The sequence below is a fragment of the Apodemus sylvaticus genome, chromosome 16 (genome assembly GCF_947179515.1).
Source record: "Apodemus sylvaticus chromosome 16, mApoSyl1.1, whole genome shotgun sequence".
In the NCBI taxonomy this organism is placed as follows: Eukaryota; Metazoa; Chordata; class Mammalia; order Rodentia; family Muridae; genus Apodemus; species Apodemus sylvaticus.
In genome coordinates, this window is record NC_067487.1 from 53,171,133 (window position 1) to 53,243,221 (window position 72,089).

Below are 72,089 nucleotides of genomic sequence, written 5' to 3' on the forward strand. Positions count from 1 at the left end.
ACACAGCAGACCTGCGCATCTCCCGGCTTCCCAAGAGCCTGCAAAGAAGACATTCACCCATCCCATTCTTGAAATGGGAAAACAGAGGCTCAGGGGCTCAGTGATTTATTTAAAATGCAGCATAAGCAAGCAAAGAAGCCAGCAGGAGATAAGAGTTTGCCTAACTCCCCAGTCAGTTTCCAGTTCCCCAGATAACACAGAGCCTAAATAAACCTACATCAACACCATATGGTACCAGCAAAGCAGGCGGCTGTTGGGCACTTGTACTAAAATGGGCTATAAAGGAACGATAGTTTGTACGTGAAAGTAATCAGAGAACACGCTATCCTTCTGATAATGGCCTTCGTTTTTAGTTCACTAACCCAGGATGACATAAGCTTTGAGGAGTGGCATGGTTTTAAGTCCCGTAACCAGTCCTTAGAAACACAAATCACAAGAAAAAGACATTGTTTTGGGCACCTGATAGATGGCAATTAAGAATCCTTAGAATTCTGGCTTATCAAGCATTCCTCTTAGTTAAAACTCTTGAGGTATTTTAAAAGGGCTTTCTAGGAATTTTTGAACAGAGAACACATTCTGTGCCCTTCGGGGATAAGCTGTTTCAGAATTCTCTTCAAACTTAGATTTAGTCAAACTACACCGCAGACGCAGACCTGCTGACACACACCAGCTCCGGACCAACGGCAGGAGCAGCCCCCTGCACACAGTGACGGATCCCACCAGGCTGCCAGAAGGGACAAACACGATTTGTCTATAGAATTAGGCTTCGCAGTTAGAGTCCCTGCTTTGGGTGTGCGATATCCTGTGGACTGCAAACAGATTTAGTGTCCCCAAACAGATGGGTTTTCCCTTTATGGGCCACTCTTAAGTTTTCTAGGCAAACCACAGCTGTGCTAATGTCCCTTTGTGTAAAGAATTGTTTAAGTTGCACCTCTTTTTTTTTTTTTTTTTTTTTTTTTTTTTTTTTTTTACCTGATGTGTGTCCAGAGTTTTGAGCAGGGGACAACGGAGATACAGCAGCATCTGCAGGAGTAGAGGACTCCTTTCTTTGTGCTTTTCAGCAGGGGCTGTGACAGGTTCTCAGTGAGAGTCCTTAGCAGGGAATAACCAACCCACTCAAACTAGGTGAAGCAGGAAATAGAGAGCTTGACAATGAATTTTTTTGGTAGCCCAAGAAATTTCTAGATGGCCACAGAATCAAACTTAGGTGGTGGAGATAGGAAGGCTCTTCAGGGCACACCACTGGGGCGATCTGTGAAGTTGATATCATCATTCCCTCCAGCGAAGTGGCATGGGCTACCACGGCTAGGATCTCTGGCCCCGCTGCCTCAGATGACTTAATGAGTTTCTGCCTCCCTTACTAAACTACTTTCTTCCTGGCGTCAGCTTTATGACACGGTCTTGCAAAATGAAATCTCATGTGGCACATCTGGTCACACGGCTCGTCTCCAGCTGAGAGAAAGCAAAGTTCCAGCCTCCACCTTGAGCAGGTGAAAGGCCTTTCCAAAACAGCGAAGAGAGCGAATGGCGGCCGGCCAGTGATGTGAAGCGCATGCGCAGCATCGACCTCCTAGCTGCTCACCGAGTCTTCCAGTCCAGCTCTTCTCTACCAAAGTCCAGGACCGCACGCGAGCTGGTGCCGCTGCCTAACACCCTGCAGTAATTCTTTTCATAACTAAGAAATATGCGCACCCTGTCCTCCAACGGGATACATTGTATCCTTGAGTTCTGAGCTCAGGTCCCTGGCGGACAGATGTGCATCTTCTTCAGTTAAGTCGATCCAACCTGATGGCCCACGAGCCAGGCTCTTATTTCTATACAGTTTTGTAGAAATAAGAGGAAGATTTTTAAAAAAACCAAATAAGAAGGGGAGGAAGAGTAGCTGACGCAGCTCCGTACATACTGCAAGGAGTGAAAATGCATACAGTCATAAGCCTATGGAAGAATTTTATGACATTCTTCCCCAGAATTATTCCATGTTTATTAACAGCAACAGCAAAACCTCTTTAGAACTATCAGACAAGGGCCCTTTATCTGATGAAGAGACTCTTTCAACCTTCATTTGGGGTAGGGGGTGCCTCTTGGTGATTCTGATGTTTTTGCTGTAGACTTCTATTGACACAGACACAGCCGTGTGTGTGTGTGTGTGTGTGTTACCCAGAGGATCCCTGGGGTTCCGGAAACATTCTTTGTACAAACTTGTACACCTCTATGCTAGGTACAGAATGGTAGAACTTTCTGTTTTGCTATCTTAGTAAAAGCCAATTGCCTAGGCAGCATTGAAAACCCATTGTGTTGCCTGATTTTGCAGGGCCATGAAGGGTCCAAACTAGACCCGCTTTAGCATGAAGGAGTATCACTTTCCAATCCAAGGGCAGCAGCCTCTTTCTTGGTGGAACCATTCTTCCCTTGGGCAGGAAGTCCTTTAAGCTGGAAGATCCCAGAACTATAGAGATGGAAAGGCAGATGGGAAGGCAGATGTCTGCAGGAGGGTTGTTAGAGGCACTGTGCCCTTTCAGTTTCTACCCTTTGATTCTGAATCCATGGGTTTTATGCTATAAGAGATCAAAAAGCACCAGGGATGTATCATGGGTCTGAGGATGTCCTATGTGCTATACAGACTGCCCCAAGCTTGAATTTGTTGTTGTCTAGCCAACAACATCACTGAGACCTCAGTGGACACCCCACCATTCTGCAAGTCCAGTTGTTCTTTGTTGATAGGTTCAGTCTTAGAACCACCAGGGTTGGGGCTGGAGAGATGGTTCAGTGGTTAAGAGCCTTGACTGCTCTTCCAGGGGTCCTGAATTCAATTCCCAGCAACCCCATGGTGTCTCACAACCATCTGTAATGGGATCTGATGCCCTCTTCTGGTGTGTCTGAAGACAGCCACAGTGTACTCATATACATAAAATAAATAAGTCTTATTTTTTTAAAAAAAAAGAAGAAGGAAAAGAACCACCAGGGTTCTTAGAATCACTGGAAGATTTTTATATGCACTTAAATGAAATTCCCAAGGCCGCTTTCTTCTCCACCAATTATTTCCTAACCCGTCCATGAAAGACTTGATAAGGCTATGATTTTCCATTAGCGTTGTAATGTGGCTACCACTTCAGGATCAAATTTGAGCTTTGTTGCTGCACCTGAAAGGGATAGTTTAGTTTAATACCAAGAGGTCCCCTTCTTATGATCATGTCCCGAGTATGGAAATTAAGCTCTTTGGTGCAATTTGATATGTGCTCGAGGAATTAACAGCATCCATATATTTAAATTCCTCCTGTTGCAACCTCCCCAAGCCTCACTCTCAGAGGATGCTAATCTCCTAGAAGAACACTAAGAATTTTTCTCCTGATACCTGGCCTTTAATGCCATTTGCAGTTTTCACTTGGAAATCCATACTGGGCACTTACTCCTTTATATGTTTAACAGCCTAAAATCACTCTTGAGATCACTGTATTGGTCAAATTCCTGAAGTTGCTATAGTCTTCTACTGAGAAATATATGTAAGTACCCAGAGGATCTCTTGAGTTCCAGAAACATTCTATACAGAACAGTATAACTCTCTATTTTGCTATGCCAATAAGAACCAAATGATGCATATGAGCTACGATATGCAGATATATGATGCAGTGATCATATTAGTCAGTTCACAGAGAGCCAAAAAGTAATTTTAAAGGTCATAGAATCATTAACAATGTTCATATACGGTCACGATCATGCTCTGGTGGAGAGCCCCTACCCACCATGTCGCTGTTGCTTACCGTAGGTGGCTCAGCATCAGTGCCAGCCGACCTTTATTTAATTAAGTGTGCTTCATCTCCCTGGGATGAGAAGGCATCCTCCTCCTGACGGTCCATATGGGATCATCCGTCCCTCTGTACCCCCCAGCCATGGGTGTATTCACGCTAAAGCACTGTCCAGCAAAGCTCTTCTCCCTGCTTTGTTTCTGTTGGGGATGGTAGGTCGAGCTGCCAGGCCTGAGCCTGAAGCCAGGGGAGATCACTATACAGAGAGAATGGCCTGGCAATAAAAATCAGTACAGAGAAAGGCAGGGCTAAACAGGGCTGAGTGTGGCGGACATGTGTTAACCTCTGGGTCCGGCCCAGCCAACCCCAGCAATTTTAACTGCTTGGGCCTTGGAGGACTGTTTTGCTTTGGTTCGCCATCACTTTCTGTGACTTTTCTGACATCTACAAGTGTCGAAAGTGCGACCTGAGACATTTCAGGACACTTCTGACTGAAGCATGGCTGCTGTAGAGATCTGAGGGAAGAGAAAGGGGGCAGCTGTTAGACTCCAAGAGACAGAGGAGGACGGTCTTGGAGGTTTCTTAGTCCAAGTTCCTCTCGGTGGTACATCCAGTTCCTACAAGGGGCTGCCAGAGAAACAAGCAGGAGCTGAGCCACTCCCTCTCGCAGGTGTATCAGCTTCTTTTACAGTCCACACAGAAGTTCGGCTTGCTGCTTTATTGAAGCAATAAAAGGGAATAGGGATGTCCCATACCCAGTTCCACAGACTGATCGAAGAAATCCCCCTCAAGTCCTTGGAATGTAAACTGCAAAGGAAGAATAACTTGATAAGAATTAATCCCTCCCCCACCCCACTCAAAAAGCAAAACCAAGGCATTCTCTGTCACATCCTCTGTCTCTGTCTCTCTGTATCTCTCTCCCTCCCTCCCTCCCCCGCTCTACCTCCTTCCCTCCCTCCTGAAACCAATAAGGCCAGGGAGCCTATCTGCATAGGCTGAGACAGTTCTGTGACTGTCTCAGAACAAAGCAATATACAGAAGCCGGTGCTCACATCCTGTGTAAGATACTGATCTTGTCACATCATGCACCATCGCGGAGCACGAAGCTATTTCTAGTGTGATAGGGAAATAAATGTCTCTAGCAGAGGAGCAAGATATGGTCCTGATGCACGGAAGGCTCCTGACAAAGAGGAGTGAAAGCTGTGTATGTGCGAGCATCTGGCTAAACATCTAGAAAGTGCACACCAACCTTCAGCAACAGAACACAGGTCAGCAGTTGCTGGGACCAGGGCAGAGGACCAGGAAGCATTGCAGAAGGACATAGGCAGCTGTGGATGGTAACAGAAATATCTAAGGCTTTGCCTTCCTGAGTGTATGTGCATGTAATATATGTGTGTTTCTAAATACCTCCAGTTATACACTTTAAATATGTACAGTTTATCGTACATACAGTCTACCTCATGAAAGTTGTTTAAAAGAAAAAAAAAGAAAAGAATGTTGTACCAAACTAAGCAAATGGAGCACGAAATGAAAAGCAAATTGAGCTGGGAGGTATGTGAGAACTGAGAGGAAGCAGGCACCATCCCTGGTAACCCCTTAAATCCGGAGAAGCTTCTCACAGAGTTGCGCTGTGTTCCATAGGGTGATATTTTAAAAGCATCACACACTCCCAAGTTCCTCCTGTGTATAGTGGTACCTGACACCCTCACCAGGGTTATCACTCCTGCAGGGACCCTGGAGACAGGGGTATTTAAACTGAGTGTGTGCATCGGATTAGCTCATTAGCTAAAGCCTTGCTTGATTTACACCACTGGCTTCCAACCTTCCCCTCAGGAACCCAAAATTATACCCCAGGGAGATCCCGGGACTCTAAGGTTCAGAGGTAGCTCATATTTTTAAAAGTGATGAGTCTTTCATGTCAATATAATTACTGAAATTCCCAAGTAGCTCTTAAGCCTAAGGCTGCACCTTCTCTTTCCCTGATTTCTCTGTTCCCAACCCCTCAGCAGTGAACACAAAGGTCCAGCAGTCCTGAGGTGAGAGATGCTTTCTACCCAGCAGAGCATCAGGGGCAATTGCACCACTGTCTTCTCCTTTCTCTCACTCCTTTTCTCTTCCCCAGTAATCCGTGGCCGTTATTCTACTTTTGACTTTTTTGGTTCCAAAAAAGCACTTAAATGGCTCCTATAATATTACCCTTAAATCTTTAGGAACGCTATTTTCCAGCTGGGTATTGTGGTTTGTGCCAGCACACAAGAGGTAGAGACAGGATGATCAAGGTGGTCAAGGCTTCAACTACATACCAAGTTTTTAGCCAGCCTGAACTACATGATACCTTGCTAGAGAGAGAGAGAGAGAGAAAGAGAGAGAGAGATACAGAGACAGAGACAGAGAGAAACAGAGAGACAGAAAGAGACAGAGAGAGACAGAGAAAGACAGAGACAGAGAGACAGAGAGAGACAAAGAGAGAGAGACACACACAGAGAGACAGAGAGACAGAGACAGAGAGACAGAGACAAAGAGGCAGAGAGAGACAGAGACAGAGTCAGAGAAAGACAGAGTCGGACAGAGACAGAGATACAGAGACAGAGACACAGAGAGACAGAGACTAAGAAAGACAGAAACCAAGAAAGACAGAGACACAGAGACAGACACAAAGACAAAGACAGACAGACAGACAGACAGGCGCGCGTGCACACGCGCACACACACACACACACACACACACACACACACACAGAACACTTTCATTTTGACCTTGAACTACAAACTAAGTGATTCCTTATTTGAACCCGTGTCTATTGATCTGAGACATTGGGAATATACATAGAGCTGGTAAATGCAGAGTGGGGAAGAGAGATGCTAGGAGAGAAGGCACCAGGTCCTGGGGAAGCTATGATTGATGGAGCGCGGAGTATTGGAGGAGGACATATGGGGACATGGTCCACCCGCTGGAGCTGCCACTTCTCTTGCTCTCTCTCCAGTGGCTCTGAATCGTAGCCTTCAGGCTAGGTAGTCCTCCTCTGTGCAAGCTATCCCCCTGGGAGTCTAGAATTCGCACATGTCTTGTTTCCACACAGAAGAAGCAATTCAGATTTAAGTTGGGCGTTTTAACTTAACAATTCGCTAATCTATGCATCTTGAAGAAGGACGAAGTGGAGGCTTCCCTTTGCTCTTTGTGGCTGTGTCCTCACACATTCGCACGCACAAGCCTCATTTGTGGAGATGTCTTTGAAATGTATTCACTGGAGATAATTATAGAGGTCTAACACTTCTGCTCTTCAATTAATGCTATAAAATTAATGGTCCTTCATTTTTACATCCTATGCAAATGATGGTGTCATCTCCAACTGTAAGCCTCTCCGCTCACACACTGAATATGATTAGTGTCCCTTTAAGCTGAATTAGAGCATGTGACCTTCCAGGGTATGTCAGGAGCAGAACCTCTGTGGGCTTATTTCTAAAGTTTCATTATGAAATGTTCCTGAAAAGCAGAATTTCATAGTTGACACCAAAACAGGTTTCAGTGACTGGTTTTTCAGGGTTGTGGCCTTAGGAGAGGGCAGACAAGAACCGGAGGACAGCTCATAAATCTACTATTTTTTACTCAAATGTAAGCTGTAATAGCCTTTACAGTATGCACATTTCCAAACAAAGGACATACAGATTCTGTTAGGATAATGAGGTAGGTACCTAGGAAATGCAGAGCGATTCAAATATTACAGCCATTAGAATAAACACCCTTTGCAAACAAATCCAGGGGATGTATGGTCCGGCTGTAGGCATGTAGCAAAAACGACCAACTCCATGACTTAGAAAGGAGGAAATTAAGACATTGTGATACTTTAATTTCAAGGACTGAGTGCCAGGAGCTCAAGGCTGTGGCTTCCCAGGAGCCTGTAGGCACCGTGCGGGAACTGTTATACGCACACATCCATTCCACGAGGTGCGTTCCTCTCTGTGAGGCAGTTTGGATGAGTTGAAAATACTACATAGCTCAAGTGCACTCACACTCACACTCACACTCAACATTCTCACTTGTTTGGAGAGCTTTCTTCAGGCGGTGGACTAGCAGCTGGCGTCCGAGTCCTCGCGAGACAAGCACATTTAAAATGACTGGAAGCTGAAGGAAGTAACAGGGGAGTGTGGAGAAAGGAGACATAAAGACCACCGGCCAGGCCCAGGAAGACAGCTCCCTCAGTAAACTGCTTGTCACACAAGCATGAAGGCCGAAGTGCTGTTGCCAGGGTCTACATAAACAGCTGAGCTCCCTGGTGCTGCATGAGAGAGAAAGAGCCTGGTCTAGCCAGCCAGTAAACCCCAGGTTCAGTTTAAGATCCTTTCTTGAAAAAGAAGATAGAGAAGGGATTAAGAAAGACACCTGATGTCTACTCCTTGTCTACACACTTGCGTAAGCACCAACACATGAACATGTCCAACCCTCCCCCCTCACACACACACACAAACACACACACACACACACACAACTGTCAACATAACCTGCTCTAGGAGAGAGACAAGGGATTATAAGCAGATTCAAGATACTGGGACCCAGAATTGAGTCTCGCATTGATGGATTTTGCAATTCCTGGCAGCCAGGATCTCTGGTATCATTGCACATCTTCCTGAAACCAAGTTCAGAGAGAGCAGTGTAGTTAGCCTTTGTGCCGCGCCTAGTTGGGTGAGGCACAATTATTCAGAGAATTGGTTTGTTTGTTTGTTTTTGTTGCAAGCGGAGAATCCCTTGGCCACAGGAATTTGAGAAGTTGAGAAAAGTTGTTTTGCCAAAGGGGCGCGTTTCTGATCTCTGCTGTAGGCTTGCAGAGGGGGTTTTGGGAGCTGCACACGGGTAAAACGCGCAGCCACGCCTCTGGTTGTCTTGCATCAGCCAAAGCACTGCCTGATTGTAACTTTCCTGAAGCCACGCTGGTCGTTTCAGTGTGCCTCCTTCCAGAACTTTCCATATCTTGTTCAGACACAAATTACCCACGAGAGATTATAGAAATTTAAAAATAAATAAATAAACTTCTTGAGGGATTACAATACAATAGTAGCCTATAATTCTACTTTCATTGCTACTAAAAGAGAAACGGTGCCCCAACAAGTAAACGGTTTATTATATCTTAGAAGAAAGCTCTTATTTCTGGCTCAGAGATTCAACATGGCATTTATAATTATATTCTGGAGTCAACATTGTTAAAAATTTGGGCTTTCATGCTAAAAAGTGATTTTTTTAAAAAAAATATATAATTACCTACTAATTCTTCCCAAATGGTGTGACCTGCCTTTTTTTTTTTTAAAAAAATCATAACTCATCTTAAACAATCTATTTTTTTTTTCTTTTTAGAGGAAGTCTAAAATAACACATGGGTGGCTCGGCCTTGGCACAGCTAAACCCTGGAACACTGAACTGAAGTCATAACAATGGGTAATATTTTAATATAATGAAAAATGATCATTAACTTTTCTCGACAGGAAGGAAATGAATTTTCCTCATTGTACACATTCTGAGAAAAATGAGGCTAAGACTATTTCAAAGGATGTTCTACCTAATTCGAATGGGCTTTAAGTGCCATCCTGACAATAGCCCCAGAGTCTGGTGTCAGCAAACTGAACAAATAAAGCTACAGAGGAGAGAACAGGGCTGGGTGCCTCTCCAAAACATATGCAGATGAACTTGAGATTTCAGAGCACAGTTAATCCTACACAGCAGTCAAGTGCCTTCCCAGGGGTCTGTCTCAGATCTCAGGTAAATCGCTATCTTTATCACACTCCTTCCCCCCTGACTCAGAGCGAATATCCTATTAAGTCTTCATAAGCCCCTTTCAACTTAAAATGGGACATAGTAATATTAAAAATGTGCATTTATTAAATATTCTATGAAAGTCACAAAAATCTTCAAAATATTTTCCTTAGACACCTGGGACAGGAGCTGAGCTTCAGAAGAAACCAGGATTCTCAAAAGTTTTCTTTGCTACAATTACAGCCCCTCCCACCCTTCAGTGAGTCTGCCGTGTTCCACTTTTTCCAGTCACCTCCATTTTGTTTTTTCCCCTCTCTGTCACTATATTCTTCTGTTATCAAAATATAAACAGTTATACAATAGACACACATTCCAGGATTCCCTTCCAAACACTGGCTGCCAAGTCAAACCAAAGGGGACCAGAGACCAGACTCATTTCAGTGATCAAACACCAGTTAAGGAAATACAAGAAAGCAGGCCAGTATTTAAGCAGTCAGGTGACATGACAGCCAACTCTACTTCCTTTCCTTTCTGTTGGATCATTTATGGAACTTGTGGCCATGGCCATGGCATTATGAGAGTCCTTTGGTCTCTACTTGGACTCACTAGAGCAGGTAACTATTACAGTAATGGGAAGAGTGCTGTGTTCCTTCTACTGCATCAAGGAGCAAGTCATTGCTTCATAGATTTGAAGAAAGTTATCCTTCTTACCTCCCAACCTCCACCCACATCAACACACACACACAAATACACATACACACACACACATACACACATACACACACACACACACACACAAAACGAAGCTACTATGCACACTAGCCTTATGGGACTGAATATGTCCCCTCAGTCAAGGTGTACTGACTGGCCATCCACAACATTTTGTTGTTGTGGAGCTGAGTGTCATCATTTGTAGCTTCTAAGTCTATCTGCAATTTACATCGTTAATTAGAACTTTGTCACAGATCAAGGTTTGGTTCACCGCCCTTACCCTGTTCTCTGGTGAAGCTCTGGGGAGGGAATTTCTGCTTGCCTACCTCCTTGTGACACTGGCACAGCCTGAGATGGGTCCACCCTTCCCTGGGGAGAAAAAGACAATCTGGAATGCAGCAGCACTCATGAGCCTTAGTCTTGCCTTCCTCCCGACTGTGTGGATGATGTCTGTGCTTGGCTTCCCTCTGGCCTGGGGTACCACTGTCTGGCAACAGAGCAATCTTTGTGCCCACATGATGTCCTGTGATTAAAAGAAGAAAAAAAAAAAACCTAATCACTCCCTCTCGAATAGCCAAAACAAACAAACAAAAGCCAAAGCTCTTAGAAATGGAATTCAGGCTTGGGTCTTGAACGTTAGCATTCTGATAGAGCCTGTACAAAATGATTGCTCATGAAATTAACTTAATTTACCATAAATCCTGCCCTCTCTCCCCATCCTCTCTCTCATCAAGATCTTCAGCTTCATGATAAGAGGCAAAATTGGGTCAGAGTTGGAGAAGACTGAGAATGAATAGAAAAGTCGATAAAATTAAAAATTTAAATGACTTCACATTCTTCCTCTTCAGTCCATAAACTCTATACACAAGGCAGGTCAACAGTTCTTACAACTTCTCTCATTGAAACGGTTCAATATGCGACACTGAACTCAGTCTCTCTCTCTCTCTCTCTCTCTCTCTCTCTCTCTCTCTCTCTCTCTCTCTCTCTCCCATCTCCATCTCTGTCTCTCTGTCTCTGTCTCTGTCTCTCTCTCTCATACTCTGTGTGTGTTTGTGTGTCTATCTCCCTCTCTCCCTCCCTCCATCTCTCCTTCACTCCCTCCCTCCCTCCCTCCCACACTTTTCTCCGTGGTGTAGTAAATATGGAGACCCAGAGAAGTAGGAAATGCTAAAAGGAAGACTAGGCAGGAGTCGGTGCAGGTGATGGGCCGTGCGGAAGGAGACAGCTGAAATCCTTGGCCATGCTAAGGCTGAGTGTCTGTCCCGGAAGTCATTGGCAAACCGCACCAACTCCCACGCGGGAGCACAGCACTGCTGACTCTCAGTCATGAGAACAAGAGGGACAAACCCAACATGCTGGCGGCGGCTGCTCTTTCGCTCTTCACTTCCGCTCGCTCACAGAGCGCCCTGGCAGGCGTCCACGGTGCCATATGCTTTCGGGAAGTGGGGATGCTGAATGCGGTGGCTGTGGGGAATTGAGCCTTATTGCTTCATAAGATTCCTGGTGGTAGAACTACTCTGAACAAGAACGCGTCCGTCCCCATAGGTGTGCTCCAAGAATCACAGAATAAGAAGGGACTTCAGAGAAAGCCTTACACAGTTGCACAATGGGAGCCCAGAGAGGCAAGGAAGGCTCCTTGCCCAAAGTCCTGAACTTTTGAATCTGCAACTGCTGACAATTTTTGAGCCTTAGACTCTAGGCTTCAACTTTAAGCGTGATATTCTGGGTGATGATTTAGGATGTTTCTGTTCTATTAATGTCAAAGAATTAATATCAAAAGGAAAGGAAGGAAGAAACATAGAAATAAGGGAAGGAAGGAAGGAAGGAAAACATAGGCTTTGGGTAAAAATAAGTTTCTACTCAACACTGACAAAGGTACAGGTTTTGGATCTCAGTTTCCTAATCTGTAAACTAGGAATAGTCATCACCGTCACTGTACTGGCTGGTTTTGTGTGTCAATTTGACACAAGCTGGAGTTATCACAAAGTAGACTCACTTGAGGAAATGCCTCCATGAGAACCAACCATATGTGTTTTCTTAATTAGTGACCAAGAATGAGTGGCACCATCCCTGGGCTGGTGCTCTTGGGTTCTATAAGAAAGCAAGCTGAGCAAGCCAGGGGAAGCAAGCCAATAAGTAACATCCCTCCATGGCCTCTGTTTCAGCTCCTGCTTCCCGACCTGGGTGAGTTCCAGTCCTGACTTCCTTAGGTGATGAACAGCAATGCAGAAGTGTAAGCTCAATAAACCCTTTCCTCCCCAACTTGTTTCTTGCTCATGATGTTTTGTGCAGGAATAGAAACCCTGACTAAGGCAATCCCTATTCACATCTTACAGAGAATATATGCGCTAAACCCACCAGGTACCTGGTAACTGCAAGGGAAAATAATGCCCTCCAAGATTTCAGAGCAAGCGCTGTGTGTAAGGAGTGGTCTATGGGTCTCTGTGAGACCTGGGTCTTTCTGGTGAAGCATTCCTCATTTCTGAGATTCACTCAGCTGCCCTTAGCCCCAGAGACTGAAATACTCAGAGTGAGACTGCTTAAGTGTGCACATACACACGTGTGCTCAAATCACAGTGTCATGAGTTGACTTCCCAAAATTATCTAAGAAAATCAGTTTCTAAGGTAGTGTTTTGTTACAGGCCCTCAGACCCTAGCACAACCAGTGCCATGATGGGAGTCCCATTCAGGCCTTGGACCGCCCCGTCCCCTCCACAGGAAAGCAGCACCACCTGCCAAAACTAAAACAAAGACCTACTCCATTAAGTTGATGGTTTGGGGAAAGTTCCTATTGTGCTAACCTTTCCTTTTGGCTTTTGCAGTTCTACTTCTGGCTTACTAGTTTTTTGTTTGTTTGTTTGTTTGTTTTTGTTTTTTTGCTAACTGTATTGTGTCGACACAGAGTGTGGCATTTGTGCTTTAAAGCTCACCCAGATAAAGGCTTGAGACTGTACACAGGTCCCAAACACCCAGAGTAGTCACTGATCATCTAACAGAAACTTTGAACCTATGTCCAAAGCATCTTCCCTGGTGGATACCGCACAATGGTTTCAAGGGAGGAAATGACACAAGTCACGTGTGGATTCTTGATGAAACAGAGAGAAAACAGTGATAGATGAGACATGATTTTTTTTTCCGATGCAAAAAGCAAGAGGAATTTTATTGAATCCAGCATGCTGGGGTGGTCCTGCACATGGGGAGAGAACGACCATGCACACCCTGTCCAGGGAGTCTTTATACAGCTCTCAGGGCAGCTGCCATTAGGCACAATGTGAATGGCAGAACAGGGTGACTTTTAAACTGTCTCTAGGGAATAAGGTAGGTGGCTCTGGGAAGGTGGTCCCTCCTCCCTGTGGTCTAAGGAATGTAATTTAGCCCCTCCCTTTTGGAGGGGAGGGGATCTGGTGGAATTTTCCAAAGCTTCTGAGTTGACCTCTTCATCCTCCCCCTTTTTTTTTGTGCATGCTTCAATCCTGAAGCTATTGCTGATATTCTGATAGCTCATACTCCTGGTCTTCTGTGTCTAGTTCTTTGTAGCTCAGCTTTAAGATCATTAGCTGTATTGTACCTATGTGAAAAGTAGCTTGGGGGCCTGGGATGGTGGCTTGATTGGTAAAGTGCTTACATTGCAAACATGAGAACCTGAGTTTGATCCCCAGAAACCACACGAAAATCCCAGACATGGAGAGGCGAGAGCTGGGTAGCTGAGGCAGACAGATCTCTGGAGCTCAATCACCAGGCAGCCAAGCCTACTGGGCAGGCCCCTGATGTAGGAGCAATAACTGACATTGACCTCTGGCCTCCCATGCATGTACCACACAGACACACATCCGAGTTCATGCACATGCGCACATATGACTTGGAAGAGACAAACCTTACAGTCCCAAGTTTGCCTTTCCCACTCCTATGGGTTTGGGGTCTTACTTTGTCACAGCGACAAGACAAAAAAGTAATTCGGGGAAAGGAGGAAATTTCCCCGGAAGCAGGGCAGCTCCTTTGTGAGCATGGAGAGCAGACAGCCTTTGCTTTAATTTGCTGGCCATTCTGGGTGGGCTTTGGATAAAGGCAGAGAGCCTTGCTGCTGCCGTCTGTGGGAGGGGGCTGCACAGATTCGTGCACGAGCACTAGCTCACAGGCATGCTGTGGCCTTCCTGGCTCTGCTGAGCACGCTCTTCTCATGCACAACCCGCAGCCAGCAAAATGTGAGCTGTGTTGTCACAGTCTCTCTTAAGAATGCTTTTCATTTTGGAACTGGTCAGATAAAGAGGGCCACCTCACCACCATTGCAACGGGCTCATTTCTTTATTGGAATTACTCGAGCTGCACCCTTGGTGATCCTATCACACCGAGATTCAAAGACAGGAGGGAAAGCAAGTAATTAAAATGCATAAAGCTGAAAGGGCAATTACTGTCATATACTCCGATCAATAAAACAACAACGTTAAAAGAAAGCATTTGCCATAGGCTGAGACCAGCATATAGAAGCTCTGCTGTGTTTGGGGCAGGCAAAAAAGTTCCTAAATACATATCACAAAGACCATACACACCTTTCAGAGGCCTTGGCATATCAGTAAAAGGAATTCGGAAATGTACACCAAGGCCCTCCAATTGTTCTCTGTTTCAGAGACATCTCAGCGAGAGGTCATATTAAAGGCAGGACTGTCAGTTTTTTTCTCCCCCAAACACATGTAAATATGGGGTTCACAAGCCAAATATACTTCAAGAAAACACGGATTTTAAAAAAAAAGCGAGAAAGCATTCTTTATGAAAATTAATAGTTGCCAAGATGAACTATCGCTCTCTGCTGGGCCAGGCCAGCTGGGTAAGCTGCCTCTTAACCACGTCTGCTCAGGATTCTGAAGCCAACAGCACACGACAGACAGAGGGAAGGGGAAAAAGTGAGTCAGTGCTCTAGACTGAGTGTTTGACCTCTTCAAAACTGGCATGAAAATTGAATTGCTATGGGGTGGGCAAGATGACCAAGAGTAGGAGTTAAGGGGCCAACCAGAAGTTGTCCTTCTGATGTGCAAAAACATGTGTCTAACGTAGGTACAAACGTGCGCGCATACGCACAAACACACACACACAAATAAGTAAAATGTCAAAGAAAGAGATATTTAATTATCAGTAGTAATAAAGGCGTGGCCTTTAGGATGAGGTGCTTAGACCATGGATCTCTTCCTTAATGGATACATTTAATGCCTTAATAAGATGGCTTATGGGGCTGGAGAGATGGCTCTGCAATTCAAAGCATTTGTTGCTTTTGCAAAAGACCCAGGTTCAATTCCTAGCACCACATGGTTGCTCATAGCCATCTGTAACTCCAGTTTCCAAACTCCCAGCACCTTCTTCTGACCTCCGTATGCATGTGGTGCACATTCATACATGCAGGCAAAGATTCATACATGTAAAATAAAAATAAAGTAGATATATAAAGTTTTTTAAAATCAACAACAGCATGGCTTTCCTCTCTAGTTTTTCTGTCATGTGAGGCATTCCTCTCCTCTAGAGGATGCAGTAATCCTCCCTCAGGAGTGGAGACCACGCCCTCACTAGATACCAAAATAGCCCATGGACAGTGGACTTCTCGATGTCTAGAAGTGTGTGAAGTACAGTGTCGTTCACTCTAACTAACCTAGTTTTTGCTGTTCTGTTGCAGTTGTGTGTGTGGCCTACAGCAGATACATAGAGGCAATCTTAAATATTGCCCAACATCTTAGAGTCAAATTTGTCATTTAAGAACATACTAGAAAGGTGCTAGAAACAAGCTCTTTGTCATGGACCGCCTATGTAGTTGAGGTTGGAGCAACAATTTTAAAATGAAAGCTTCTCACTGCACCCAAGGGTGGTACCTGTGTGATATGTTTTTGGACCAGTGTTGTCATTTACCTCCATAGGGTCTTGTAAATCTACTCGACACTTTGAGCCATCCTTTCAAAGAATGGGAGCCTCTGGCCTGATTAGTGGTGTCTGGTTCCATTGGCCACTCAGCCGTTAGCAATGGAGTGTCCATATTGAGCAGAGCCCTGTGCTGACTGTGCTGAACGGAGAGTGGTGAATAGGAGCAGAGGCCTGATTCTTATCTTTCAAGTGCTGATAATCTACTAGGATACACGGGCTGAGTACAAGAGAGATCAGAAAGACTGTACCCACCTGGGAAAGTACCGCCCCTGACTCTGTCTCCTTCTGTGTGTATCTCTGAACCTCTCCAGCTTTGCAGAATCTTGGTATTTCAGCAAATTCCCAGGCCGTGCTTGCTTCATTTCAGACAGAATCAGAGAAAACCCAAACACAAATAATGTAGTACATATGGCGTCTAACTGTGAGACAAAACGAAACAGTCAATTAAATGACTTTTGGTAGAAAGAACGAGGTTAATTTGGCAGTGAACTAGGGGTAGCGGGAGGAAATGGGATTCTGTAATGGAGGAAAAAGACTCCGGGATAGAAATGGCTGAATTCACAGGGGACCGTAGCATGAAGATAGCTTGAACAAATGGTGTCTGTCTTGGGGATCTCTAGTTTTAGATGTGGCATATTTTTGGGAACCTGTGTGAGCAGGCAGATTCGTGTCTGGCTACTTGCTGAAAAAAAAAAAAGGGTATCCTCTCTCTTCTGCCCATGTGTGGATTGGTCAAAGGGAAGGAAGGAAGGAAGGTCTATGGGGCAAAGTGAAATGCTGGAATGTTCTGAGCTCCACTGGGAAACAGCAATGCCATCTGACACAGGACTGAGTGGTTAGCAGAGATCCAGTAGGCCAAGGAAAGGGCTGGAATAACTTCTATGCGTGTTTTCATTGGGTGATGACTTGTCAGCTGCAAGCGTAATGACATTAGATAGTGTTTATAGATGTGACCTAACCTCTTAGGACTATGAAGCAAGTATAAGTAGAAAATTATTAAAAAAAATATAAACTTATATAAAATAAAGCCAGAACCTAGCTTGGGGAAATGACTCATTGCTATGACTGGATACAAAATGTCTCCAGAGGCTCAGATACTAAAGGCTTCATCTCACAGCAGTGTTCTGGGATAGTTAGACCTTGAGGACAGTGATGTTGTTGGTGGATTACATCTATTGATGGATCTATAACTGAGCAGAAGTTTGGCAGGTATTGGAAACTGTGGAGAATAGCTTGACTGGGAGAAGTAAGCTGAAGAGGGCATGCGTTTAAAGGCTACATCTTACCCCAGCCCCACCCACTGCACCCACCTCATCTCTGCTTCCTGGATAGGATGGGCTGAGTAGCTTCCTTCGTCAATGCTCTTACGTGATGTGTCAGTGTCGCCTCAGGTCCACAGCAATGGAATCAGCTGGCCATGGACTGAAATCAGGAGATAAACGAGAACTTTCCTTTTGCCAGCCGCTTCTCATGTTGCCACAGTGACAAGGAGCTGTCATCCACATGTTCAGGCTGTTTGAGGCCCTTCCTCTATTTTGAATTTACTCTCACAGTGCAAAAGGTTGTTGGTGTGGCTGAGGCTTCTGGTTGCAGGTCAGGCTTTTACACTATGAATGTACCAAATCCCTGCTGAAGAGTCCAATGGATCCCACCCTAGGGTCCGGAAGAGATGCCTAATGGGAGGAGGGGAAAGCAACTCCTATAATTTAACTGTTTCCCAGGTATCTCACACATAAGAAATCTTGCAAACGTTTTTTAGATTTTAAGGTGCTGGATCTTAAGACAGAAAGAAAATGTGCCCATATTCCACCCTAGCAGGTTCTGGGGCTGTGGAGGTCCCTTCAGCGCCAGCCCTCCACATTGCTTACATGGAATATTTGCTTGAAGAAAGTAGGACTTGCAAGAACATCTGGTTCCACTGGATTTTTGGAGACAACCTAATGCAATTTGTTTGTAATCAGATTTGATCTGTACTCAATTTGAATGTCTGTGTTATTTCAACGAATTTAATGGAGTTTTGTTGTCGAGATACATGTAATATTGTGCCTGTTTTCTGCGGACTGACTCCCAGGTGGCAATGACGAGGCAGGCTAACAATAATAGCTTTATAAGGAGGCATTAATTAATTTATCAGAGTTCACTTATGATCTCATTAACATTTTACCTTCGGGAAAGCTAAGGGAAAGGAGTTGTTATAAAAACCCCATATATATATATATATATATATATATATATATATATAAAATCAGTTACAATCTAGGACCAGCTTCACTAATACATGTCTGTGCTAATTTCCAAAGATGGCCTCTGCATTGAATCTCTCATCATTCATACATTATGTAGTTTCTGTTTCTGTGAGCTAGAAGGTCCCCTGGCTTACCGTTGACCACACATGACACTGGTTTTCTTTCTAGGACACCCTCTATTTGGAATGAACTGCAAATAGTAAAAAGCCCAAATCACCCAATGAGAACATACAGGGTAACTCCAGATGACAGCTGGCACCAATGGTCGTCCTTGGACTTCTAGCTCTGTTGAGTCTTCAGGTGACTCCAACTCCAACTACCACCTCACCACAGCGGGATGCTACCACTTGAGTGAACACAAGTCATGTGACCACAGAACTGTCAGACATATTGATAAATGATCTAACGCTCTTAAGCTTTGGGGTGGTTGACGGCATAGCCATGGCTAAACAGAATGCCCTTCTAGTGCTTCCCTAGATGCTACTTGGTGACGTGACCATTGAGTACTCATACAAGCAGCATCGCAGAAGAACACATTCACGTCTTTCAAGGGCAATGCCCCCAGCAACCTGTAACTGAGATCAATTCAAAAGGTTCTTACATTGCCACACTGAGGACCAAGCTCCTAATATTTAAAACTTGGGCAATATTCAAGACATGGCAAAACTACAGTATGGTGTGTTTAAAAACATTTTTTAAAAAATGCTTTTATGCCTATATCTCATTTGAATTCTTCGACAAAGGGAAATGGGTTATCCCAGGCACTTCTTAAAAACTCATTTGTTTTGCAGCACCGAGGATCTAACCTAGGATCTTTGCAGCCTCCAACCTCCATCCCTATGCATCTTTAAAAAATTCTTCACTTACTATTTGTAGCTCAGGGAGATTCACCTTGCCTGGCGGGCACTGCTTAGGTGGGTCATGATGGTTTTGGTCAATGTGCATAAAGAGACGAGGGCAGATGAGCTCTGAAAATATACTGAAACTAGAATAGCCAGCGTGCTTCAGAACAGCTAAATGGCCCAGGGGAGGCGAGAGGAAGAAGGTTGGAGCTGAAGCTCCTTTGACGATCCCTTGAAGTTCTGTAGATCTTGTGTTCCACGATCAGAGCATGGGATCTGAGTAGGTACAACCTGATGTTCAAGGCTCTCCGGGGAACCCGAAAAGAAAAGGATTTCTTAAACTTCCCTAATGATCACCATTAGGGATGGGTGACCCTTAATGGGTCACCATTTCAGTTTTCTGTATCTCTATTCCATACCTCTCCAGAAGAAAACAGGCTAGAGGAGGCCTCTGAAATGCACCATGTTTGTGTTGTTAACATATCTACTAAATAGAAAAAAAAAAAAGGCTTCTTCAAATGAAATTCCAAGGACTTAACCCAGAAGATTCTGGAGTCTACATCCCTAATGGAGATAAATAGAGAGGACACCAAAGGTCCAGTGATGACTTTCCGCATTCTAAGACCTCGGTGGAGGACTTTGACTTAGTCACTGTTGCTTTGTGATGCAGTGGCCTCTGCTGGGCCAGGTTCTTCCCATTAGGTCTTGTAGGCTTCTTGAATACAGCGGTACATATGAAAGGAAAAGAACGGTCTCTGTAGAAACCATGACTTACACCTTATTCTCCTGTTCCTTACCAATTATTTCCCAAGAACAGAAGGATCACGCGTGGCCTCCTCTGCTTCAGCCTCCTCCTCATCTTCAGCCTCCTCCTCATCTTCAGCCTCCTCCTCATCTTCAGCCTCCTCCTCATCTTCAGCCTCCTCCGCAGCCACTTACTGTCTCAGCTGCCTGTCTACTCTTAATCTCCATGGCTGCAATGCGGCTTGGATGAGAACAGGGAGAATAAGAGTAGACACTCCTCTTCTGAGAGGGGCTCAGGGTACCCTCATCTGCCTCGTGCTTAGCGCTTCTAGCCCTTCACACACAGGCCCCGTGCGGGCCACAGGCAGTGGCTCTGGCCTTCTGTTCATTTTACATGCTGCCCCCGTGACCTGTCCAGCCTGACTGCTGGTCATGTCTATGTATCAGTAGCATTGGCAGGGAAGGGGACTTCCTACTTTCTATGACAAGGACTAGGCATTGCCGGCTTGTCCTGTGACTTCCTTTCCACTCTCAGTCTGTGAGTCAGAGAGGGACAATTCCTTAGAGCCTGTGTGTAGTAGTGTCCAGGACAGCGCTTAGCACTGCGTCTAAGAACTGAGTGGGCTTGCTCACAAAGGGCTTCCTTCCCTTGAAATCGAACTTAATTAAAAACACGTTAGCCCCATTCTTCCCAAGGCCAGCACTGCCCAGTGCCACCATATAATGTGTGATCGTCCTCTAAGGGCACCATTGTGGGGACCCGTGCTAACGGCACAGGACTCATACGGTGCCCTAGCTCCCTGAAAAAGAAAAAGGCAATTTGCCCAAATAAGCAATTTTATGTTGGAAGTGGGCTGAGATTAGTTTTCCCAGAGAATCAGGTACAGTGTCTCATGCCTATCATTTGTTTGAGACAGGGGGATTGCCGTGAGTTTAAGGCCATGGTTGCATAAGGAATTTCAGGTCAGTCTAGGCTAGAGAATGAGACTTTGTCTCCACAGCAAAACAAAACAAAACAAAACAAAACAAAACAACCCCCACAGAAATAAAAATAAATAAATAAATAAATAAATAAATAAATACAAACTGTAAAGCAGCTATCACAAGCACAGTTTTGTAAGTTTTCAGAGTTCTTATTTGGATGAGCAGAAACTCTAGTTTGCAAGTCATTGTTGCTTATTAGCTGATGTGGGGATCTCATCTGCTTCCAGGGACTTTAAGGCAGGCAATTTATAACACCTACCCTAAAACCAGAAGGAGCCAGGCACTGCCTTCAGGGAGTTGAACTTGCAGTGTGAGAGGCTTCTTGGCTACATGGGGGGCCTAAGGAGCTCTTCCCTCCAGCAAGAAAAAAAAAAAAGAAAGAAAGAAAAGAAAGAAAGAAAAGAAGCACCAAGAAAATGAGGTCTAGATAGGCAGGCATCCCCATGCTCCTCTCAGTGCACCTTCCGAGCTCTGGTGGCACAGCCCAGGTCTCCAGAAGGAGAGGCCTGACTCTTCCCAGGTATCTGACACACCCTGCAGGCTAGCCTGGGGAACCAGCGCTGTTAGCTTCCCAGATGAAATCTCCTGGGAGTCAGGGGAGACCTAATCAGAAGAGGGCGTGGAGTGAGGCTCTGGGGGTGGGGTGGGGGGTGAAGCAGCAGCCGCAGCATTATCTCCGAAAGGAGATCAGGATGTGCCAGGCAGAGATTTTGATATTCAGGTTGAAAGGGTTTTAAATGAGACTTGGCATCATTGGCGACAATCTACTTTAATTTGTTGCAAAAAGATGCCACTTGTGCGTCTTACGTCGACGTGAGACAATGCCGACCCCCACCCCCAGCCCCCCCACCACCTTCTTAAACTCTTTGCTAAATGCCTTGGCTACGTTCCTGTGGCCAGAGGCTTGCAGGGCCGGACACTGGAGCTACTGGGTCAGTTGGGGCTCACTCTCTTATCCACATGGCGCAGGTCACTGGACTCAGCTCTGCTGTTTTCTCGGAAGGTCAGTGTTTTCTGGGGTAAGACTGATAGCCCAGCCAGTACTGTGAGTTGTTCCACTCTGCTCCATTCCTTCTCCTGCTGCCTGTCAGGCACTGAGATAAAGAAGGCTCGCCAGTATCCTCAGTTGTCACCAACTGCAGCCAGGCAGTCCAAGCTCAGTCGCCTAGCCTCTCCCTATTTCCTGTTTCTAAATGCACAGCATTGATTTGCACATAGCACGCGCTGCCTCCGAGTAATTGACAAACCTCCTTCCTCAGCATAGCCAATGGGATCAGATGAACAACTGGAATTTCAGCCACTCCACCCCCCTATCCCATGGAGACTAAGAAAAAAATTGCACATCTAGGAACAATATGTGCAAGCGTGGTCTCCTGGCAATTTGCAGCCAATTACAAGTGTACATTGCTTTGCACAATGGATGTGCCGCAGAAAAGGTTATATGCAAATCGAATTTTTGTAAATTGAATTATATTTAACATGCACCAAGGGAGTGGGCTATTTTAGGGAGACCAAAGTTGAATTCATTTTATGGGGCAAGGAATCTTTTTTTTTAAAGCAAGTTACCATCCTTGTGTGTGTGTGTGTGTGTGTGTGTGTGTGTGTGTACAAATATGGTAAGATTGGTGTTTATTACGTTGGGCTTTTCTGAGCTGCAGCATACCCACCACATTTAAGTCATAATAATAAGATATTGAGAGTCTCCTCGGAGGTCTAGAGGTAAGAGAAGGAAGGTGCAAACTGATGGTTCTGCTCCCAAAGGGAAGATGGAGACAAAGGGACACTTGTCAGCATCCATCTGTGAGCTTCCCTACTGTGCTATTGTTGTTTGGGGTCTAAGAACAAGTGACTCATCTCAGCCAGAGCCCTGGGGGCCTGTCACACTGTTCTCACCTGTGATGAGACTCTCCCCTTCTCCCATGACATTATATAGCAGTGGTCAGCCCCATCAGGGCCCTGTTAACCTTCAGACAGTCTCAGCACAGAGCTCATGGCCTGTCTGCTCTGTAAGGCCTCCACAAATGTCTGAAAGAGCACACAGGGAAAGTGCAAACCAAAATTAACAAACCCTGGAAAAAAGAGCTGCAAACTGAAACACTGTGTTTACTTCATTAATTGTCAAGTTTAGCACTCATAAAAATTTAATTACCTAAGTATGAGAACAAAAGAAACACAACCACCATTACTCATGGCTACTCTTAATGATCCACACTATACATATGTGTGTGTGTGTGTGTGTGTGTGTGTGTATTCTGAAAATCTGTAGACAAACTATATTGGTCAATAGATTATATATATATTAATTATATATATTATATTATATTATATTATATTATATTATATTATATTATATTATATTATATTATATTATATTATATTATATTATATTATATTATATATTTATACACACACACACACACACACAATTTCCAAAAGAATCTATGGAGAAACTATTTTGGCCAATAAAGGCTGGGTTATCCTGCAGAACATCTAGTCCTAAGATGTAAGTAAATCAATACAAAGACAAAGTTTATTTCTTTCTCATGGATGAGTTTTAAGTGACTCTCTGCCATGGTGTGATTCACTAATTCAGATCTACCACCTGATAGATGGCATCCAAATCTGCTTTAGAATTCAGGTGCTTCCCAGGTCTTTGCCCAGAAATGGTATCATTGCTTCTCTTGTTCAATGGGCTGCACCTGGTTACATGTGGTTGAGAGGGATCACTTTTTACATGTTTAAAGAGACCTGGTCATGTTTATGATGTATGCTACTAAGACCTATAAGAACTCATTAAGATAAACATAGTGAAATAGTTACATTCCTGGTACAGCTGAAGATTTAAACAAATATAAAATGCAATAGAAGCCATTGGGCACTGTTGGACAAAATTAACATAAAATCTGCAAGCGTTTTGTACACATAGAACTTTATTGAAGGACAGGAAAGAAAACAATCCTCTTCCAGCTGTTTATGTTGAATACAATTGTAACTGAAACGTGAAAGTTTTGATAGTGGGAAACGGATCCTATCAGACGGTCAAAAATAAAAACTAAAAAAAAAAAAAAAGAAGAGGCAACTTCGCAGAAGAAGGTGACTGTGGGTGATAGGAAGTGCACTGAGAGCAAGCGAGGTGGTGGCGTTCTCTCTGGTGTGGATAAACAGACAAGGGTTACCCAGAGGTTAGACTGTGGAACACGCTATTGGACAAAGCACTGGGTAATATCAGTCAGTGCAAAAAGAGGTCAACCAGTCTTTGGGATGACTGGGTATTTTTAAAAGATCTTATAGGCCGAGACAGGAGGATTCCCATGAGTTTGAAAGCCAGCCTTACTTAAATAGTGAGTTCCATGCCATTCTGGACCATAAGAACCCGTCTCCAAAAGGTAACACTAATAACAGTAAAATCGCATGAGATATTTGAAGGAAAATAATTTCAAGACACAATGGTATAACAGACATTTTTCCTTAAGAGGGGAGAGAGGTTGGGGGAGCACAGCACGTAGGGAATGAGCAATGATGTATATGTATGAAAATGCTATAAGGAAGCCCTAAAACTTAATAAAAAGAAAATAAAATATTTCTTCCTGTTTTCTTTACAGTATAAACAGTATTTTTAGAGTACACTGTGGGTGTATTTTAATGTTTCATGGGATTTGGAATGGGGCTGGCAAACTCAACAAGGCTTCACCAGTGTCCCATTCCACCACCGCATCGTCTGTTTCTGTTTGCTCGCCGCTGAGTGCCAAGAGGACACGGTTTGAATGCTTCAGCTACGACTGCAATGGCGAGCCGCATCCAGGACTCCAGACAGCCCAGGTCATCTTGGCTTGTGTTTGGAGCAAGATGGAGGAGCAGCGATATCCTGTGGTGAGAGGGATCTTACACAACCCTGTTAAAGCAGGTTTGGCGAATCTGTGGCAAAGGACTGACTGAGGCCTTTCAGAAAGGACAGAGGAAACCACTTCAAGGAAGAAAAAAAAATCGAGGACAGTATCCGGGTCCAAAGACTGAGTCACAGGAAGAAGGAAGTGATTTTGGACTTCTCCTCGACAGCGCTTACTTCTGCTTTCTTTTCTTAAATGGGTTTGCTCAGAATCAAACAGAGTACACCTTGGCCTTTTCCTTTACTCCGCCACCGCAAGCCCCTCGGCTCCTCCTCCTGCCCCAGACTAGCTGTGCCACCTCTACGCTTTTCCCTGTGTCCTGCTTTACTTATCACCAATCGGTGGCCAAAGATCACAATTCCAGTGTAAGCAAGCGGCCAACTTATTTTCCCCAAGCCGACTGGGGCTAACCACAGATGAGGCTGTCTTTGAAAGACAGAGGAGAACGCAGGAAAAGGAGGATTCTAGAAAATAAGACTAGGGAAATCAATAGTACGCTTGTGTTCTTCCTGATACTGTTGGAGGCGCCTGTCTGCGACTTGGGAAAAACCACAGGCAGTGGGGAGGCTGACTGTCCCCTGTGAGTGTAATGGTTTATATTGGGCGTCACCTTGATACAATCTCGAATCCGCTTGGCAGCATGTCTCTGAGCATGCTTGGGAGAGAGTTTGTAGACTGGCTAATCGAGGTGTGAAGAGCCACGCTAAGCTCGCGTGTCACTATCCCCTAGGCTGCGGTGCCAGATGGAGGTCCGAGAAGACTGAAGAGCCCAAGTCAGTCCTTCACTTCTCTTGTTCTTGACAGCAGATGCACTGTGACTACATGCTCTGTTCCTGCTGCGTGCTTTTCCCCACTATGACGGGGACCATAGCCTCGAACTAAAAGCCACCATAAACTCTTCCTCCTTTAAATGGTTTGATGCGAGATGTTTTGTCACAGTAACGAGAAAAGGAACCAATGGAACAACTGTGGCTAAGCACGTGTCCTGCTTAGTGGGACCACTGAGCCACCTCCTGGTCGTGAGAACTAAGCACCTCACTCAACAGCCTGGAGCACCTGGGAGATATTTCTGAACTCCAGTCGAGGATATCATAAAGTCTGTCAGAGCCCTGTTAGAAATGCCACCTGGAGACAATAACTCCTGAGGGCTTTGTACTGAAGGAGACATAGAGAGACAATTCAATAACTGGTCCAGTTTCCCAGGGTGATATGTAAACACTCAGTTGTATCATATGTAAACAACCGACTGTATTGATGATAAAATATAACTGGTTTGGCTTGGTCTCATTAAGATGGTGCTACAGAACTTGGCAAAACAATAGGAGAACCAATTGGATGTCATTTAAATATCTTTGATTCAAAGTTTTAATGAGGAATCCAGGGGGTGGGTACCACAAAATGAAGTAGTAAGGAGACAAACTAAATTCAAAGATGTGGTAAAGAAAATGTAATGATAGAGGTCCTAAAAGTCTAATATTAGGGAGTGACCTGACACATTTGAGTATTGACACAGCAATCATGAATAGGGGAGACTTTGTGTATCCCCTTAGAACCATAGGTACAAATCCAGTTAATATCCTGGCAACCTGGTCTTTGGTCATGCATAAACCCAAGCCTTCAAATGCTACTCTAAAATTTTCTTAGGACGGTTTCTGCAACTTACTTTTGAATTATACATTTTCCTTATATCTGTATGTATGTGTATACACATTGATGCATTTTTGTATATAAAATGTATTTACATTTTTTCCTAAGAAAATTTAGGGAACAAGGGAATTTGGTAGTAAATTTGTGCCTCTCTATTAATTTAAGAGAACTTCCACTAATTAACAGAATTTAGTTCTGTAAAAGGATGATGTGTCAGTTTTATAATGCCAATTTAAATTAGCAGACTTGCTATTTGTGTGTTTTTTGTTTTGTGTGTGTGTTAAAGGCATGTGTATATGTGTGTGGGTATGCATGATCGTGTGTACACATGAAGAGTCCCTCTACACACCACTAAAGTCAAATTTTGGAAGCTAATCTTGATACCCAAGTGTTCTTGTTAACTAATACTAAGTGTTCATGTTAGCTACAGCAGCATCCTGACAACCTTTATTGAACACAACATCTTCTATCAAAGGCAGAAAAAACTCATATCTATCTTTTAAAAATATCAAACGCTCCATATTGGGAAATATTGTCCTTTAAAACAGTCACTCTGGAGGCCCTCGGTGCTTTCTTTGATGGCTCAAAACTCCCTTCAAACTCGCCTGAGATTATTTTTCAGAGTTAGTATATCCTTTTCCCTCTGTCAGGCATGTTCCAAAGTCTGGGGTGGAAACTGGATGACAAAATTATCTAACATAAAACTGAACATGTCACACTCCTCTAAGCGCCTGCAGTTTGACGCAGGAGCCCAAGGGAAGCACTTTGGGCATGGCGGAAGACTCCCTGGTCCCTCGCGAATCATACTTTCGGGGTCTTCAGCTCTTTTCCTGGAGGGTAAAGGGGAAGATTTCCTACCCAAGGCTCCATGTAGACACATATGGGGAAAGTTTCCAAAAACTAAAATGTATTGAGTTTTGAAGTGTGAGCCTTTGGTCTGGGCATACTAACGTGGGATGCTCAGAATGTGCGTCTTGGTTTGGGTCTGGGGTCCTCAGGGTTTGGTGACATGTTTTTAGAGAACCAAGCAGATGTGTTCAGAGACAGAAACAAACCCACCCTAAAAATACAGGGACTCAGAGCACCAGGTCCTTGGGAGGCTAGTGACAATTACTTCTGGGCATGGTTGATAATTCATTTATTTGGGTGTTAGCAATCCAAATTCCAAAGGGGGCAGAGTAGGCTAGGAAAGATGAGGGGGGAAACAGATTATAGATGGGAAAAATGCAAAAACAAAACAAAAGAAAACAAAACAACGAAAAACACCCTGTATTTGACTTGGGACCTTAATGAACACACTACTTAGATAGTAAAGATCTTTATTATTACTATTTATTCATTTGTTAGTTTGTGAAACAGAAAACTTCACACACATTACCTTTCCTCAAGTCGGAATATTTGCCAGTTCCTAGCTATATAAAACCCTGTCAATTTTATTTAAATATAATTATATAACGAATGGGCTGTGGGATAGAGATGTTTTCTTCTGAGTAATTAAAACATTTTCCCCCTTAAAAACAATAGATCTGCACTTGGTTTTCTTTTTGTTCTCCACCAAATCAATGACAACGAGCAAAGTGACTCCTTCATATTTGCTCTGAAGTCAATTGCTTTTAATGCTTGTCAGGTAATCCTAAAAACAAATTCTACCAAGCTTCAAGGGGAATCTCAGACGCGTGCTCTGCATGAACAGTGAAGGGTGCTTCACAAAGGGCTGGGGACTCCGCTTCTGCATCTTCTACCTTTTGAGCAGGCTTGTTGACATGCCCAGGTGCTGTTTACCCACCTCCCAAATGAGTCTGCACGATCTGATCTGAGCGTATCGGAGAAGTCTCGGGAACCTTTCAGAGCAATTCGTTTCTTCATTCATTCACTCGTTCACTCAAGGGAAGCCTTTGCTGAGTACTTGACATGCGCAGGACACCGGCTGAGCTCGGGACTCAGGTCTACAAAGTTGTGCGAACTGATTTCTTTCTATGAAGTCCTATCAAGGACACCACCTCTCAGGGGGGGAGGACTGCTCCACTTAGCATTGGAAATTACAGTGTGGCTCAGCAGGCAAAGTGGATTACTAACAATTAATAATGATTACTACAGTCTAAGGGGTTCTAAGTTCTCATTTATTCCAGAATGATCCTGGGACCTCAGTTGGAATATATGGATAACGGAGGAAATGCCTTCTTCTCTCTTGAGGACAATCATTGCAGAATTCTAGCAAGATTGGAGGGTAAATAACGGACAGGGAAAGTGGCAAAGGTCATGGAGGGCACAAGGGAGCCCAGGGGTTCCTAAGGCGGTTTTCACACTGGGCGTGGTATTCGTGGGGGAAGGAGGCATTCAGCTTTATGGGGTCTCTATTTGCTCATTTTTAAACAAGAGGAAACCGTGTCCTCCAGGTTAGTGTAATGATCAAGCAAGATGGGATGAAAGCAGTGCCCTGTGTGATGCTGGGATGTGGTGAGACACACACAGACCAGCACTTAATGAACAAGTAGGTGATTAAAAAAGCAGCTCGCGCACGAGTGAAGCATGAGCAGAAGAAAACCAGTGTCCCATGCCCCTCACTTTCCTCTTTTCTCTGTGGGCTTATGTGGGAAGCCCGTGGGCTGATGTGTTAGCTGCTGGCAGCGTTCATGCATTGACGGACAGAGCACTGATGGAACTTACTCTAATAAGATCGCCCCATGTCCACACAAACTCCCCAGTTTCAAATACTCTTCCTTACGGACTCATATGCATGCGGAAGCAATCGCTTCACACTGAGGTTTGGATATTACAGTTACTGTCCACTTGGCTCTCTTTAGGAAACTAGGCCATGAAGACTTCTTCCAGCTACTCTGTGAGTTTGTCTATTCAGACTGTCACCTACTTTCCTGTCCCAGGCGATGGTAGGGGACTAGAGCAGGGGAGGGGAGCGTGAGGACATGTGCGCTGTGCTCCCCACTCCACAGGGAGCTTGGGGAGCTGGTAAGAGTTGTTCTGAGGGCAATGACTGTGAAGCTCAGTTATCCAGATGCTTTGGGAAAGTGCTACAGGTAAAGATTTGGGCATCTACAAAACCTTCAAATACCATAGTCATCTTTAAGATGATCTCAGGGTGTGGGTGAGGGACTCAGTAAGAGTCAACAATGCTGAAAACCTGAGTTTGATTCCAAAACCTGCATAAAAAAAGCCAAAGGTGGTGATACAGCAATATCTTATTCTCTTATCTCAGCACCCCAGAGAGAAGGGAGGCAATGACAGGAGAATTGTCCAGAACGTTACACAAACTAAAGACCCTGCCTCAACACAGGGAAAGGAATCAGCTCCCGGAAGCTACCCTTCGACTTCTACATATGTGTTGGGCTGTGTGTGCAATTGTGCATACACACACACACACACACACACACACACATACACCACACACTCACATTCACACATACACCATAGACACTCACACACACCACACACACTCACACATATACCACACACACACACACACACACACGCACACATACACACACAACACACTCACATTCACACATACACCACACACACTCACACATATGCCATACACACACACATATACACACTCACATACATACACTCACACACACATACTCTCTCTCAAACACACACACTCACACATGCTCATACACACCACACATATACACTCAGATACACATACTCTCACACATACAATCATACACCACACACACACTCATACACACACACTCACACACCACACACATTCATACACACTCACACACACTTATACACATACACACACACACTCACATACACACATATACACATCCATATATGCATACTTTTTTATTTAAACATTTTAAAAAATGATTTTAAGCTAATTCCTTAGCCAATAAATACACTCTGGCTTACTGATTTACAAAATGGAACATATTACCTCTGGATGAGGAAACAATGCTAGGGAAAGGCTAATCACAAACTATAAGCCAAAGAAATGCAAATTTTAGCCATGTGTGGTGGTGCAAGCCTGTAATCCTAGCACATAGGAAGTAGGAGTTCAGGGTAGCCTGGACTACATAGAGAAGCCCTGTTTCTTAAAGCAAACAAGCAAGCACATAACAAATGCTAACCTTGATTCCCACAATATTTTGTATAACTCCCTGATCATCAGGCCAACGAGCAGGATGAATTTAGCCACTGGTGGTTTTTATTTTATTGTCATTTTGTTTGCTTTGCTTGTTTTTACCAGCACAAGGTAAACTAAAACAGCGACAGTGTCACTGCTATGCAACACACAGGAGCATGTACAACCTGCCGTGTAACATGTAGGCATGTCCAGGAAACTGCATGCTTCGGTCTAGCCTCAGTTGTCCTTTTTGGCTGCCCCTGGGATATCAGTCCCTACAAAGATACGTCTCCCAGCTCCATGGAGAGGTTCTCTTGTGGGTCAGCGGGGTAGGCCATTTCTTCTTTCTTGACCACAGTCACTGCCACCAGGTCTTGGGCACTGTCCTTCCCAGCTCTCCACAAGAAAGAACTCTTATCATAGTCCTTCATCCCTCTCTGAACCCCTGGGCCTGCCCCCAGCCTCACTGGCACAATAGAGTCCAGATTTACACTGTGAACCTATTTGGAGCACAGACTTGAATTTCTCTAAAAAGAACCATGGAAACTTGTACTTGGAAACCTGTATTTCAGCTCCTTAAGTGGGGAACTAAGATGCAAGAAATAACCAAGACCTAGGGCATCTCCCCTGGGCTGGGAGGGCACCTGCTGAGAGGCACACTTTCCTTTCCCAGTTCCTTCTGTCCTGAGCTATACTTCTGTTCCCATCAAGTGGTCAGAGTCTTGTTTTCTCCAACCATCCCCGAAGATGAGGACTTAGGAGTTATTAAGAATGGAAGCTCAATTGTCCTCCTTGGCTTATCATTACTAAACAGGCAAAAGAGAGCTTTAGCCCACCACTGATTTAGATTAGTCTGTCTGCTTCGATATTATTAATTAGCCAAGTTAGCATACCACACGTAAATATCCAAGTCTGACTTCTTCTGAATTAACTGTTTCATTTGTAGTTTCCTTCCCACCGTTGTACCTGCATTCTTTCTTGCCTCCCGGTCTCACACGAAATGCCTGGCAGATATTGCTTTGACTATTGTCACGCAAAGTTATTAGGCCTGGGATCAACACAGGTCATTCCTTTCATGGGAGGCCACCAGGCTAATCCTTTGAAGTGACATTTCCATAATAACTTAACATTTGCCAAAGTTCTCCGTTGCATCTGTGCAAAGTAAACACAAGGGTTAATTTAGTTCTCTGATCTCTTGTTATAAGCCTAATTATTTTACATGTCTTCATTTCATTAATGAATTGCAGCTTTTTATATGCAGCTCCTTCCCCATTGCTTTTGTTTAAACCTCCTGGTGGGAAGGGATAGATTAATTTTGCTGTGCCTTAATGAAACTGTATGCTACATTAGATTTAACCATTTGGCATGCACTGCCAACATCACCATTATGCATAATGAATTATTTTTTGTGAGTCCCAAACTACTGTAGACCTTCAGTGTTCTCCTTCAGACACTGTGACGAAGCAACTGGCAGGCACAGTGAGCTCAGTCATTGCCCCTGGTGTCTACAGAAACAGCCCTGTAGCTTTTCACTATCTGTCAGCTGCGTGGAGACATCTAGGTTTCTTGCCATAAGGAACACAGATAGGTGGTAGATTTCCAGGGAACATCTCAAACAAAATGAGCAAATTAGTTTTAAGGTTGTGGGGGCAGAGCAGTGAGCTAGGCACCTGGAGGCAGGCTTGAAAGTTGTTTGGTCTTGTCTTTGAAACTAGAGCAGATGTCACTTGTTGATTCTAAACTGGGGGCCATCTGAGGTTGGGCTGGTCTAGCCTGGGCTTGGCTGGCAGCTTGGATCCAGGGTGCACTGCTTGGGGTATCTCATGTCTCCATTTATGTTCTGCGACCATCAGACTAACCAAAGGGATGGCTGAAGCTTACCAGGCCAGGGTCAAAGGAAGACTTATAGCCTTCTAAACTGCTGGCTTAGGACATGATTGTGCTCACTTATTTATTGCACACCAAAGTGTATCGCTAAGCCCAAATTCAAGAGGCTGGGAAGTCTCCTCTGTGAAGAGGTATGGCATAGATATGGTGTGGGAAATGGTAAATGATTGAGACCAACAGCCAAATTGTTGATATGGTTCTGGAGGTTGTGTGGGTTCTGAGATGTAGCCACTATCAAATCCTCAACCTGAGCCATTTGCTGTGATTATGGTGGGCCCTAGGCTGAACTTGTCCTAGGCAGAGTTCCAAGAATGTAAGGCTGGCAGTGCTGCTCTGACTTATCACTGAGATAAACCTGATCTAGTTTGGCTGGACCCAAGTCTCTTTTGTGTTACATGTATTCTCATGACTCCTTGTGCCTAGAACTTGAGTTCCCAGCAGCTTTCCTAATGCTGTTTAGAGCTATCTCCATGTTTACCTAAGCTTCCTGTTTCCAGACCATTTATGAATTGACATGGGAAACATTTGGTTCTAAAATCATTACTACTTATTTCTTGCCTGGCTGTGTCTACAGGACATAGACCCTTCTAGGAGGATCTCCATCGTTTGGGTTTAGAACAACTGCCCTTCGCCTTGAAACTGGAATTTGGCTTCTTCTTTATCCTGGAAATCATTAACTTGACCTTACAGCCTTGGTCTTTCCCCCACTCCCAAATCTGGCTCCCAGACTGAAAATCCAGCTAGAAATAGGGTACCCAATGCCAGAGGTCAATGGTGTCTTGCATCCTCCTGAGTGCTCCCTGCAATCCTTTTCATTTTAAAATTGTACTTTTGTAGACTGGGGATTGAATTTAGGACATTTGCACATGCCAGGCAAACGCTCTGTCACAAAGCTACTTCTCCAGTCTTTATTTCTAGAGAGGATCTTGTCAAGCTGCCTTGAACTCACCCAGTAATCCAGGCAGGCCTTGAACTTAGCATCCTCTCAAGGCAGGCTCTAAAGTAGCTACGATTGTAATTCTGCAGGTTTGGGGAAAGCTATGTATTCAGGGTTAGGACAGGCTGGGACAAATTGAATGCTGAAAGGGTGAGGAACTCAAGGGGAAAAACATACTGGGCAAGATGGTAATTTAAAATTGTGTCATATATTCTGGGTTAAGTGGCAGATGCTACAGCTACAGGCAACAGTCTACAGACTGCAGTTGATTCGTATGGACAGTATGACTCCTCTGCTCACAGCATTTGTCTTCACAATCCCCTTCACAGAACTATTTCCCCCATGATAAAATGACCATGTTTGCACCTGTGTCTTTCCTGACCTCCCAACTGTCATTGCTTCTCTCTCCTCCTCCCCTCCCACGAGAACCCATCTCCCCAGCCTAATTGGCTTTTTAGCCACCTCACACACTGGAAAGTTTCCCTTTTGTTTTGTTGGTTGCTTCCTTCTTGCAGTGTAGATGTTTCTTCATTGTCTGTTTTGATTTATCAGCCTCTTGATAGCGTCTAGAATGTATAGTAAGCACTCAAACAATAGCTGCTGAATTCAGGAAGAAAGGAATGACAGAAAGGTTAGGTAGAAAAGGATGGAGGACAAATCCAGGCAGAAATCAAAGCATGACGTTTGTATCCGGGACTCCAAGAGTTGGGCACTCAGAAGGCCTTGTTGATGTTCAACATCTGCCTCTGTGGGCTTCTCAACTAGAATTATTTAAACCTGATTGATTTCTTTGCCTTCACTTAATGATTGCCCTTCTGACTTCAACTGCTACATGCCTGTGCTGGTTGCTGGCACAGCATCCACTCGTGACTCAGCTTGGACACTCAGCATCTTGTCTTTCAAAGAAGTCTTGATTTCATGTGTTTCTCACTCTCCTTTGAAGTAGAAATTTTGGTTACGTCAAATGATGTTTTGCTAAGGCACACTGTTGTAAGGATGTTTTGCTATAGTAGACCCAGGAAAAGACACATGATGCTTAGAAGGAATATAAATATGACTCCACAGACAGTGGGGGCCAGAGCATTGGTCTGATTTGCTCTACCTTGTTTGCTAGTCTTCAGTGAGGACGCACATGTATCGGTTTGCCTTACAACATTGTGTTGCTGAGCTTCGCTTGTGGTGACTTCGTAGATGTGAGGTTCCTTCCATGGACTTGGGCCAGTTAGCAAGCCTCGAGATTTCTTCTGGCTTAAACTGCACCCGCTGATTCATGGGTGGACTGGTCTGCAGCTACTGGTTCCTATGTGGTATTTGCTAGGGGTTGGACTGAGAACAAAGAAGACTGGGGTCACCCCAAAGAACTAAACAGCTCCCCTCTCCCTAATAACCTTTCTTTTCTACTACCTCTGGTAGGTAGTGGGCTAGAAAGGAAGCTGAACACTTATTAAAATAGATAGTGAAAAATATATGCCTACATTCCATTATCATTATTCCTATCATCTCTTAATGGACAAAGCCATCCCAACAGCTCTCTGTTTTAAGCAACCCAGTTCTCTACAACAACATTCTCTTACTTCTGGGACAAAATACAAACTTAACAATAAATCATATGAAGCCTTATGTTCTTACCACCCATTCTATCCTCATCTCTCCTCCTGCATCAAGGTTATCCTCCACAGCCCTTGATACTTGAAGGCTCCTGCCAGTCTCCCTATCCTTTACAATGCAGTTTGTGTTGTAATTTGCCCATATTTAATTGCACAGGTTCTTACATATGTGCACATTTTGAAGATTTATCTCTACAGTCAATAGCGTCCAGAAAATAATAGGCATATAATTTTTCTTATTATATACAAATATATGGTAATTAAAATGAAAAGCATCCGTGGATGTTCCCCATAGGATCACCTTATATGCTACAGTAACTGCCCTGCCCCAACCCCTCCCTCCAAATCACTGATTAAATATGATTGAGCTGGATCAGGGGTGTGGCCACAGAAGCTGTGATCCTAGTACTTGAAAGACTGAGGCAGGAATATTGGATTTTTTCCTAGATTGTGGACACTGTTTCACATGCCCTAGGCATATTTTTTTCATGTAAGGCTCATCATAACCCCCATGAGATGGAGCTAGAATAATTTTCTTCTTGCATTAAAGAGTGCTGAGGCTCACAATTGGCATGCCCTGTGTCACACAGATTATAAGAGGGTGGCCTGGCATTCAGGCTTGACCATTGGCTAGTCCATATCCTCACCCGACTCACATATCATCTCCGTAGGTCTTACTGCTGTAAATACCTTCAACATTTGGACTCTGAGACAATGGAGCTTGTTCTGATGGAGAGGTGGATCAGCTGCTAAGGGAGATAGTAGACTACCCAGAACAGGGGACCTCAGAGAAAGCAACACCCCAGCTGTCTGGAATTTCCTAGGCTTGCTTTTAGAATCTCCCAAGGACGCCAATCAAGTTGGCATTGTTCTGACAGAATCTCGGACTACTGGCTTTTTCTGCTGTCCTGTACATTTTTTTGGTCCCCAGAGATGCTCTGAACTTTCCAGCTCTGAGCAAGAAAGGGATGGAGCTGGCTCACCCAATTTCTGCCTTAACCTCAGAAGCTCAGCCCGTTTGCACACGACAGAGGCCCGTGTGCTACAGAGGAACCTCAAGGTCGTACGCCAAGGCTTCATGGTATCTACGCGTTACCTTTAAAAAGAAAATCTTAACTCATCTCCTGTTGTTGGGAGATTCATGGAATCTGTGCATGTTAATAGCCGGTCCTGTCAAATGCCTGTCACCATTGCTGTGAGGCCGTGGGTCACAGCATTTGAGATGATGCAGCCAGATACTATCGACCAGCTCAGCATCTCTCTGAGAAACCCATGCTCAACTACATCCCTGTGGGTAATAAACAGGATGGATGCCCTCGTCCCATGATAGAGCGTTATCTACAAATGTATAACTCAAAAGGAATTACCACCAATATTCTTTTAATTGGAAATATCCTTCTTCCGCCTAAGCAGATACGTGCGAGCCCCTCTCTTACTGAAGCCATCCACAGCAGAGGAACATGTGTGTGAGTGACAGCCTTTTAATCTTCCCCTGTAATCAGCTCCCGGAGCCCGAATGCTGAGTCTGTGAAACTGGCAAGGCCGGCCTGTTTCTCAGCTTCCTTGTGCCGCAGGCTCTGGTGGTCTGCCCTGCCCTTCTCCCTAACTTTAGCACTGGGACCCTTTAGAGAGCCAGAATATTTTTCACCCTGGGCTTGATTCTCCATTAAAACCAGCCGACCTAGAAAAACAAAGATTAGGCGAGGCGGCTTTTCTGATCCCATTATTGATAAGCTCTTAGAGTTCATCAATGAAAATTAGAAGTTGTTAATCCTGTACATTTTCCCCCCTTGATTTTTAATTACAGAAGAGAGAAGTAACGGATAACGTCTGGGGTTGCAGAGACACTGAAGCTGTCAAGAGAAAATTAAATTTACAGTCAGAGAGTTTTGTTTTCTCAAGTGTCCTTATAAAATGCAAAAGAGGCTCCTGGCATCACCACGGCAATTGAACTGGTTTCCTAAACTGGCAGGATTTTCTTCGAAGAAGTCCTCCTTCCTTTGCCAAGAGAGTGTATTAATGACAAGGACTGGACCTAAAGGGAACTCATTCAGAAGAAAACTGCATTAAAAGAACATTAAGGGCGATGTTTTAAAGTCTGATTTAAACTCATGAAAGCAAGGAGATTTATTGTTGAAGCCAAATCGCCGAGCTGACGCGCCCTGCCTGGTAATACATTCTGATTGGAGCACAGGGGATTGAATCTGTTCAGAGACATCGCTCACTGTGGATTCAGCCTTCCAGCTGCTGAGGCAGGAGATAGTGATATGTGTGTGTGTGTGGGGGGGGGGGGCGGGGAGGGCGGGATCGGGTGGGAGGGGGACAGGCTGGGGACAGCCACATTTCTAAAAGCAGATGGGCTAACATCCCATGGGGGCCAACTCACCAGGGAAGTAGGAGAAGGGCGCTGGCAGCTGAGGTCAGCCTTGACATTAGCCGGCAGCTCAGCAGCCTCTCAGCAGCTCCCCAACAGAAACAGTCACGAGTGGGACGGGTTGGAGGGGGGGAGAAGAGGGGTGTTCCCTGGAGAATCGGAGGCACAGCAGCAAGTTCCAGCCCATCTCCCCTGAATCCTAGCCAATCTTCCTTCACTCCCTGGCCCCACCCCATGGGGGTGGGGCGGGAAATCTTCTCTTGGGCAGCCCCTCCTACATTCAAAGGGACCCATGGCAGAATGAACCCCAACGTCAACCTGCTGCTTGCTCTCTTTCTCCTTGGCAGTTGCTTTAAAGCAGTTGCAAGTTTGTACTTGTGCTGCAGACCTGGCTGCTAGCCAAAGGGCCAGCTGCTCGCCACCTTGCAAGTCAGGATCTGATTTCTAGATTAGCAGTGTTTGTGCCGGTGTTGGAAAGGTACACTGAAGTCACCTGGAAAAAAAAAAATCAAAGAATACAGCCTTGAGCTCATGCCCTCTGCTTCCCTCCCAGTTCAAGGTCATGTGGCCCAATGGCAGGCTCTGTAATTCAGTTGGGGATGCCATTGCATTCTATCCCAAGTAGCAGTAGTCTCTCCAAAGTAAGCCTGGGGAGCTTTTTCCACTTGACTTTCAAACTGATCCCCAGTTGTGCTATTTTTGGTATCCTAGCGCCTGTACAGATGTCCATTTCTTGGACTATCTATTACTCTCTAAGTAGCGTGGAATCTTCCCTGTGCATGGGTTTACGGCTGTCTATTCAAGTGGTCACATATGGACAGCCAAAAGATAATAAGGATGTGCCAATATGCCAGTCTGAAAACTAGAGGACCCAAAAGTGTATGCTGTGTGTGTGGGGGGGGGGAGGGGGTTGTTTGTTTTATTTTCTGAGTTTGGTTGGTTGCTGATGACAGGTTCTCACTCTAGCCTAGGATGCCCTGGAGTTTATTCAGAAGCCCAGGCTGGACCAGAATCATGGTGATGACACCTTCTACTTTGCATCTCTTGAGTGCTGTAATTGCAGGCGTTGAGTTGCTACTCTTAGATCAAAAAGACTTGGGTGAAAGTGAAGCCAGGTGTTTGAGCCTGGCCAAGCCTCCTTCTAGAAACAGAATCCCAAGCAGGTGACTCAGTGGGATGTGAGATCTTTCTGTTGTGTATTTATCTAGTAATTTCTGAGGTGAGTGCTTCTCAACATCACAGAGAATGAGGTTGTGTAGAGTAATAGGTGGAGTAAATTCATCAAGTAATGTCATAAATGAATGTCCACAGCAGGGCAGAAAGAGCTGTGGGGAGCGTTGGGGGGGACGGCCCAGGGCAAGTGGGGCTTGAAGCAAACAGAAGCTTCTCAAAGGCACGGAGTAAGGAGTATGGAGGGCAGGACTCGGGAAGCTCAGAGCGGGAATATAGCCGGTCACGGGGTCTAGGGGACCAGCAATTGTGGATAAGAGACTGGGTGTACAATGGACAAGATAACAGAGGCTCTGTGTCCTTCTAAGGAACATTAATCCTCTCTGGTAGCTAGTAAAAGCCACTGAATGATTTTAGAAGCATCTGAATTATCAGCCTAACGTAGCTGAAACTCAAACTTCATCACATAGTTGTCCTATTTGGAGTCAGGAGGAGGACCCTGCAGAGGGTCAGTTCTGGTTTGGATGGTGTGAAGCTCTAAAGAAGACCCACAGATATGCCGGGCCCCAAGGAAATTGTTCACCCATAATACTTGTATGTCTTAAGTCTATAGTGGCTTACTCTAAAGAAAGCCATGGTAGAGAACTTGCTCTTTAAGGAGAATTTCATACACTATGTTAAGAAATGGTGTGTCCCAATGTCTGTGTTTGCTTTCAGATGGTTCACAACAGTTTAAAAGTGTGTGCTCTCACATGCATTTCCAGAGAAAGAAGCAACCTAGGCTTGCTAACGGTAGATGAATCTGGGGGGTGGTATATGGGTGTTCATTATAATTTCTTTCAACTTTCTGTACATTTGAAATAATAATTAAAAAAAAAAAGCCAAAGAGAGCCCCAGCTGAAGACAGAAGTAACAGGAACGAATATAAAGTAATGAGCTTCGTTCATTTATATTCCTTTACCATATTCTGTCTGAACACGCGCCGTAGTGGTTCAATATTTAGTTGGAATAATCAATAGGATGTAGTGTCTGATGAAAGGCACAGTGGCAGAGCTTGAAGTGGCCAGTGTGAGTGATGGGCAGCTCGGGGTTCAGGGCAACCAGAAGGCACAGGGCAGCAAAGGGGAGGGAGGGGGAGTAAAATTAATTCCAAGAGCAGCGGTTTTAAAGGTGTGGGATGCTCTGGAGTGGGTCACCAGAGGATGAGTAGAATTAAAGGGACTGTGAGTGTGGCCAACCTGGGTCAAGGACGGGGGGGGGAGACTCTTGTAAGGAGGCAAGGCTTAGGAAGTGACATGTGTGGCCGTTGCCTGGAGACCTGTAAAACATGTACAAAGAAGTGTTGTGGTCTAACAGGGCTGTGCTGGCAAGATGGTTGCATACTTTGGCTTGGGCTTCAGGTTGTCCCAGGCACTCTGCTAGATTACATCCATGCCCACCAAGCAGGAGTCAAAGATAAGGAAAGCCTCAAGGAGACCCCAGTGCAGTATGGGAAAGACACATCTAAATAGCTACCTCTTGTAGCCAAGGATGGGCAGAGGATAAATAGAGACCTTCAGTTTCATATAAAATGTATCAATGTACAGATGCCTAAGGTGGTCTGTAAACCATGGCGTGGGCACATATCATGGACCATGGGACTAACTGGCGGCAAATATAACTCTCGGCTAAGTGGAAATGCCTGTCCCAGTCATAACACACAGATATTGTTGTAGCTGTGGAGGACAGGGCATCTACGGAGAGATTTGAATTTCCTCCCAAAGAATGCTAATTTTACAAGGAGGGAGGGAAAGAGGGAGCAAGGGATGAAGGGAGGGGGAGAGAGAGAGAGAGAGATTCCAGAATGGACAGGGTAGTAGAATATAAACAGAAATAGTCCCATTTCAGGGAAGTGGGATTAAAGATTAAAGGAAAATTTTGTAAACAGAATTCTATTTTACATAGCAGCGCTCTGAATTTGCCTCCCTGGTTTAAGAGCTGTGCAGCTGATCTTAGGACGCGGTCCAGGAATTCCACTCCTCCATGTCTGAACTCAGGTACCTGAAAGGTTTGTTGGAAGACCCCACTCTTAGTTGCTTTCTGCTGTTCTCTCTGCCTCCCACTAAGCAGAGAAAGACCCGTGTATTCTGTGCTCTGAAAACAATGGCCAGCTCCTTCCGTCTCTATTCAGAGGAAATGCTGAAATTTAAAAAGTTCTACACAGACAGGAAGACTATCACATCTTTGACATACTTTTCTTCATGGCATCTCCTAGGCTAATGTTTCATGAGTGATTTCTATGTGCCAAGCATCCTGTGGTTGCTTTGCATGCATTTCCCCATAACTGCTCTAGAGAGAAGGTATTATTATTAACTCCTTTCCCTGGATGAAAAAGGGGGCCAGGGATAGAGTAGTTAGGCAACTTGTCTAAAGTAAGAATGACAGGCTATGATAGAGTAGATCCTAAGGCCATGTGGGATGACCCTGGAACCCAAGCTCTTAAAAATTCTCATGAGGGGCTATACTGTCTCATTCTTGGGTATACACACCCATGGTATACAAACAACACAATAAACACAGAAATAGTGACATTGTGTTTTAGACTCTATTCTAAGAAGAGCATCTATCATTTTCATGATCATAGACCTAATCCTTCAGCAAATGCTGGAACCTATTTTTAACCCTGCCCCCACTCCTCTGGGGTGGTATGGATACATGGGGTATGAGTGCGTGCGTGGTTTGGGTGAGAATGTTTATCGTGTACATGCACATATGTAGAGGCTGATGAACCACTTTTGATATCATGCTCAGAAATGCAGTCCACCTTTGAGGTGTCACTGGCCACTCTCAATGGCTAAGAGCCCCCCCCCAGGAGACTAGGCTAACTGGCCAGCAAGCCCCATGAATCCTCTTGTCTCTGCGGTCCCCGGTTGCAGCACTGAGATTATAAGTGTACACCTCCACACCTGGCATCGTTCTGTAGATGCTGGGAGTTGAACCTGAGATCTTGTCCTTGCAAGCAAATGCTTTGCTGAGCTGCCTCCCAAGACTTCTGTTACCTGTTGTATTCACTAACCAAGGCAAAGAGAGGTTGGGAGACTTGCCCTAGGTGCAATTTTGACAGGTAGCTGGGTTATTTAACATGCCAGGGCATTGTGTCTGAAGAACAGCATAGAGGTAACATGTATGACTCACAGGGAGGATCTTTCCTATCCATCTAATGTACATCTGGCATGGTCTCAGGAATGCCTTGAGTGGCCACCTCCTCACAGCCTAACAGCCAGAGAGGATCTGCACCCCAGTCAGGTGCACATTCTTTTCAGTTGTCCTCATCTCTGGAATCTCCCACTGTGAGAGAGAAATCAGGGATAGCTTCAAAACTGTAGGAAGGGATTCATTTTCAAGTGTTAATAATGTGAAACTCCTGAGAAATACTTTCACTCTGGGAGAATCCTGCTAGAGATTAAACACTTTTTGGTCAAATTAACATAATTATCCCCAAAGTTAGAACGGAAAAAAAAATTCCTTGCTGTTGGCATTCATTAGTAGTTCGTCTCAGACTAAATGTGAAATATTTTCATACATTTATGTTTGGGTTGTTATCAATGAAAAGGAGAATTACTGGTTTGATATAAAGGGGAAGGTAAAGATGGGCGTGGTGGCTCCTGCCTATAATCCGGGAACTCCGGAGATGGAAGCAGGAGAATTGTCACGAATTTGAGGATATCTTGGGCTACATAATAAGTTTCAAGCTAGCATGGAAAGAGAGTCCTTATCTCAAAAAACACTCTAGAAACAAAACAACAACAAAAGCTAGAGAGAAAGAATGATGGACAGAGGGACAGATAGGAGGCAAACGAAGTGCTTTTCCTTAGAATGAACCATTATGGACCAAAAGAAAATGTCCGTGGTCAACTGAAACATCTCGGAGCTTGTTGATGGCTGCTCCAGTTTGTTACACGAATCATTCTGCCCTTCACAGGTTGTACATTGACCTCTATCACCATGGGAAACTTTCTGAGGTCTGAGAGGGGTATGTTCCAGTTTATCCTTCAAAGTCTGTTGATATCAGAGGCTGATGAAGTGGCTCAGGGGATGCAGGTGCTTGCCACCAAGGCTGATAACCTCAGTTTGAGATCCAGGACCCACACAGTGGAAGGAGAACACCAACTTCCAGGAGTTGTCCTCTGGACGCTGCATGAATGCTGTGACATGGTGACCTATCCCCTCACCCTACACACAAAGAAATACATATATGTAATAAATTATTTAAATATTGGACTAAGTTTACCACTACCATCTCTAATTTTTCTTTTGAGACACTTAACCATCACCCAGACCAATCAGGGCAGCTGCTCTCTGGCATATACCAAATGTGTGAATTCCTGGATGAAGTTGCTCTTAAGTTTTAAAGGAGGAAAGTGGGAAAATTGATTTTATATTATCACCTCTCAAAATTTTTCCAAATTTTAAATAATTGAAAAGAGCCACAAAGCTGGAGGCCCCTTGCAAAAGGGCCACTGTGCATCTAAATGTTCTCAGGAGACAGTTGCCACACCAGTCACTTTGCTCAGGATGCTTACGCGATTGTCCACGGCAGTGGCTTTGACTGCCAAAGCACACTATGTGTTTGCCCGTGTCCACTGGTCAGACCGGAATCTGCAAATGGGGAAGGACCAGGGAGGGGAGGGAGAGGAGGCAGGCGATAACTGCGCAGGGGAAAAAGAACAAATGACAACCACTCCAGAGGATCAAGAATCTGTAGTCATGGGCGCAGGGGCTGACTGCCACGAACACCTCATCCCAGACATCCTGGAGGACAACGGGCCAAGGCACTTAGCACATACTGGCCACTTTGGGCCACCAGAGAAAGGGATTGTGCTTTGGATGAAAAGCAAACATGAAGGAATGCAGTTAACATAAAGACTTTTTATATAAACATTCTAAAGGAAAGTTCTAGACACACTTTGGAAGAAGAGCTTGTTTCTTAGGGTTTCTATTGCTGCGATAAAATACCAAAAGCAATGTCTGAAGGGAAGTAACCTTACATTTCCGTGCAATAGTCCAGCACTGAGGGAAGTCAGGACAGGAACCTGGAGGCAGGAACTGAAGCAGAGGCCACTGAGGGGTGCTGCTTACTGGCTTGCTCCTCATGGAGTCTCCATTTTGCTTTCTCATACAACTCAGGACCATCTGTGGAGAAATGGCACCACCCACGGCGGCTGCCTCCCCTACATCAGTCAGTAACTAAGCCCTCCCACACGTGCCGACAGGCCTGTCTTAGGCAGACATTTTCATAATGGAAGTGCCTTTTCTCAGATGACTCTATCTGGTGTCAAGTTGACAAACTACTAGCCAGCATGGGTTGCTGTGTATAACACGCAGCACAGGCTATTATACAAAATTGGTGGGAGAAAAAAAAAACAGTTAAGATCAAAGGTTCTGGGGTATGAGCCCTCATCTCCTGTCACTTGGGGACTCCTGATGGAGTCTCCTGATTCATAATGTTATCTTCTTCACAGGTTAGGATGCTTTCATGTGGGGACACAGCTAAGGAACTGAGTCTGTGTACTAACAGGCTGGGTGCTAAACTAAGCTGTGACTCTTTAAAAAAAAAGTCCCAGGTATTTGGAGGAATTCGATGATTTTAAATCATAAGGAAGAATGATTTTTATAAGTACCAGGGATGAATGGTTTTGAGAATTTGAACCAACTACCCTGATTTCCTGAGACACTAAGAAACCCAAGAGAACCTAACCCTTCCACGGATGTATTTTAATGACTAATTATTGTTAAAAACCTATCAAATACTATGGTGTTGTGTAAAACCTATTTCATCTATTTAATCCTTAAACCAGCTCTGCGGTGGTGATAGGAATTCATACGGTGAGAAAACTGATGTTCAGAAAAGCTAATGAACTTCTCCCAAAGTAAAAGTAGCACAGTCAAAGAAAAGCCAGGTATAATAAACCGTTCACGTTACCAAGCCCCAGGTGAATTTTCATGTGGCAGAGAAAGGCATTCTATTTCCAGCCCTCCCTTCCTTCAGAGAGCCGGGGTGTCTGTCTTCAGGTTGTCAAGTCACTGAACCTTGACAACAACGAAGGGGAATTTTAATGTTCCAAGATTTCAATAGACCTGGCACTGTTTCCACAAGAAATTGGAGATGCAGGTTTAACGTGGTACCAGGAAGAGCCGTACCTTGTAGATTTAAGGCGTTTGCAGTGTATCCGTGTTCAGAGCCGTTTTCTTCTGCACTAGAGGTGTTCTGCCAAAGATAAAGAATGAGTGATAGGGAGTTCACAGGACGCACATTGGCAGGAGTATTTATCCGAGCCTCATAAGAATCAATACGAGGCTGTGCCGACCACTACACTTGATCCGTGAGCGAGGATGTTAAAATCTTCCTCGTCTTGCCTTGCGTACAATAACGCCCCGCCCGACATTCGTCCTAGGCTAAGTGTTTAAAGCCCTCTTGTTATTTTCACAGGAGGACAACTTTGAGGAAAGCTTGTTTTTCCGGTCACCCCGGGGGCACCAGCTCACCTCACAGGCTCACCTTTCTCCCCCCCTCTCTACCACGTGGTAAATTCCCCGTATTTAAATGCAAGAAAGACATTGGCACCTTCACTTTGAAATGAGAGAACTCTAGAGAATGCCAGTCAGAGCCACGGTTTCCTGACTTCTGACCCTGCGGGTTTTTACCCCCCTCCTCTCTCTTCCTTTCTTTTTTTCCTCTGCATGACTCAGGCGCTTGGAAACCTAGAGATAAAAGGCCCTGTTACACGTGCAAAATATGACTATTATTGCCTCCTTTAATAAGGCTTCTTGCCAATTTTTCAAATGACTAGAGTCTATTTGCTAATTATTACTCCATCGTCTCTGCATTCATTTTCTTTCCCTGAAGGAGACTGAGGGAAGAGGGAAAGGGCTAGAAAGTGTGTGTGCTGCCATCTATGGGAGGTCTCTGGACTACTACCTCAGAGGATCAAGAAACTTCAATTACAGAGGCAGCTTCTACACACAGTGCCTATTCACTGACGCCAGGGATTGAATTGGCCTTAGAACCACAGCGCATACACACACACACACACACACACACACACACACAGCAGAGAGAGAGAGAGAGAGAGAGAGAGAGAGAGAGAGAGAGAGAGAACACTTGTGCACTGTAGCAGTAGAGTTGAACTGCGTCCCCGTGTAAACACACCACTGTACAACCACTGCTTGAAGTTTTACACTTCATTAGGTAAATACCTTTGTAATATATGAGCAATATATGTATATATGAATATAAATTGATGTTTCCACTTCATTGTTAGAAAGAACACATTTCTTGTATTCCAGGCAATTATGATTATTTGGGACTGTCCTCATAATTAGAGGCTTCCATAAGCATCTTCACACAACCTGCTAGAGAGCTCAGAATCTGAGTACTCTGAAAATGCCAAAGAAAGCCAAGAACCAGGAAATAGTAAACATTCCTGAATAATAATAATAATTAATAACTGACAAAATAATTCATTAAGTTGGATCATGAGTCAAGCTTCCTAGAATTTTACAGCAAACTCTATTGCTTTAGCATCAGAAACTCTTATCAGAAGCAGCAAATTGCAAGGGGAGGCAGAAGCTTGGAAAGATGCTTGCATGGGACACTCTAATTTTGAAAGGTCATTTGACACGTTAACTTAAGTTTGTGAAAAGGATCCTGTCTGCATTGAAGTTGGTTGATTAGAAGTGCAATGATTGTGGTATGGCTGAAATGTCCAGAGCCAAATTATCTTGGGTTATCTTAGCTCCCTAAATAGCCACTTACTGACCACCTGTGTGTGTGACCTAATATCTGTGAACATTAGGTAAATACCTTTGTAATATATGAGCAAGCCCGTAGCTCCCACCACCCCAAAAGATCAGAATGTCATCAGATAGCATCTGAGGCCCAGAGCAAACAGGCTTCTCACTCTTCTATGACCTGGTGTTTCTACCAACACATTATAAAAGTGTGCTGACTTGAGGTTTTCTTTGTTGTTCCTATAAAAGCTGTATAAAACGATTACCATTAAAACATGGAATCTAGGGCAACCTAAATCTACGTACCTGGGCCATGTGCTCACTCGTAATGTGGATCCAGAATAAACTGCCTCTTGTTCCCTAGGGTAAGAGCTCATTTTCTATGTCAACACACCTCATTCATGAGACAAAACAAAAAAGAAATTGCAAATCAAACATGAATGTGTTAAGGAAAAGTTACTGGAAAATAATATTTGCAAAACACGGTGTGAAAGACTTGTATTCGATTGCATATGTCATTCTTTTTATTATTTATTTATTTATTTAATTTATTTATTTATTTATTTTTGGATTTGGTTTTTTCGAGACAGGGTTTCTCTGCGTAACCCTGGTTGTCCTGGAACTCACTCTGTAGACCAGGCTGCCCTCGAACTCAGAAATCCACCTGTCTCTGCCTACCAGAGTGCTGGGATTACAGGCGTGCGCCACCACCACCTGGCGCATAAGTCATTCTTAGTGAAATAATAAGAAAATGTACAACCAGGCTGATCTTCCAGGGAAATATCTGAATAGATACCACTCTGTGCTGGTTTCAATAAGAATGACTCTTAGTTTCTTGTATTTGAATGCTTATTTACCAGGTAATGGAACTGTTTGAAAAGATTAGGAGGATCAGGAGGTGTGGCCGTGTTGAGAAAGAGCATTTTTGGGTCTGGGCTTTGGGGTTTCAAACACGCACACCAGACCCAGCGTCTGTCTCTCTCTGCCTGTGGAGCAGGATGTAGCTCTCAACAAGTTCTCCAGCACCATGCCTGTTGCCATGCTCCCTCACCATGATGATAAATCTCTGAAACTGTAAGCCCACCTCCAATTAAAACAATTGGTCACGGTGTCTTCACAGCAACACAACAATGATGAAGATATAACCCAAGACCACCGGTAACAAAGAAATGTAAAGGACTATCAGTGTTTCCGGGGAGATGCGAAGGAATGATGAGATGCTGCTGTGTGTGTATCAGAGGGGCTAAAATCCAATGCACTGACAGCACTGGCGGGAGCAAGGCAGCAGGGGCTCGCTCCCTCTGTGGTTGTTTGGAAATCAAAATGGTTCAGTCACTTTCCTAAAACAGCCTGGCAGTTTCTTACAAAGCTAAACTGTATGATCCAGCAAACATGTTCTTAGGTTTTTAGTCCAAATGAGCTGAAAGATTATATCCACCATGAGTATTGCTAGCATGTGAATGTTTATAGCAGTTTTATTCATAATTGCTCCTAATTGGAAACAGCCAAAGTGTACTTCGCTAGGTGTATGCCTAAACAAATCGTGGTACATCTTCACAAAGGAATATTATTCAGCACTAAAAAGAAATGCACTATCAAGCCAAGAAAAGGCACGGAGCCATGGAAATGTGTAACCACAAAGTGAAGGAAGCCAGATGAAAAGGTTCCATACTGTATGAGTCCAATTACATGATGTTCTGGAAAAGGCAAAAGTCTGGAGAGAGTACATACATCAGTGGTTGCCAGGAATTCAGAGGGAAAATGTAGGGGAGGGACAAGCTGATAGAGTTTGGGGGACTTTCGAGGCTAGCGAAAACACTCTATGAGCATAGAGTCCTGGGGACATGTTGTTACATAGTTATCCAAATTCAGAAAATGTACAGCACCAGAATATCTTACTGCGAGTCATGAACTTTAATATTGACATATAATGATTTCCCAACGATAAGTCTCACTTAAGATGCAAATAATCCGAGGATTTTGAAAAATATAAGAAAGGTGGAGGATGGGTACCCTCTCTCCCTGTGCTTGATCTGTCTGCACATCTAAACGCAGAATATTTTAAAGGGGAGGAGTCCATAAAGATTTATAAGGAAAAGCCAGAAACAAGATAGCAGATGCTGCAATGTGAATATAAGACATGGTGAAAAATCAGGCAGAAATAAATGAGAAGACACAAAGGCGGACACTTCACAAAAGACACATTCTACAGTGAAAATATACTTTTAAAATTTGAACGCTCTAATAACTTTTCCTTACCAAGTGACCAAAAAAAAACAAAACAAAACAAAACAAAACAAAAACAACAACAACAAAAAAACCTTAAAAGTTTGGTTATGTGCCAGCTGCTCTGTTCTAGTTTCCAGCCCTCTCAGAGATCAGAGGCAGAGGAGAACCACTCCTAGTAGGTCCTGTGAGGGTGATGTGGCAGTGGTTATTAAAATGGGCACATCCTCTCCTAAAGCCAGAAAGTCCTCTCAGAAATCAGTAATGGAACTAATATATATTATTTCATAAAAGCAAAAGATGGGAACAGACTGTTGCCTGCCAATAGGAAGTTGCTTTATTAAATGACACTTGCAATGGAATTTAGGAGGCTGGTCTTCATATAGTGTTGGATGTTAAGCATGACAAAAGTTTTTAAAAGTGAGGAGTGGTATGGTATCTTGCATGCTGCCCTATAGCACCCATGCACAGACTATCGCAGGGACTATGACCTGGTGATGTTAGAGCTGCTAGCTTCTGTTAGAAACAGGGAAGTGGGGGATTGGGGTGTAAAGGCAAGAAGATAATGTTCACTCTCTGCCCTTTTGTTTCTATCCTGGGGGAAATTATAAGAACTAATTTTAATATTAAGAAGAAAAGGGTGTGTAACACACTTGAGATGCTTCTATTTACTCTTTAAAATGTTGATCATTGAAATGAGAGTCAGTTTGCACCACCTGGATGATTTAACCACAGGGCACAGCTCATTTCCTGACGATGGTGGGTGAACACACCGTTGCTCTACTTTGCTGATTTACTCCTAGTTACAAAACTAACAGTATAACCACAGCACAAAAGAGACTTGGATTTAGAGAAAGGGCACAGTGTGGGTCATCAGGGACATAAGGCAAAAAAGAGGGGACTAACGGGGAAGTTGGTCCTTCTTTTATCAATGGAGGAATGAGGTCTTGTGGACTCTGTGAGCCCGTGTGAGAGCTGTACTTTGTCTTTCAAAGGTAAGGCGACTGTCAGCTAAACAGAAGAAGGAGCTGATGTCTTCCTACAAAGCCGACCGATAAGAACAGGGTCACCGACCGAGAGCTGCTTTGAGGGCACTGTACCATTTCTGTTCTCTGGGTTTTGAAGCCAGGTGTTAGCTACAGGGACAGCACTGGACTTGAGACTACAAGTATGACTGCCACACAAGAACTCAACTGCTGAGCAACTCCTTAACAAATAATTCCTTAACATAGAAATATGCCTCCTGCATGTCTTAAAAAATATAGGTGTTTCACAAGATAGTGATATTTTTAGCATCTCTTTGAAGGTTGGAAAAAAAATCTAACAGGGAGCCTGCTATTTATTTATTTATTTATTTATTTATTTATTTATTTATTTATTTATTTGCATGATAAAAATCCAGTGTACCTGAGCAGGGACTGTCACAGGCCTGTGTGTGGGACAGTAATAGCCCTATAGAAGAAGGGTTGAGGACAGCAGGAGTTGGCTGCCTTCTTACTCTCAACCTGACTCCATAAAACCTGCTCCCCCAGCATCTACCCTAACAGGAATTTATTACCCTGACAGTTAACAGGCTTTACTCTTTTGTTTGACCTTATAAGGTCTCCCCCGCCACCCCTGGTCCTTCAGCCCCCCTGAGTGTGTAGATGAAGTACCTTCTAACATCCCTGCCCTGGCCAATGGTTACACAGCTACGTTAACCTTGTCACTGAGACCCTGCCCACCTCCCAGGATGCATAAATACTACCCTCACCCTCCAATACAGGAACCAGTTCTCTGAAGCTGTTTCCTGGGATGTTCATTGCCGGGTCCCCTCATCTCGGTCTGAGAGCCTGTGCTGCACCGGCCCATGCCTGGTTAAACTTCCCTCCCTCTGGCTCAGCTTGTCGTTCAATGGGCGTGGTCTACCCTGAGGAGGAAGTGGACAAAGAGCAGCCCCTGTGGTCTACGTCATAGTCGGCATAGTCATAGTCGTTTTATCTCTGCAGACATTTCAGGACGCAAGTTCCAGATTTACCCAAGAGAGGACTGGTTTAGAGAACCCTCTCTCAAGTGGGAGATGCTGGAATGCAGCGTTTCGGCTGGCAGAGCATGGCGCCTCGGTGAACCGGTGTCGCAAGACACTCTAAAGTCTCTAAAAGATCACAGTATTTCCCTTTGACTGAAAATAGACACCGCACCATCAGGTCTGAGCCATCCAGCAAATATCGACTGAACTTCTGTGCTGTGACAGGCCTATTATGAGAGCGCCTTAGTGGACAAGCTAATGGCTGCACGCCTCGTGGAGCTCACAGAAGTGGACCGCGGATGAGAAACCAAACGAGCGCATTGCAGATTCACCATAAAAGAGTGGGTGGAGTGGTGTCTTGACAATGACAGCGAAGGTGGACAGGAAAGGTGACAGTGACAGTGGACAGCCAGCTGAGGAAGGGGATCGACAAGACCGTGGGTGGAGGGAACAGCAAAGGCCCTGGAGCGGAAGAACTTGGAATAGTCCAGGGACTACGATGACTCCAGTGTCCAAACACCGTGAGTGAGGAGAAGGATGCTTTGCGGTTGCTGCTGCTGCTGGGGAAAATGACGGTTGAGAACCGTCAGTGTAAGAGATCTGATCAAACTACCCTGGGAAAGACACAACAGCACAGCATCAATCAGAGACAGTGAAAGACAGTGATGTAACACAACTGTGTCGGCACATGTGACCTCACCTGGCAGGCACCCCATCTCTCCCTCCATCCAGTTATAGCACCATCACTTGTTCCCTTCCTCTCTACATGTCCAGTCTAAGACTATGTAGAAGTACACAGTGACTTCAGACAGCTATGTAATTGGGGATGGTAGAGCAGGGGCAGAGGGGCCGCTGGAGGAGCTTTTGGCTGCTGGAATGAGGTGGTCATTAGAGGCTCAGGGAGGGTGCTGTCAGTTTAGTGAAGCAGGGACACATGATGGTGGACTTTGAAACCTTAGACTAGAGGAAGCTAACTGTGATTTGGGAGCCAACCAGGAGCCCTTATGGGAGTGAGAAGAGTAGAGTATTGTGATCTAAGTAAAGCCAGAGGGAGATGATTCTCGATGATGCACTCCCGTGTGTCCGATAGATGGAAGTAGACTCAGGCCGGAAGGAGAGGAGCTAACTGGGAGTCCAGGTGCGAAGCTCTATGGCTCCACTGACCAGTGTTGCTAAAAGAAGGAAGGCAGAGGAAGAAATGGCCGAATGTAATGTTGAAGTCCAAACGCCCCTATTGTGTGTTGCAGCAGAGGTAGCGCAAAGTTGAGATGAGTAAGAAATGGGGAACACACTTGACAAGAACTTGGCACTATGAAAAGGTTGAAGACCCTGAGATTGGAAGTCTAAAGCTAGGAAGGCCGGGTGGGTTAAATGTAAGAGTTGTCAGAGAGACATTTATTAGTTAACTCAAACATCACTCCCATTAAAACTACATCAGTCCCTGCCCATCTTGGATGGTCAGTACCTTTCCCTGGTGGGGCTTTTGTTTGGTTGGTTTGGGTTTTTTGATTGTTTGTTTGTTTTGCTTCTATTCTTCTGTAGTGTGCTGCACCATGTATTGTAATTCACCATTGCCTGCCTGTGGTGGTTTTAATAGCTATATCCCCCATGGACTCATGTGTTTAAATGCTTGGCCCATAGGGATTGGCACTATTAGGAGAGGTGGCCTTGCTGGAGTAATGTGACCTCACTGGAGGAAGTGTGTTTGTCACTGTGGGGGCTGGCTTTGAAATCTCATACACTGAAGCTACACACACCGGGGCACATGGTCTCCCTCTGCTGCCTGTGGATCAGATGTAGAGCTCTCTGTTCCTCCTCCAGCACCATGTCTACCTGAATTCCACCATGCTTCCCACTATGACAATAATTGACTGAACTTCTGAAACTGTAAGCCAACCCCAATTAAATGTTTTCCTTTATAAGAGTTCCTTTGGTCATGATGTCTCTTCACAGCAATAGAAACCCTAATAAGCCAGTGCCTATGTATGTAGTGGTGATCTATAAGCCCCTGAGGACAGAGTCTGCTCCCTTTGTATTCCCAGGGCCTAGCTGAGTAAGTACTCTTAGCTCATTAGTGAATGGACATGCTACTGACCCCAGACACTCAAGAATATTGTAAAGCTTCAAAAATGTGTGGCAGCTTATGGAGGTTTGAATGAGAACTTTCCTTCATAGGCTCCGGTATTTGAATATTTAGTACCCAGTCAGTGGGGCTGTTTGGAGGTCGGGTTATAGAACCTTTAGGATGTGTAGTCTTGTTAGACTTGTGTAGCCTATCACTAGGATGGGCTTTATTCATTTACAGCTTTGTCTAACTTTGAGTTTACTCTCTCTGCTTCTCATTTGCAGTTGAGATGTAGCCTCTCAGCTTCCTGTTCTGGCTGACTGCTACCATTCCTTCCTTGTTATGTTATAGATAGACTCCTCTGGAGCCACATTTCAAACTCTTTCTCCCATTAGTTGCTTTGGGTCCTGGTATTTGATCGCAGTAACAGAAAATAACTGATTCAGCAGATGGGGTACCAGGAGAATTGAGGTTGTTGCTCTGAAGAGTCCAACCATATTGTATCTTAGAGGAATTTGGAAGAATTCTGAACTAGAAAAGCAGTTTTAATGGCACAAGCAAAGCTTAAAGCCATTCTATAGGAGCCTAAAAGATAGTAATCCCGAGAGTAATACATATGTACTATGATGGTTCACCTCATGAGGTTTCAGAAGGAAGCAAGGACTGTAACAGCAACTGGGCTAGAGATCAGTCCTGTGATTCTTTGGCAAAGAATTTTGCCTCCTTCTTTCTTTGTTCTAAGAACTTGTCTGAGTCTATATTTAAAAGTAATTGGATAATTTCTCTGATGGAGAAAAATCTCAAAACAGTGTTGAGACTGTTAAGGACAGTGGGGGAATTTTAAAGGTTGGATAAAGACATTTTGCATTGCCACATGACCATGAATCGTTGGGGACCAAGGAGTAGAATGTGCTAGTTTGAATAAGGAATGTTCCCTGTAGGCTCAGGTATATAAATACTTGGTCCCCAGTTGGTGGAACTGTTTGGGGAGGTAACGGACCCTTCAGGAAGTATGGCCTTGTTGGAGGAAGTATGTCACTGGAGGTGGGCTTTGAGAGTTTATAGCCTCGTCCTACTTGAAGTTCACTCTATCTGCCTGGTGTCTACAATTGCTTACTCAGCTCTGGCTACCTGCTACTAAGGTAGCATTGTCAACTCCCACTCTGGAACTATAAATCCAAGTATCTTCCATAAGATACTTTTGGTCATGGTATTTTATCACAGAAACATTACTAATGCACAGCTGCGGAATTCCTTGACACTCTAGGAGATGAGTGAACGGCTGAGGTCCTCTTCTCCTCCTGCCATGAAGTCCCAGCTACTACAGCCATGGCCAGGGAGTCCTGGAATCAGTGCTGTAATTGGCTGACAGGATGCAGAAAGAACTAAGACAATGCTGAGACAATCCTACATCAAATTACAGGGTTGTTTAGACTGCTGAGCTACAAATGGGCTTTCATTCTTAAAATCTGATCTGCAAATATGCAGCCCTCAATCCGCTAAGTAGCTTTCTTAATGATGTAAATCCCAGAGTTGGTAGAGACCACAGGAAAGGCTTTGGACATTCTCACCCTACTGCTTTCACAGAAATTGTGTTACAATGGACTGTAAAACCGGAAAACACATTAAAGAAAAAGAGAGCTTTGCTCTAGCACATGGTATGGCCACCAAACCAGTGGAAGTGGATTTGTTAAGCTTTCTGGGTAATTATTATTTAATTAGTTTGTGCTCTGGATTAATCACTGGGAATGGAATTTGGTATTCACAGCAAGTACTCTTGGGGGGCAGGGGTAGATGGTTCTATTACGCCATTCTGGAGGATGAGCATCAGTTTAGGACTGGAACCCTGAATGTAAGATCTTACAACTCCATCACTTGGTTATCCAACTAGTTGATGAGCCCCCAAAAGACTGAGGGGTGTGGCTCTGTAAAGACAATAGAGCTGTTTATGAATGAACATTGACCAATGTGTTAGGACAACCCAAGTCTCCCAGAGAAGGTGTGAAGAATGATAGTGGTCAAGACTCTACTTCACAGTGGGTCTTCTGGGCTATCATGGGGAGAAAAGAAGACATTTATAGGACCTAATCCCTTTGGAGGTTCACTCAAGACTCATGAGTGTCTATAGCCTAACATATTACCCATAGGCCACCTGATTTCCTATCTCTCTCTCCACCCCCACCCCCCCAGTGGATTAGCAACTTGATTGGAACACAACAGTGTTTTCAATTTCATGTATGGAGAAGAGCTTGTCAAGTTAGAAAAGCTCAGACTTTGGAGTTGTCAATGCCTGAGTACTGGTCTCAGATTCATCCTTTCTGGAAAAATAACACTGAAGGGAGGACCTGGCTCCTTGGTCTTCCTGTCTTAAGGTTGATGAGTCTACTACATCAGCTTTAAACTTAATAAGAAGATTAAGTCAACTATTAAGACTTGAGTTTAGGAAATAAGGCAGGCTAGATGAGTAGATGACAATCGATAAAGAGTTCCTGAAACTTTCGTATACAATTGTAAACTTTCTTTTTTCAGTACCTTTTGGTTTCTGTGATGAAACACCAGATTGTTTTGGTTTAGGGTTCTACAGGAGCAAGAGGTATGGAGGCATGGAAGCATGGTGGCTGGAACAGAAAACTGAGCACATGTCTTGAACAGGTCACGAAGCAGAAAGCAACCAGGAGGTGGCTCAAAGCTCTTTAATCTCAAAGCCAGAGTGATATGCTTCCTTCAGCAAGGCTGTATCACCTTAGCCTCCCCCAAAAGTGCCACCACATGGGGACCAAGTGTTCAAATGCCCAAGACTATGGGAGGGGGATTCTCATTCAAACCACTGCACGTGGCTTTTCCAGCAATAAATAATTAGAACCAGAAATGACAAGAAAGCAGAATTCTAGGATGTAAGCTAGTGCTTAGTAACAAGTTACTTTGAAATTTTGTATTCTGAGACAGCAAACAGTATCTTAGGATTTCTGTGGGTCAGGAATTTGAAATCTGTTTGGTGTTTGGCTCAGAGACTTATGTCACCAGGCTACAGTGTCTTAAGGGTTTGACTGGGACTGGAAGATATGCTCTTAAGATAGCACACACATGGCTTCTGGTGGGAGCAGGGGTGGGGAGGTGGGGGGTGGAGGTTGGGGGGTATGGGGGGGCTTCAGGCTACGTGCATCTCCCAGCAGAGCCAAGGATGTACTCTGGCAATGTGGCAGCTGATTTTCCCTGGGGTGAGCGATTAGAGGAAACCCAGGTCGTACCCCATCACATCCTTTTGTTTGTTAGAAGCAAGTCATTAATACTAGCTCATTCTAGGGGAGGATAATTAGTTTCCACAAGTTGAAGGGAGAAGTTCTGGAAAATTTTTGAACAGAAATTGAAAGCAATGGAGCTAACATTTACTTAAGCATAAAGATGATCTTGATGGCCAGGACGCATGTACATGGAAGACTGGGGACTCTGAAAATATCACCCTTCAAGGGCTGCACTGTCAGTGGGAGAATCAGACTCCCAGAGAGCATTGTCTGCCTGGGCATTAGCTTTGAGAACTTGTTCTCCAATGCACACTACCACCCAGACTAAAACATCCAAATGAAGAATGCAGCAAAATAATGTCTCTCCGAAGAACACAGTCATTAAATAATTACTAAATTTCAAGGGGCTTGAGATGATATCAGAAATTGCTGTTGTGAAAACAAAATAAAGTCAGCTGAGATGGCTAAGAGACAAGAAGACAACTAGAAATGGTAAGCTGACTCCACAAGGACTGGGATGAAATTGACCCGGGATTCCAGACAACACTGTTACAATAAGTAAATGTGTGAGTTTCCAGTGGTCCTTTAGCGGGATCTTGGTGAGTCTGGAGAAAGGAGTGGCCAGTAGCCACTGGACTGTAGACAACAACAGAAGAGCCAGCCCAGGAAACATGAGATGGAAGAGTACAGAGAGACTCAAAGAGTACAGGGGAGTGAATCGTCCTTCAAGAAGCCACCAAACAAGCCACGGAATATCATGCTATGCTTCCTTTGGCTATTACAAATGGCCAGCCATGGTTTTGTATGTGTCCAAGGACCTCTGCTTTTGCCCTATATCAGCCATGGTAACAAGTGGCATGCAAGTGAACTTGAGCCTGTGACTTTCTACAATATCAACTGCAGAAATTCAAATTCTGGATTTAAACTGAGCTTTATTTTTTATGTTTGTTCTGTTTGCTTTTAGACAGGTTCTCATTATAGCCCTAGCTTGCCTGGAACTCACTACATAGAACAAATTGGCCTCAAAAAAAAATCACAGAAATCTACCTACCTCTGCCTTTAAACTTCTGGGATTAAGGCGTGCACTGCCTGGGCCAGATAGGTTATTCATTTAGTGAGAATTACTTTGCTGATAATATTAAAGGGGGGGGGATGATCTTGGGAAGCAATACAGTTTAATTTCTAATTTCCAATATTAAAATTGTGTTAGTGTTTGGGGGCAGAGAGTAGGGTATGCCAAAACGATGGCATGGATATGGAATTTAGAGAACAGCCTGTAGGAGTTGAGTCTCTCTTTCTACCATGTAGGCTCCAGGTTCTAACTCAGACCATCAAGCTTGGCAGCAAGAACCTTTACTAGTGGAGCCATCTCCCCTCACCCTACCCCACTTTCCTAATTTTAAAGTCCTAGGAAACTAAGACCTATAATTAGAAGCACTGGAACTAGAACCAATCTCATGCTGAAAACTTCCCCTGTGAGGTGGAGGAGAACTAGGCAGCCACCTAAAAGCATTATCCCAGCCAGGATCTCCCTACATGGAGTCATGCAAATCTGACGACCCCAGCAGCTCACCCTTCTGGTTGGAAAACCACAGCCAGCCAGGACTATGATTAGACAGACCTGTCTACCTAGGGGTCTGTAGGCTCACTGGGGGAATTAGATCTGCTAATTTTTTGTTAGTTTGGAGAGTTGATTACATAAGTAGATATTTATTGAGCATACTTAGTATATAGATCTGATTTAATATTGACATTGGTATGCTAGCTGTACTGCCCAATGAGAGCAGGCTATTGCTAGGACATTGTATATGCATAGTTACAAAATACTTGTGCAAACTTGGCCATCTCTCTATCTTAAATGGTCATACTTGTGTTATTGGGACAGAATATCCGAAGAAAGCAACTTAGGGAGGGAAGGGTTTCTTCTGCCCTACAGTTTGGGTATACAGTCAGGAAGGAGGGGAAGATCAGTGTTGGCTCTCAGCACTTTCTCATTTCCATTTAGCCTTGGAATGGTGATGCTGGGTAGAGTGGGTCTTCCCAACTCAACCCAATTAAAAACCAAAACAACAACAACAACAACAACAACTTCTTTCAGAGACATTCTTAGAGGTTGGTCACTCAAGCGGCTGGCTCTCAGTCCTGCCAACTTGGCGGTCAGTGCTAACCATCACAATGTGCATGCCTTCTGCATGCGTGCCTTTGGGTCCCACCCCAGAGGGTGCTTTGAGAATGCTGAGTGTAGTGAGATCATTTGGTATGGTCATGCTCCCTGCTTTTGCCTACTCCCAGTCCTGGGAAGTATAAGACAGCTTTTCATCAGGAGCTGGGTCCAGCCAGCTGGAAAGCCTTGTGAGCAGGTTACATAATGCCAATTACCTCATTAGTCTCCCGTGTTGTTTCTGGAACTTCCTCATACGTAGAATCCCCATCTCATCTCAGGCTGCTTGCAACTAACTAGACAACAGTTTCCTTTCCTAAGTGGTGACCTGGACCTTGCTTTCTTGGCATTTATGCCTAGGGTACAGCACGAAGTCAGAGTGGAATTTTCCCAGCCTCTAGTTTTCTTCCAAGTGCCGATGTCTTGGCTGAGGACTGCAGGAAATCTGGATGTGACAGGAAATGCTGTGTGGAGGGACGGCGTGCACAGTTTAGGAGAATGTGCTGTATTGGAACCGAAACACATTGAGCATAAGGTGCTTCGTGCCCTTTCTAGTAACTTTTGAACTGCTCCTCCCATCCCTCCAATCCTGTCTGTTCTGTCCCCCTGGCAAGGACTTTCTGGTGTGTTCTCCTAGAAACAAGGCAAAGTTCCTTTTACTTTAGATAGATTTTGCCTGGTTAAAAAAAATTAAAGCCCAAAGAGTATACTGGAATAGACTTTATGAATGGAAACTGGCATTATATCAAAAAATCAGTTCTATTTAGGGGCATTTATTCAAAAGAAATAATCACAGTCATTCACAGAGGGTTAAGAGGAGGCATGCTCATCATAGTACTGTTCAGCTGAAAGTAACAGAATTCCAAAGTTTAGTGAACAAGACCAGGCAATAGCTCCCCTCCCATACACCTGGTTTAGGAGGTTAACACCAGGCTGACTGAGGATCTGAAGAGCCCCTCTAAGGCAAAGTGTCTGAAAGCCTTATTCTTCCGTTCATCTTTGAGTGTGTATGAGTTTGGATGTGTGTATACCTAAGTACACAGGCCAGTGGATGTCATTTTCATTCTCAGTCACTCTATCTTAACTTTTCAAGAAAAGTCTTTCAAGAAAGGTCTCTCACTGAACCTGGAGCTCATCAACTCGAATGGATTAGCTGACCCGACCAATAGGTTCTGGAAATCCAGCACTGGCATCGTAGGCACACATAGCTTTCTGTGCCTGCCTCTTGAGGTGGGCTCTGGGGCTTGAACTGGTCCTATTGCTTGTGTAGCCTAAAACCCCTTTTGGAAGTTGTTCATTCAGAGACAGAGCTGGGGAAGATGGCCCCAGCGGAGAACAGATTCAGAGAGAGGAGCAATTCTGAGATGCTTTTTCCATAAGGGAGAAAACAAATATAGGAAGCTGTCATTGGAAAGAGGTCATGGTCTTCATTCTGATTGTTACTGGATCCAGCACTTGAATTAGCTTCTCTGCTGGGGTGACCAAACCATTCCATAGTGCCTGTGATTGGAAAAATTCCTGGGGATGGGGGACTTTTGGTGCTGAAGCCACAAATGTCCCAGCAAACTGAGATGGCTGGTCATCCTATCCCCAACTCTGGAAGTGTGGACAGATCCTCACTGAAAAAAATTATGCAAGAATCATCAGCGTATACCTCAGTATTGGGCAGAGTGGGCTTTGAGCAATTTTCCTATGGGACTTGACTGAACTCAGTGAGGAATAGGCTTTCCTTTGCATTCAGAGGGTGGTAAGAGCTACAGAACCTGCTGGAGTTGAAGGCCGTTAATGGCATTGTGGTTACATTTATGTGTGGATCAGGTTTCTCGGAGCCTTGTGACACAAAGGTACAATAGGAGCAGAAGGTCATCCCACAGCACTTCCAGTGGAGCTGTCAGCCTTGGGGACATGTGGCTGCTCAGGAAATATACAGGGGCCAAGGCCTAACCCTGGGCATGGACAAGCACTCCTGGGAATACAAATATTTAAGAGAAAGACTAAAAATGGGACCTGGTTCTATAGAGACATTAAGGTTTGTCCATCAAGATGGCCTTATTTGTGCTTATTGACTAGTAAGGCATGAAACAGCCGGGTCATATTATGAGTAAAACATGTTGTTTGATGATAGAAGATACATATGGTATTTAAAGTCATTTGGAATGAGTTAGGGAGAGGAAAAGGGTGGGTGTGTGTGTGTGTGTATGTGTCTGTCTGTCTGTCTGTCTGCCTGTCTGTCTGTCCTAGGACTCAAGCTTAGGCTGTCAGACTTGGCAGCAAGCACCTTTAACCGGCTGAGCCATCTCAACAGCCTACTTCTTTTTTTAATTTTTATTTTTTTCCACTACTCTAGATCGGTAACTATTATTCCCATTTTTGAAAGTTAGGTAAACTGAGACTCCTAGCAGCTTAATAATTACCACTCTGTACCTGTGGTACCATGCAGTAGTATTTGTTATCTTAGATTTCCCAGCCTTTTGTGTTCCTGGTCTAGAAGGGCAATCTGAAGGAAGTAGGCGTGCAGACATTCTGGGAGCATGCGTGCTGGCACGGTGCATTAGCATGCTATTCCCCTGCTGGCTGATGGCTCAGACAATGACAATGAGGAGACAGAGAAGTCCCTCTGCTTGTCAGTGGCAGTATGCCTTCACTGTTGATGAGACGGCTTCTTGAGCCTGGAACCGTGTACTTAATAGAAGCTCATCCAAGCTTTTGTGGCCTGGGTAATGGACTGAAAATCAAGCTCTTCCTGGGAGTTTCTAGTTCAATCAAGTCAAATTACATGAATCTCCATGTTCAGAAATGCATTTATTTTACAGTGTGATGGAAGGAATACTTCAGTCCTGAGTTTTTACCAGCTATCCTACATTTCTCGATTCCTCAAAATATTCACAGAAATTTACCTGATAAGACTTAACCGCAGTCAAGCTGTGTAAGGTACTTGTTCCATCCACAGGGCATCAGGATTCAGATTGACGTCACTCCATAGAAGTACAGAGAATGTTTATGTAAATGGTAGCCGAGGAATTCTTCAAAATATAATACTATGTTGTATGAACTACAAATCAGGACACAGCAGCTCCAAAAGCAAACGCTTGTGCCCTTTCCCCAAATTAGGATGGAGGAGAAAGGAGGAGGAGAGGAAGAGAGGAAGAAGAAAAAAGGGAAGGGAGAGAGATGGAGGGGAACGAGGGAGAGAGGAAAGAGGGGGAGGGACAGAGGGGAGGAAGGAAGAAGAGGGAGGGAGGAAGGGGGAGGAGAGAGGGGGAGCACTGCACTCAGGCACAGAAGCTTTGGCAGCTGTGAATCGCTTTCCTCCCTACAAAGGTACCAATTATACATCAACATTCCTGTTCTGTTCTGTATACAGGAAGGAGACCTGAGAGGCAGGCAAACCAAAGAGGATATCACACATTAACTTAAATTCTTTCAGCAATGATGATTTCTCGATACAGAATCCTGTCTTTCAGAAGTCTAAAGTTTTGAGAATCCTCAATGGGAGACTTACAGGGACAGCTCAGTGGATAAATGCTTGCTCTGTAAACATGAAGACCTGAGTTCGAATCCCAGCACCTACTTAAAAGCTGGTCATGGTAGCATATATTTTGTAACCTCAGTGCTGGAAAGAGAGGGGGGAGTGGGAGAAGACAATGAATGACCCTGTCCCCCAAAATAAGGTATCTAGCAATAGAGGAAGACTCTCGATTATTTATACATGCACTTCTATTCTTTATACATGCAAACACACATACACACACACACACACACACACACACACACTCAAGTGACCCTGTTCTCCCAAATAAGATATCTAGCAATTCTTTCCCTGCCCCAAATAAGTTATCTGGCAATATAGGAAGATGCTTGATATCAACTTCTGGTCTCTACATCTGCAAACACTTTGTCTCTGTCTCCATCTCTGTCTCTGTCTCCATTTCTGTCTCCCTCTCTCCCTTAAAAGTGACTGATAAAAACCCAGTTTTCCAAGGAAGTCTCTTTGAGATTACCTGGAAAACTACAGGGACTCCAGGTTTGACTTAGCACCTTGGAAGCCATGAAGTTCTACATTCAGGTAGCTGTTTAGGGGCTCTTTATAATACCCAAACTGGCTTTGAACTTCTGGATTTGAGACATCTTTCCATCTCTGCCTCTGGGGTACCTTTCCTTTCTCCTCAGTTTTGCTGTCTATCTTCCTTAGCTCTTGGAAATAGAGCCTGGTCTTCTAATCAAGTTCTTCAAGGCTCTCAGAAGGTAACAGTGAATAGCAAACTCAACAGTGAGCTATTCCAGCTTCCTCACTGTACGAGGGGAGGCAACTGGACTCACAGTAATTGTGAGATGTGTCTGTGGTGCTGAAAGGACTTTCTCCAGAATAAAACCAGCATGTGTTGGGGAAATGGCAGGTTTCTGAAGTTACAGAGGTTGAACAGGAGTCCCAGCCCCACCCTTTGCCCTGTAGCCTGTGGCTTAATTGCATAACTGCAGAGTCTATAATGTCATCTATAAATGGAAGCATATAAAACATACATTAGGGTTATGTGAACTAAATGGGAGCTAAAAGAATGGTTGGCCGAGTAGGATGGACATTCAATAAACCCAATTTCCTGTCTTTAAAAGACGAGCTATAAAAATAAGTTAAATATCTAGGAGCTTTCCCTCAATTCATTTCAGGACACATGTAAATGAGGCAGCACTTCTGTTCTGAATTGATTTTTACTTGTAAAAACCCTGTGTGTGTGTGTGTGTGTGTGTGTGTGTGTGTGTGTATAAATCTTCAGTAAATCTCCGAAAAGAGAATTTCCAGTAATAGAATCCAGGATGCTCAGGCTTCCCTCTGGGTGTCTGGGAAGTGTCATGGGAGGGCAGAGACCTCTTTGACATGGGTCCTCAGGAGGGAGTTGGGGATCCCAAGGATGTGTCTCGTGTTTGATAAGAGTTGCATTGTAATCTTGTCATCGCTGAGATGCAGATGGAGTTCCTGGCCTGGACTTGGGGAGACAATGCCACTGTAAAGTGAATATGAGCCACAGCCTCATCTGGGAGCTGAGAAAGAAGAAAGGGGAGATCCTGCCATGATATGAACATGACTGCAACCACAATGACACGCATTTGCATGTGTGTATGCAAATACATCCCAAAGCACAAGGAAAGAGATGTTGTCTAAACCAGTAAATGACTGGACTTCAAGGAAACAAACCATTCCTATAGGGTCCCCCTCCGCAGAGTTAGGAATAGATGAAGGAGAAATTCAGGAGGTATAACAATATGTTTCATCCTGATAAAGATTTGTTATGGCTCAGAAAATTTTATTTGTAAAATTAGCTGGTAGACTAGGGGTTATTTTGCAGACAGCGAAGATAGGGTGTGTTCTAAGGATCAAGGTGTGTGTGTGTGTGTGTGTGTGTGTGTGTGTGTGTGTGAGTGTGTGAATTATTCTCTGTGTTCATGAAAACTTGCACCTCCTGCTAAATCAGGACAGTGTGGGAGCATTCATCAGCCAGTGTCAGACATAAAATGGCACAAAGAAGACAGGAGAGCCAACCAAGCAAAGCTACAACTTTACATCTATTTTGACTTCTCTTTTAGCGTAGTGACTTGAGTGACAATTTAATAGCAAATCAGAGCTTCACAGATTTGGAGAAAAATATGGAAAATAGTATTTGCTAGGGCACTATGATATGCCAAGTTCTGCACTTGATAGTCACTGTAAGTTAGGTGCACAGAGGCAGCTAAGAGATGCAAGACTCTTGGAACAGGAAAGGAAGACCCACAGTCCACCCATTGGCATTTCTAGGAACTTGATTCTACATTAGCACACAATTCTCCCAGTACTAAGATGAATCCGTACACAAACTGTCCATGCAAAAATAACTTCATTTAGCCTAGACGATGAGCATGGGAGAGATGAAGCAAGGGTTAAATGAACCATGTCAAGCAGCTCAATGGAGGGCTAGTGGAAGTGTTTATGAAACACATTTCATGGCATTGGGGAATCATATCATGGGATTCTACTTGATGACTGATGACACAGTGCTAGGCTGGAGTCCTGCAAGACTCTGCAAAGCATCCAAGTAAAGCCACGTTTGTTTGCAGTGGTGCTTGTAACTTAATTGAATTATACCTAGCTCCATCTAGCTTCCAAATGAATGAGACTCAGACTATGACTTATTTATTTAGCTTTGAACAATTCCCAGGGGATTACCCCTGATCTATTTTTTTATACGTTAGACTGGCTACTTTCCAGATGTGCTCCCCAAATACTTGCCATTTGAGCCTCCCTGGGTTATTTCTGCTCCGCCAGCCTGTCCTCAGGTTCCATTTCTCTTCAGGCACGTGCTCTTAGTCCGTCATATCTAATCGAGACATCCTATTCCATTCATCTTCTTCCTCATTCCTCCGTTCTGCATGATTTAGAACACAGGTATGTTGGGGAAGCACCAAGAGGTGTGTCACCCAGAACATGATGGGTTCTACCCTACCCTTTTTTATTTCAAAGTTTAAGTTTACAGATAATAAAATCCAATCTTTGTGGTACACCAATCTATGGGTTTTGACATATGCAGTATTGTGTGAAAAATATAAGATTAGAGATAAAGAATACCAGGGACTCAGTACAGTCTTCTAACAGCAAAATACTGCCTCCTGCTGCTGTTCCCTCACAGGCCTCTGCAGCTCCTAACATCTGGAGAGGAATGGTCTGTCCTGCAGGGTATAGCTACTGTCCCAGAATGTCACAGTATTCACTCAACAGTATACATTTGTGATCCATCTGTGTCATTGTGTCATAATTTGTTTGTCATTGCTGAGTTTTCTTCTATTATATATTTGAACCAGTTTGTCTGAAGATGATGGAGTTTTCCAGTTTGAAAAAAATGAAGTCCTTTAACTTAGACATTCACTTACATTCTTTTGTTATTGTTTTTTGGCATTTGGGCATACCGCGTGGTAATGCAAACTTTTCTTCTCTCCTAATTTTATAAGGTAAGCCCGGATCACGGCTTGTTCTCCGTTCTCTTCCATTTGCACAGGAACCAGCCCTATTTACAGAGAAAACTCCTACGCTGACTCCTCCTTAAGTTACCACAGATGGATATATGGGTGGTATCTTTCTGTCAGTATGTTGATGCATGTATGTGGGTGGGTGTGCTCATGTATGCATGCACCTGTGGCTTGTGTGCACAGAGAGCAGTAGACAGTCTCAGTTGTCATTCCCCAGGCATTGTGCACCACTGGGGATAAACAACGACACAGTTTCTCCCTTACCTGGGACCTACCAACTAGGCTAGACTGGCTGTAGAGTGAGCCCCAGAGATCCACATGTACCTGTCTTCAAGGCTATGAGAATACAGGTATGTTCCACCATTCCTGACACTTTTAAAATGGATTCTGGGGTTATGTCAAACTTGGGTCCCCATTCCTGCATGGCCAGCATTTTACTGACCTAAGTCATCCCCTCAATCCCTGGTCCCTGATTCTGATGTCTTTGCTCTGTTTCATTGATCTGTGTCCATCTTAGCAGTAACTCCCTGTCTTTATTGTTACAACTGCTCAGGAAGATTTGAAATCAGTAGACTTTGTCCTGCTATTTGTTCTTTGTCTAAATTCTTTGGGGGTATCTTGTCCTTTTCCTATTGTATATATATGTTACAAATTACTCATCAATATCAGTGGAATCCCTTTGGGTTTTTATAGGGATTTCTTTGACCCTCTAGATGAATTTGGAAAGAATTGCCATGCTAACCAGTTAGTCAATCCATGAACATAGAAATCTCTCCGATTTTGTTGTTGTATTTTTAAAGTCAGTATTTATCAAAAAAAAATTTAGGATACTAATTCTGTACTTGATACTATTGTACATATTATTGTTTTTAAACATTAATTCTAAGTTACATAGAAGGATACAACTAAGGTTTTTATATTTACCATGTATCTTACAGCCTTGCAGCGCTGACTTAGTTCTAGGATCTCTTGTGTATCCTTGGAGATTCTGGATTATAAATAGACAGTCCTGTTATCCACGAGTGGAGATTATTATAATGTCTTTTGTGATCTGTGTTCTCTTCATGTCCTTTAATTGCTCATTTCGCTCACTAGGACTTTTAATGTGGTACGGGGTGTGCATGGGAAGCAGGATGCTGCTCGCCCCCTGCATTTTTGGAAGGGGAGGCGTCCGAGACTCACTAGTGCTGCCAGCTGTAGGCTGCTTCAAGTTGCCTTTTGTATTTGAAGAACACAAGTTTATAATTGAGAATAGATGTTAAATTTTATTTTAAAAAGTCTCAGGATTAACTCTGATAATCCATTATTATTTTTCTTTTAGGTACTTTAATACATTTTAGAAATTTAAAAAATTGTTCCATGCCGGAATACTTAGTTTTGTATGAATCTAAGTTTTTGTCTTATGCCCTATTCCTTCTGCCTAAGCCCCCTGGTAACTTTTTATACAGGATACATATACTGGCAATAAGTAATATGGTTTTTCGTTATTACTAAAAATATTTACTTTTCATCTTTTAAAGATATTTCTCCAAGGAAAGCAATATCTGGTACATTTGGGTAACATTTTCTTACTCTTTGAATTATTATTAATCTAATGAATATTTGTTTTATAGTTTCCAAAATAAATCTAGTGTGCTTCATATCTTTGTCAATATGTAATGTTATTTTCTTCCAGCTGTTTTTAGATCTTTTCCTCATTTTGGAATTTAGCATTTTAGATGTGTTGTGGTTATAGGGGAGTATATTTACATTTTTGGTTTTTTTTGAACTTTAAAATATATCAATAATAAACATATAGAAGTAGATGATATATATGATATAGAAGATGTAAGTATAGAGATAGACAGATAGATAGATATGATATGATATAGGGCTAGAGATAGGTAGGTAGAGACATGATATAGATATAGATAGTAGATATAGAAATATAAATGAAGATAAAGATGATATATATAGAGAGATAGAGACAGAGACAGAGATAGAGATCAAGTTGGTCTAACTATGTAGCCTGCATCTCACTATGTAGCCCCAACTAATCCCTAACTGGAGATCCTATGATCTACCCTCACTCCCCATTTTTTCCTCAGTTGGGTTTTCACAGCATCTGAGGGGAATAGTGCTTGCTGCCCTTCTTTGATAAGTTTAAGACTTTTGTTCTTGGGAGAGGTAGTGGGCAGGCATCAAGTCCTACTTTCCCACAGCCATGCCATTCAGCTCCTGAAAACACAGCCTTTGGTGGATGCTTTCTCAAAACCCAACATTATTTCTGTATGTGAGAATGCATGGTGAGGTTAATGGGAAGGAATATACAAGTGTGTGAAATCCAAGAAGTTCTATATTTTTATATTATATACATTATAACCTATACTCAGAGTTCTTTTTTTTTTTTTTTTTACCATTTTGTTAATGATTTTAGGTAAATTCTTTTTTAAGTATTTATTTATTTTGTATGTGTGTATGTATGTGATATGTGCACATGTGTGCATACACATTTTATATATATATATATATATATATATATATATATATATATATATATATATACTGTGTGTAAGAGGTATCTAAGGAAACCAGAAGATAGCATCAGATTCCCTGGAACTGGGGTTATAGGTAGCCGTGAGTACTCAATTTAGGTTCTTGGAACCAAACTTGGATTTTCTGCAAGAGGTTAAGAGCATTTGCAAGTACTGAGCCATCTCTCCAGCCTCTAGGTTAGACCTTATCAAGGTTTAGTGTCATCTGTCTAGGTGAGAAATGTTTGTAATTCCAATATGTTTGCAAACAAACGCTGCCATCTCTAAGACATCTCTAATAGGGCAAAGAACAGCTGTGAACTTAACTATATATATGTGTGTGTGTGTGTGTGTGTGTGTGTCTGAGTCTGTTTGCATGAGCACATGCATGTATGTGTGTGTATGTGTCCGTGTGTGTATGTTGTATGTTGTCATTGTCATTGCTTGTTGCTGTTCCCATGAAGCTAAGAGCCGTGTTCTTCCAGCTCATGCTTCTCTGGATGATGTAAGAAGTCCCTCTATTTTTCTGTGAGACTGACGTCACAATCTGATGTGTGTTTGAGGCTGGTTTCATTTGGTTTTTTCACACACCTCAGTCTTCTCCTTGGTAGGATTTCCACAGATTTGCTATAATAGGTCCTGATGAAGAACAGGAAAACCTATTCCTCACAAAGGTAAATAAAATGCACCATTCATGCTGATTTTCATCCTTTGGCGTATGCTACAAGGTCCTTTATGTTTTCCCATTGTTCTTGTTATCGAGTCAATAAAACCTCCAGAATTTTCTTAAATTGAAGGAGGATGCGAATCATATCACTGTGAATTTGTTTAGCCTTCTAATGCTGTGCAGAAGCCTCCTCTAAACCACATTTCCCATTTCAAAAAGTACAAAGCCAGTAGGCTATTCGGTTATTTCACAAAAGAAATCCTTCAATTAGTGGTATGTCAGATGAAAGGGACACTTTGAATCGTGGCATCGTTCTGAACATAAGAAAACAAAGTCTGCACCTGTCATAACTGGGAGATGAGGCATGAATATTCTATACATTTCTGATTAATCAAAATCCTTGTGAAAATATCAGTCAGATCAGAGGAGTCAGAATTGATTAAACCACGTTTAGCTTATCTGTATTGTTCCAGTATCTCACAGATTAGAATAGAAGCCACTCTGATACTGTAGGAACAAAAGACTTGTCAACCTGACACTATTTTAAACAGGGAAAACAAATGGAATCTTGCAAACCAATTCTGATGAACTAAACCTGACTCTACCTTGAAAGGCATAATGGTATTTTTATGATTTTAATACGGTTATCAGCACAACCCTTCTCTTCTGGGGTCTCTCGACACATAATCTTCACGCATCAGAAAATAAGATCTTCAATTTTTTTTTTTTTTTTAAAGGATGGCCTGTGTATGCCAGACACATACTGGAAACCACAGGGCATACTTGTTTCTGGGGTGATTAAAACCTCACTTGAAAAGACTGCTTTGCATGTGGAACTTTCCTGGGCAAAGGATAGAAGGCTTCTTTGTCTTCAAAGAACTTCAAAGGATATACAGAGCAGGAAATCCTGCAAAGAACAGTGGCTCAGATGTGTGGTAAGGATCGTACGAGCATGGTATACTCAGCTGATACATATCCTCAGTCTCAGACCCTTTCTCCTTGTCTTCTCTCCCAAATGAAATCCATTCGATTTCAGAGAGGGAGGAACCAATTCCAGCTTGACCTTTTTTGTTTCAACTTTCAATGGTGCTAGAGAGACTAGAGACTTAACTTGGTCGTGACTGAGGATGTAGAGATATGGAGGCAGCTACAGGAGCTCTGCCAAGCCTGGCTACAGGAGATGGTGTACTGGGCAGATGTGCCCCAAGATGTCTGGAATGCACTGTGGAAGTGGCCACCATGCTGTGCCTGGTACTAGCCTGTTACTCACCTGAGGTTTCAGCTTCAGGAACTAGGAGAAGCAGGGAGAAAAGCCAAACATTCGTAACCATGCCCCTGATGGTCTTTGTTTTCTCTCTTCATTCCCATTTGGCTCCCACAGTCCATTCCTCAGGGAACTTGGCAGCCTCCTTTCCCTGGGGATGCCCATCAGCATTTCCGGTGGAAGCACCTGTGGGTGCCCTTACCTCATTTAGCAGAAGGCTCTTTCAGTAGGGTTGTATGTGTTTTAGATCCCATTTCTGCCAGAAGCTATTAGTGCTTTCATTAAAGCCCATTCCCGCTTTTGTTTTTAAGATGGTAATGGCTTTGGGGGCAACACAAATTTCAAAATCCACAATTTGCTCTATTCCAAACCAATTAGCAATCAGAGCCACTTGTGAGTTTCTACCAGGCCGTTCTGTCAATCTCTCAGCAGCTCTCCCCAACTGGAGTCAATTTAACCTAATCTAACTTGATATCCCCTTCTGCTTTTAGATAGCTCAACCCTACCCCATTTCATATGTACTTAATATCCACAAACATTCACAGGCAAATCACAGGAATAAGTGTATGGTATTACAGCATGTGTGTAGTGAGCGTCAATGTTTCAAATCCAAAGCATGTTCAGCCTCTGCCTATTGGAGTTGGTGTGAAATTCCATTTAAATAAATCCACTGGGAGGAGGAGAAGAAAGCTAAAGCATTGTAGAACCAGACTCATCTCAAATTCTCCAGAGAAGAGATCCATTTTGAAAAGAATTTCAGTGTGGCTCCTTTATGCCCTGCACTCCTTACCCTCAGGATAGATAGCACCTTAAGCAGATGTTGTTATAAGGACTCTAGGCTTCTGGTTTGGTGTATAAGAAGCTTGGAAGATTTAATTCCATGTGAGCATCAAGGCAACAGCAGAGGCAACTGAAAGATCAATACGAGTTTCTAAGAGAAGTAAAAGTAAACTATTGTTCCCCAAACCAGAGAGACAGACAGGCAGACAGATCTCTTCATGAAACTGCACCAGAAAATCTAAACTGGAGTGGCAAGTTACTGAAGGAATTATGTGCACACATGTCATCTTTAAACACCCCAGGTAAGCCAGGTCTGGTGGCACATGCCTTAAATCCCAGCACTGAGGAGTTAGAGGCAGGCAGATCTATGCGTTCAGAGGGCAGCCTGGTCTGTGGAGTGAGTTCAGAACATCCAGGGCTACACAGAGAAACCTTTTCTCGAAAACAAAGAAACAATATGAAAAGCAATCCTCCAAAGAAACCAAGTCATTGGAAAAGCCCAAGACTGTGTGAGCTGTGTCTCTTAAAGCTGCCTCTGGTTCTCATAATAAGTATCAGTGAAAGGTCCTGTCAGAGTTTAGCAGTGAAAGAGGAAAAGGCCCCTTTCTGAAACATGCTATAGTGTTTTGTTCTTCTTACCAGGGTCTTCCCTCAGGAGAAACTAACCAGAATTAAACTATTGACATTTTTAAAAAGCCCAATGGACTGAGCATGCTCAGTGGACTGAACTTGCCCACTATGTACAAAGCCTTGCACTGCCTTACTAGGTGTGGTGGCATATACCTATAATGCCACTGCTTGAAAAGTAGAAGCATGAGGATCAGAGATCCAAGGTCACTCCTGGTTACAGAGAAAGTTCAAGGTTAGCTTAGTATTTGAGAGACTCAGCCTTAGAACAAACAATGGACCAAAGAAGGAAAATACGTAATCCAGCAATACCTAAGTGGTGTGTGCTAGAGAGACTGACTTGTGCTTGTGAAGTTCAGAGTTCAGGGACACAACCTTGCTAAAAGATCGATGTCTAAACCATAGGACTCCATATACTAACTATAGACTAAAAGAACAATACCTAAACCATAGGACAGAATGCTTGTCTCTTCAATATCTACTTCCCCCTTACCAAAGGACTACTCACAGCAGATTTCTCCAAAACTGTTGTGTCTAGTTATCAAAAGAGAAAAAATGCAAGTCATATAAACACATAACAAGACAAACCAAAATAGGAACTTGAAGAACGAAGGCAAACAGAATTGTATTCAGCTATGCTAGGGATGATGGCCTTATCAGACCTGGAGTTTTAAAGTAGCTGTGAATAATATGCAAGGTGCTGTAGTAAACAGAGTAGATGAGGAAAGAAGAGAGGGGCAAACTAGGTAGAGATAAAATTCTAAGTGAAGGGGAGGGAGGAAAGGAAAAACATTGTGGAAGAAATAAGCAATGTTTTTAGAGGATATAAGGGTAAACAAGGCATGGCTTAGTCACTGAGCTTGAAAATATTACAGTAGAAACTCATGAAAAAAATGAGCAGACTTCTAATAAGTTTTAAACTTCTATAAACATAGTCTTAAATGGCGCAATGCAAATACATGAAGCACTAGAATGTGGAAAAAGCCAAGGTGGAGTGGAAGAAATACTTTGAAATGTAATAGAGAATTTTCCCTAAATTAATATTGGTTATTAAGTGATATCTGGAAAATATCCCAAACATTGTAAGAATAAATATAAAAAATACTATAAGCAGGATAAATATAAGAAAAATGTCCATGGCATATCTCTTCTGAGCCACAGAAAAAACAACGGGAAAAAAATACCAAAAGAACACAGAGGGAGAAAAAAACCCGACATTACTAAAAATAAGAATTTCAACTGATTTCTTAGAAACCAT